The sequence below is a fragment of the Zea mays genome, chromosome 10, assembly GCF_902167145.1.
Source record: "Zea mays cultivar B73 chromosome 10, Zm-B73-REFERENCE-NAM-5.0, whole genome shotgun sequence".
In the NCBI taxonomy this organism is placed as follows: Eukaryota; Viridiplantae; Streptophyta; class Magnoliopsida; order Poales; family Poaceae; genus Zea; species Zea mays.
The window spans coordinates 127,903,720-127,975,808 of NC_050105.1; the positions used below are offsets into that span (position 1 = coordinate 127,903,720).

Below are 72,089 nucleotides of genomic sequence, written 5' to 3' on the forward strand. Positions count from 1 at the left end.
GCTCGAGTAGCCAAGAATCTGCTCAGTCTGGGAGCACCGGACTGTCCGGTGGTGCACCGGACAGTGTCCGGTGCGCCAGGCTGGTCCGAGCGAACTGGCTGCTCTCGGGAATTTCACCGGCGACGTACGGCTATAATTCACCGGACTGTCCGGTGAGCCAACGGTCGGCCGCGCGATCTGCGCGGGACACGTGGCCGCGCCAACGGCTAGAAGGGGCACCGGACTGTCCGGTGTGCACCGGACATGTCCGGTGCGCCAACGGCTCTCTGGCGGCCAACGGTCGGCTGCGCCGTTTAAGGAAAGAAATCGGGCACCGGACAGTGTCCGGTGTGCACCGGACTGTCCGGTGCGCCAGACGGCAGAAGGCAAGAATTGCCTTCTCAGATTGCTCTCAACGGCTCCTAGCTGCCTTGGGGCTATAAAAGGGACCTCTAGGCGCATGGAGGAGAATACCAAGCATCCTTTGAGCATTCTTGATCACTCACACTCCACTCTTGCGCACTTGTTCGACATTCTAGTGATTTGAGCCCCGTTCTAGTGTGCTAGTCTTTTTGAGCTCAAGTCTGGGTCTTGTGTGTGCGTATTTGCTGTGATCTTTGTGTCTTGTGTGAGTTGCTCATCCCTCCCTTACTCCGTGATTCTTTGTGAACATCAAAAGTGTAAGGGCGAGAGGCTCCAAGTTGTGGAGATTCCTCGCGAATGGGATAAGAAAAGAGAAGCAAAACACCGTGGTATTCAAGTTGATCATTGGATCACTTGAGAGGAGTTGAGTGCAACTCTCGTCCGTTGGGACGCCACAATGTGGAGTAGGCAAGCGTTGGTCTTGGCCGAACCACGGGATAACCACTGTGTCATCTCTGTGATTGTTCTCTTGTGGTTATTGTGTTTTGCTTAGACTTCTCTCTAGCCACTTGGCAATCACTGTGCTAACGTCTAACCAAGTCTTGTGGCTTAAGTTTAAAGTTTTATAGGATCACCTATTCACCCCCCCTCTAGGTGCTCTTGACATCCTTAATTGAGGGGTGTCTACCAATCGTGTAGGCATCCCTTGCAAATTTAAGTTTGTCAAATTCACTTTTGCTAGTCTTAAGTTGGGCATTAAGACTAGCCACTTCATCATTTAATTTAGAAATGCAAACTAGGTGTTCACCACAAGCATCAATATCAAAATCTTTACACCTATTGCAAATCCTAACATGTTCTACACAAGAGTTAGATTTACTTGCTACTTCTAGTTTAGCAATTAAATCATCATTTGCACCTTTTAAAGTAGAGATGGTTTCATGACAGGTAGATAGTTCACAAGAAAGCATTTCATTCCTTTTAATTTCTAGGGCAAGTGAATTTTGTGCACTAACAAATTTATCATGCTCTTCATATAAAAGGTCCTCTTGTTTCTCTAAAAGTCTATCCTTTTCATTCAAGGCATCAATCAATTCATTAATCTTATCTATTTTAGTTCTATCCAATCCCTTGAACAAACTAGAGTAATCTATTTCTTCATCACTAGACTCGTCATCACTAGAAGAATCATAAGTAGTACTGTCTCGAGTACATACCTTCTTCTCCTTTGCCATGAGGCATGTGTGACGCTCGTTGGGGAAGAGGGATGACTTGTTGAAGGCGGTGGCGGCGAGTCCTTCATTTTCGGAGTCAGATGACGAACAATCCGAATCCCACTCCTTGCCAAGGTGTGCCTCGCCCTTAGCCTTCTTGTATGCCTTCTTCTTCTCCCTCTTGCTCCCTTGTTCCTGGTCACTTTCATTATCGGGATAGTTAGCAATAAAATGACCAATCTTACCACATTTGAAGCATGAGCGCTTCCCCTTTGTTTTTGTCTTGCTTGGTTGTCCCTTGTGACCCTTTAGCGTCGTCTTGAAGCGCTTGATGATGAGGGCCATCTCTTCATCATTGAGCCCGGCCGCCTCAACTTGCGCCACTTTGCTAGGTAGCGCCTCCTTGCTCCTTGTTGCCTTGACAGCAATGGGTTGAGGCTCATGGATTGGACCGTTCAACGTGTCGTCCACGTACCTCGCCTCCTTGATCATCATTCGCCCGCTTACGAATTTTCCAAGGACTTCTTCGGGCGACATCTTGGTGTACCTGAGATTTTCACGAATATTGTTCACCAAATGTGGATCAAGTACAGTAAAGGACCTTAGCATTAGGTGGACGACGTCGTGGTCCGTCCATCGCGTGCTTTCGTAGCTCCTTATTTTGTTGATGAGGGTCTTGAGCCGGTTGTATGTTTGGGTTGGCTCCTCGCCCCTTATCATCGCGAATCTTCCAAGCTCGCCCTCCACCAACTCTATCTTGGTGAGCAAGGTGACGTCATTCCCCTCATGAGAGATCTTGAGGGTGTCCCAGATCTGCTTGGCATTGTCCAAGCCGCTCACCTTATGGTACTCATCCCTGCACAAAGAGGCTAACAACACAGTAGTAGCTTGTGCATTTTTATGAATCTGTTCATTAATAAATATAGGACTATTCGAGCTATCAAATTTCATTCCATTCTCAACAATCTCCCAAATGCTTGGATGGAGAGAGAACAAGTGACTACGCATTTTGTGACTCCAAAATCCGTAGTCCTCCCCATCAAAGTGTGGAGGTTTGCCAAGAGGAATGGAAAGCAAATGTGCATTTGAGCTATGCGGGATACGCGAATAATCGAAAGAAAAGTTTGAGTTAACCGTCTTTCGTTTGTCATAGTCGTTGTCGTTGTTGTCCTTTTGGGAAGAAGTGGACTCATCGCTGTCGTCGTAGTAGACGATCTCCTTGATGCGTCTCGTCTTCTTTTTCTTCCCATCTTTGCATCTGTGGCCCGAGCCCGAGTCGGTAGGCTTGTCATCCTTCGGCTCGTTGACGAACGACTCCTTCTCCTTATCGTTGATCACGATTCCCTTCCCTTTAGGATCCATCTATTCGGGCGATTAGTCCCTTCGTGAAGAGAACGGCTCTGATACCAATTGAGAGCACCTAGAGGGGGGGTGAATAGGTGATCACAAGACACAAAGATCACAGCAAATACGCACACACAAGAAATCCAGACTTGAGCTCAAGAGACTATCACGAGTTTCACACTAGAACGGAGCTCAAATCACTAGGAATGTCGAACAAGTGTGCAAGAACGAAGTGTGAGTGATCAACAATGCTCAAGGGATGCTTGGTGTTCTCCTCCATACGCCTAGGGGTCCCTTTTATAGCCCCAAGGCAGCTAGGAGTCGTTGAGAGCAACCCGGGAAGGCAATTCTTGCCTTCTGTCGCTTGGCGCACCGGACAGTCTGGTGCACCATCGGACACTGTCCGGTGCAGATTTCCTTCCTTATTTGGCGAAGCCGACCGTTGGCAGCCTTGGAGCCATTGGCGCACCGGACACTGTCCGGTGCACACCGGACAGTCCGGTGCCCCCTCCCGACCGTTGGCTCGGCCACGTGTCCCACGCGGATCGCGCAACCGACCGTTGGCCCGGCTGACAGTTGGCTAACCGGACAGTCCGGTGCACACCGGACAGTCCGGTGAATTATAGCCGTACGCCGTTAATTCCTTCCCGAGAGCAGCAAGTTCGCCTGAGCCAGCCTGGCACACCGGACACTGTCCGGTGCACCACCGGACAGTCCGGTGCACCTAGACCGAGCTGACTTTGGCTGAACAGAGTCATCTCATTTCCAATTCAATCTTTCCTGTTTCCAGCACTTAGACACAATATATTAGTCCACAAAACAATGTACTAAGTCTAGAAACATACCTTTTGACATGATTTGCACTTTGTCCACCACATTGCATAGATCAACACAAAAGCACTTGCGTTGGCACTCAATCACCAAAATACTTAGAAATGGCCCAAGGGCACATTTCCCTTTCAAGCACCAAATGGGATGACCATGAAATGGTCAAGGTTATTCTAAGATCACTCGTTTTTCGTAATCCTACACAAGTTCAATTAATTCATGGTGATCCTAGATATAAGCTAATGTCTCCCGAGGAGGTTATAGGAAAGTTTGTGAGCTTTGAGTTGATGATCAAAGGCTCCAAACAAATAATCAACTTGGAGCAAGGCTGCACCTCCACACCCGAGGTGCAACCCGTCGCATTCAAAGCAACGGAGGAGAAGAAAGAAGAGTCTACATCAAGTAGGCTCCCCATCGACGCCTCCAAGCTCGACAACGAGGAGATGGCGCTCATCATCAAGAGCTTCCGCCAAACCCTAAAGCAAAGGAGGGGAAGGACTACAAACCCCGCTCCAAGAGGGTGTGCTACAAATGTGGTAAGCCCGGTCATTTCATTGCTAAATGTCCTATGTCTAGTGATAGTGACAGGGGCGACGACAAGAGGGGAAAGATGAAGGAAAAGAAGAGATATTACAAGAAGAAGGGCGGAGATGCCCACGTGTGTCGGGAATGGGACTCCGACATGAGCTCCACCAACTCCTCCTCCGACGAGGACGCCGCCAACATCACCGTCAACAAAGGTCTTCTCTTCCCCAATGTTGGCCACAAGTGCCTCATGGCAAAGGACGACAAAATGAAGAAGGTAAAAATCTAGAGCCTCCACTAAATATACAACATCTAGTGATGAAGGTAGCTCTAGTGATGATGAAGATAATTTGCTTACCCTTTTTGCCAACCTTAACATGCAATAAAAAGAAAAAACTAAATGAATTGATAGGTGCTATTCATGAGAAGGATGAACTCTTGGATAGTCAAGAGGAATTCCTTATTAAGGAAAATAAAAAGCATGTTAAAGTAAAGAATGCTCATGCTCAGGAAGTAGAGAAGAATGAAAATTTGACTAAGGAACTTAGCATTTGCCATGACACTATTTCCAACCTTAGAACTGAGAACGGTAATTTATTTGCTAAGGTTGAGAAGTTAAATGCTTATGATGATTCAATTACCAATATTAAAAATGATAATGCTAGTTTAATTGCTAAGATTGATAAATTGAATGAATCAATTGTGAGCCTTAAAACTGAGAATGATAAGTTAATTTCTAAGGCTAAAGATTTAAATGTTTGCAATGAATCTATTTCCTATCTTAGAGATGAAAATGCTATGCTAAAATCTAAGATAGATGATTTAAATGTTTGCAAACCTTCTACATGTAGTGTTGATCATGTCACTATTTGTACTAGATGTAGAGATATTAATGTTGATGCTATTCATGATCACCTTGCTTTAATTAAACAACAAAATGATCACATAGCTCAACTAACTGCTAAAATTAATGAGCATGAGATAGAGAATGAAAATTTTAAATTTGCTAGAAGCATGCTCTATAATGGGAGACGCCCTGACATTTAGGATGGCATTAGCTTCCAACAGGGAGACAATGTCAAGCTTAATGCCCCTAAGAGATTGTCTAATTTTGTTAAGGGCAAGGCTCCCATGGCTCAGGATAACGAGGGTTACATTTTATATCCTGCTGGTTATCCTGAGCACAAGATTAGGAGGATTCATGCTAGGAAGTCTCATTCAGTTTCCCATCATGCTTTTATGTACAAGAATGAGGCATCTAGCTCTATGCATTATACTCATGCTAAAATGCCTAAAAAGAAAACTCATATTGCATCAAATGAACCTCATGTTTCATTTAAAACTTTTGATGCATCTTATGTGTTTACTAACAAATCAGGCAAAGTAGTTGCCAAATATGTTGGGGGCAAACACAAGGGCTCCAGGACTTGTGTATGGGTACCCAAGGTGCTTGTTTCTAATGTGAAAGGACCCAAGACCGTTTGGGTACCTAAGAACAAGGCCTAAAACTGTTTTGCAGGTTTATGCATCCGGGGGCTCAAGTTGGATCATTGATAGCGGATGCACAAACCACATGACAGGGGAGAAAAGGATGTTCTCCTCCTACGAGAAAAATGAAGATCCCCAAAGAGCTATTACTTTCGGGGATGGAAATCAAGGTTTGGTCAAAGGACTTGTAAAATTGCTATATCACCTGACCATTCCATTTCCAATGTTTTTCTTGTAGATTCTTTAGATTATAACTTGCTTTTAGTTTCTCAATTATGCAAAATGGGTTACAAGTGTCTTTTTACGGATATAGGTGTTTCTGTCTTTAGAAGAAGTGATGATTTAGTAGCATTTAAGGGAGTATTAGAGGGTCAGCTATACTTAGTTGATTTTAATAGAGCTGAACTCGATACTTGCTTAATTGCTAAGACTAATATGGGTTGGCTCTGGCATCGCTGACTAGCCCATGTTGGGATGAAGAATCTTCACAAGCTTTTAAAGGGAGAACACATTTTGGGTCTAACAAATGTTCATTTTGAGAAAGACAGGGTGTGTAGCGCATGTCAAGCAGGGAAGCAAGTTGGTTCTCACCATCCACGCAAAAACATCATGACAACGGACATGCCACTGGAGTTACTCCACATGGATCTATTCGGCCTGATAGCTTACATAAGCATCGGCGGGAGTAAGTACTGTCTAGTAATTGTGGATGATTATTCTCACTTCACTTGGGTATTCTTTTTGTAGAAAAAATGTCAAACCCAAGAGACTTTAAAGGGATTCTTGAGACGGGATCAAAATGAGTTCGGATTGAGAATCAAGAAGATAAGAAGCAATAACGGGACGGAGTTCAAGAACTCACAAATAGAAGGCTTTCTTGAGGATGAGGGCATCAAGCATGAATTCTCTTCTCCCTACACACCTCAACAAAATGGTGTAGTGGAGAGGAAGAATAGAACTCTACTGGACATGGCAAGGACCATGCTTGATGAGTACAAGACTCCGGACCGGTTTTGGGCTGAGGCGATTAACACCGCCTGCTACTCCATCAACCGGCTCTATCTTCACCAAATCCTCAAGAAGACATCATATGAACTCCTCATCGGTAAAAGCCCAATGTTTCATATTTTAGAGTCTTTGGTAGCAAATGTTTTATTCTTGTTAAAATAGGAAGAAAATCCAAATTTGCTCCTAAGGCTGTAAAAGGTTTTTTACTTGGTTATGACTCAAACACAAGGGCATATAGAGTCTTCAACAAATCCACTGGATTAGTTGAGGTTTCTTGTGACATTGTGTTTGATGAGACTAATGGCTCTCAAGTAGAGCAAGTTGATCTTGATGAACTAGATGATGAAGAGTCTCCATGTGTCGCACTAAGGAACATGTCCATTGGGGATGTGTGTCCTAAGGAATCCGAAGAGCCTCCACAAGCACAAGATCAGCCATCATCTTCAAATCAAGCATCTACACCAACTTAAGATGAGGATCAGGCTCAAGACAATGAAGAAGAAGATCAAGAAGATGAGCCACCTCAAGAGGAGGACAATGATCAAGGGGGAGATGACAATGATCAAGAAAAGGAAGATGATCAAGAAGTACAGGGTCAAAGACCGCCACACCCAAGAGTCCACCAAGCGGTTCAAAGAGATCACCCCGTGAACTCAATTCTCGGTGACATTTATAAGGGAGTAACAACTCGATCTCAAGTCACTCATTTTTGTGAACATTACTCTTTTGTCTCCTCTATTGAGCCATACAGGGTAGAGGATGCATTAAGAGATTCGGATGGGTGTTGGCAATACAAGAGGAGCTCAACAACTTCATGAGGAATGAGGTATGGCATTTAGTTCCACGTCCTAACCAAAATGTTGTAGGAACCAAGTGGGTATTCCGCAACAAGCAAGATAAGCATGGTGTGGTGACAAGGAACAAAGCCCGACTTGTGGCCAAGGGATATTCACAAGTCAAAGGTTTGGATTTCGGTGAAACCTATGCACCCGTAGCTTGGCTTGAGTCAATTCGTATATTACTTGCCTATGCTACTTACCATGGCTTTAAGCTTTACCAAATGGACGTGAAAAGTGACTTCCTCAATGGACCAATCAAGGAAGAAGTCTATGTTGAGCAACCTCCTGGCTTTGAAGATAGTGAGTATCCTAACCATGTTTACAAACTCTCAAAGGCGCTTTATGGGCTCAAGCAAGCCCCAAGAGCATGGTATGAATGCCTAAGAGATTTTCTTATCCCTAATGGCTTCAAAGTCGGCAAAGCCGATCCTACACTCTTTACTAAAACTATTGCAAAGGATTTGTTTGTATGCCAAATTTATGTTGATGATATCATATTTGGGTCTACTAACAAATCTACTTGTGAAGAGTTTAGTAGGATCATGATCCAAAAATTCGAGATGTCTATGATGGGGGAGTTGAAGTATTTCCTAGGATTTCAAGTCAAGCAACTCCAAGAAGGCACCTTCATCAGCCAAACAAAATACATTCAAGATATTCTTACCAAGTTTGGAATGAAGGATGCCAAGCCCATCAAGACACCCATGGGAACTAATGGGCATCTCGACCTCGACACGAGAGGTAAATCCGTAGATCAAAAGGTATACCGGTTGATGATAGGATCTTTACTCTATTTATGTGCATCTCGACCGGATATTATGCTTTCCGTATGCATGTGTGCAAGGTTCCAAGCTGATCCTAAGGAAGTTCACCTTAGGGCCGTAAAAAGAATCATGATATATTTAGTTTACACACCTAAGTTTGGTCTTTGGTACCACAAGGGATCCACTTTTGACTTAATAGGATATTCAGATGCTGATTGGGCAGGGTGTAAAATTGATAGGAAGAGCACATCAGAGACTTGTCAATTTCTGGGGAGATCCATGGTGTATTGGGCTTCAAAGAAACAAAACTCAGTAGCTCTTTCTACCGCCGAAGCCGAGTACATTGCCGCAGGCTATTGTTGTGCCCAATTACTTTGGATGAGGCAAACCCTCAGGGACTATGGCTACAAATTGAGCAAAGTCCCTCTCCTATGTGATAATAAGAGTGCAATTTGCATGGCGGATAATCCCGTTGAACACAGCCGCGCTAAGCACATAGCCATTCAATATCACTTTTTGAGGGATCACCAACAAAGGGGGGATATCGAGATTGCTTATGTTAGCACAAAAGAATAATTAGCCGATATCTTTACCAAACCATTAGATGAGAAAACCTTTACCAAACCTAGGAATGAACTAAACATTCTTGATTCTCGGAACTTCGAATGACACTTTGCACACATACCTCATGCATATACATTTGATCATATTTCTTTTATGTCTACGACTAATGTGTTTTCAAGTATATTTCTATGCTAAGTCGTAGATTGAAAGGGAAATGGAGTCTTCGGCGAAGACAAGGCTTCCACTCCACTCTATCGGTATCATTTACCCTTCGCCATCACTCCACACCACTCTTCAGTTGGTATAATCTTCACTCATATTTACTTATACCAATGGGAGAGAAGGAAAAAGGGCCCTCAAAAGACTTCGTTTTTGGCGATTAATGCCAAAGGGGGAGAAATATTAAGCCCAAAGCAAAAGGACCGCACCACCATCCTTCAATTTTTTTTGAAATAATGATTTATGTTTGTCTTTATCTCATGATAAAATTTTTTAATAGACGCATTTCAAAATTGGTATGTTTTTCAATTGGTTAGGATTTTTCCAATTGGTATCTAAAAATATTTGATCTTCTTTCAATTGGTATTTACAAAAATTGGTAAAACCCTCTTGAACTCTAAGAGGAGAATTTCATCCAGGGGGAGTTTTGTTTAAGTCAAAGGAAAAGCATTTGAAACAGGGGGAGGAAATTTTAAATTTTGAAAATGCTTCTCAAAATCTTATTCATATACCTTTGACTATTTGCAAAAAGACTTTGAAAAGATTTTCTAAAAGAATTTGCAAAAACAAAATAAGTGGTGCAAGTGTGGTCCTAAATGTTAAATAAAAGAAAGCAACCATGCATATCCTATGAAACTATAAAATTGGTTTAATTCCAAGCAACCTTTGCACTTACCTTATGCAAACTAGTTCAATTCTGCACTTATACATTTGCTTTGATTTGTGTTGGCATCAATCACCAAAAAGGGGGAGATTGAAAAGGAAATAGGGCTTAAACCTTTTCATAAATGATTTTGGTGGTTGAATGCCCAACACAAGTTATTGGACTAACTAGTTTGCTCTAGATTATATGTTCTACAGGTGCCAAAGGTTCAACACAAACCAATAAAAAGATCAAAGTTAGGTTTAAAAGAAAGGAGTAAAAGAAACCGAAGAGAACCCTGGTCTGGCGCACCAGACTGTCCGGTGCCCCACCAGACAGTGTCCGGTGCCTAGGACTGTACGACTTCAAACTTGCCACCTTCGGGTTTCTGGAGAGCCGCTTCGCTATAATTCACCGGACTGTCCGGTGTGCCAGCGGAGCAACGGCTAGCCAGCGCAACGGTCGGCTGCAACGGTCGCCTACAACGTGAACAGTGCGCGGACAGTTCGCGCAGAGTCAGAGCAGCCGCCAGAAGGCACACCAGACAGTGAATAGTGCTGTCCGGTGCGGCACCGGACTTCCTGGTGCCCCAAGAAGTCAAAGCTCCAACGGTCGAAACCGTCAGAATCCTAACGGTTGGGTGACGTGGCTGGCGCACCGGACTGTCTGGTGCGCCCATCGACAGACAGCCTCCCCAATGGCTATGTGGTGGTTGAGGGCTATAAATACCCCCCAACCACCACCACTATAGCCATCCAAGTTTTCCAGACATCTCATTCAATACAAGAGCTAGTGCAATCAATACAAGACACAATTCAAAAGAATCAAAGCCTCTCCAAGTCCCAAATACACTCCAAACACTTAGTGACTAGAGAGAGTTTTGTTCGTGTTCTTTGAGCTCTTGTTCTTGGATTGCTTTCTTCCTTCCGCATTCTTGTTCCCAAGTGTTTTGTAAGCAAGGCAAGAGACACCAATTGTGTGGTGGTCCTTGCGGGGTCTAAGTGACCCGTGAGAATTAAGGAGAAAGCTCACTCGGTCTAATTGACCGTTTGAGAGAGGGAAAGGGTTGAAAGAGACCCGGTCTTTGTGACCACCTCAATGGGGACTAGGTTCTTTGGAACCGAACCTCGGTAAACAAATTATCGTGTCATCCGCTTTATTTCTTGGTTGATTTGTTTTCACCCTCTTTCCTGGAGTTAGATTTTATTCTAACGCTAACCCCGGCTTAAAGTGTGCTTAAAGTTTGTAAATTTCAGTTTCCGCCTATCCACCCCCCTCTAGGCGACTTTCAGAATATTAATTGGGTCAAGCCCACATTTATCCAACAATCCCCACTAAAAGCATCTAGGCCCCTTGTTGGTTTTAGTGATTAATGACAACGTAATGTTATATATGACTAACGCGTGTTTTGCAGAGACAAATGGTAAGTTAGGTCGCATTATAGGTAGATATACTACACAGGTGAAAACAATCCCGAAGATAAGAACTTGAAGCAACGACTAAAGCGACGAAACACAAAGTGAAGGTCTACGTAGTCCGAGTGTCAAGGAGTTGCGGACACTCGTGATTTAGTTAGGTCTTTTATTTTGTTTTAGCCGTACTATAAAGAGGGGTTGTCAATGAGTAGTTTGACCAAGAGAGTTCTAGTGTAGTGTTGGTGCATATTCACACTCACATATAGTGCTAGGTGACACTCTAGAACATACTCACAAGTTAGAACGAAAACCGATTTGAAAAATAGCGAAAAATAGAAAATAGGGTTTCTGGCCTTGGGGCACCGGACTGTCCGGTGTGCCCTCTGCCAGGTGGGGCCAGATGGCCCGAGGAAGGGTTTCCTCGTGCACAGAAACCCGAGAGCGCAAGGTTCACGAGATGAATTTTAGTGGCGCACCGGACATCGCACCGGACTGTCCGGTGTGCACCGGACAGTGACTGTTCACTGTCCGGTGTGCCATCAGCGCAATGGCTAGCTGTCAGAACTAGCGGTTGGAGTCGACCGTTGGCGCACCGGTGGCGCACCGGACTGTCCGGTGCGCCCATGCACAGAATAGTGCTGGTAACAGCTAGTTGGTGGGTGAGGGCTATTTATACCCCCTACACCCACCATATTCAATGTCTTGCTGCCCACATTAATTCCTGCACATTGATAAAGCATTGCAAGCACCAAAATCCTAGTGAGATGATTAGAGAATCTTAATCCCGCATTTGAACCTCACTAGCGCTAGCGAGAGCCACCTAGAGCACACACCACTTGCATTAGGCTTCTCTTGGTCAAGTGAAAGTCTACGGCTTGTTACTCTTGGTGATCGGCATCACCTAGATGACTTGGTGGCGTTGGGAGCTCGGTGATCACCGTGGAGATCTTGTTGGTGACCCGACTCGAGTTTGTAAGCGGTCGTGAGGGATCCACCACGCCGGAGTGGCAAAGGATCATCTTGTAGTGAGCACTTGGTTCTTGCGAGGACCAAGGGGGAGCGATACCCTTGCGCGGGTGCTCCAACGAGGACTAGTGGAGAGTACCGACTCTTCGATACCTCGGGAAAAATTGGAGGAGTCTTCTAAACCTTGCTTTACATTCCACACTTAATTTAAGCATTTTACATTGTGTATTTGTTTAGCAAGTATTTGAAGTATTGTCTTAGCATTGTTGTATTTCTAGTATTATTCTCTTAGTGCTAGTTGTTGGGGTGAAGTTGGGCTCTTGCTTAGGTTTTAATTAGTGTTGATTTTTAGAGAAGCCCAATTCACCCCCCCTCTTGGGCATCGTGATCCTTTCGCCCACCAAATGCTAAGTCACACGAAAATGCTCTCATCATCTGAAACGTTTGATGTACTAGTGTTTCAATGGAGATTGTTAAGTTGAACATCCACTTAGAGCCTAGACTACATTTAACCACAACTGCACAATGGACTGGGCCTTGAATTGTCAGTTTTACGTGGAATGAGTTTCATCTTAACTATTTACCAGTACTAGATTGCTGAACACATCCTCTCTAGTTGGAGCATATAAGTCAAACTCCATAGCCTTTCATGGGTATTTGAGACCACCTAGATCTCATAAATTGTGACTAGCAGTTAACCAATATAGGTATGTTTATCTAAAGATGCTCTGCAGGACATCTTTGCTTCACAGAGCCACTTGAAACATATTAAGGTATAAATACCAACCTACCATACAGTAAGGAAAGATATGCATATGAAATGAGCCTTATTAAGGGTATTTCCTCTCAGTCTATCACTAACTTGTTTCACCATTCTAATTCACGAGATTTTCTATCACATAGAACATGTTACCACTATGATAAACTTTAGGTGGGTCTCAGGGCATTTCACTTGATATACTATCTATCACACTACGTGATAGCCCCTTAGTAAATTGATCTGCCAGATTTTTAGACGTATGGATATAATCCAACGCTATTACTTCAGAGTTTCTCAATTTCCTGACAGATTTGAAACACCTCTTTATATGCCTTGTCGACTTCATATTATCCTTAGAATTGTTAATTTTAATTATCCCTGTCTAATTATAACAATTCAAAGAAATAGTCGGTATAGTTTTTCAACCACCGCTAAATCCATAAGGAGTTCACGGAGCCACTCAGCCTCAACTGAAGCAGTATTTAATGTTGTGAGTTCTGCTTCCATAGTCGACCTCGTTAAGATGGTCTGCTTGCAAGACTTCCATGAAACAGTGTCACCGTCAAGTGAAAACACATATTCACTTGTGGCATATATCTCATCAGCATCAGATATCCAGTTTGCATCACAATAACCCTCTAGTATTGTTGGGTATCTGGTATAATGGATGCCTAAACTCATAGTACCTTTTAGATAACGCAAAACTCTCTCGATAGAACGCAGTGATCATCTCCCGGATTTGGAACAAATCGGCTAAGTTTGCTCACAACAAACGAGATGTCAGGCCTCATAGCGCTAGCTAAATACATGAGTAAACCAATTATTTGGGAATATCTCAATTGATCCCTTACTATTATTTGATTTTCCTTCAATGGCTTACTAGGATCATAAAGCATTGGAGCAGGTTCACATTCATTAAAACCAAAGCGACTCAAAACCTTTTCCACACAATGGAATTGCACAAGTGTGATCCCACCATTGCCTTCTCTCAGTGGCTTAATGTTAAAAATAACATCAGCTTCTCCCAAATCTTTCATTTTAAAATTATTAGACAGAAAGCCTTTTGTCTCTTTAATCACATCAAGACTTGTCCCCAAGATTAGAATGTCATCAACATATAGGCATAAAATTACTCCCTCGTCCCCACCATACCGATAGTATACACATTTGTCTGCTTCATTCACAACAAAGCCGATAGATGTCAAAGTTCTATCGAACTTTTCATGCCATTTCTTAGGTGCTTGTTTTAGGCCATATAAAGATTTCAATAATTTACACACCATGCCTTCTTGACCATTTGCTACAAACCCGGGTTTAGGCCGCTTCATGTAAATTTCCTCATCTAGTTCTCCATTAGGAATGTTGTCTTAACATCCATTTGATGGGCGAGAAGACCATGAGAGGCAACCAAAGAAAGTAGCACACGAATTATGGTCAATCGAGCCACAGGTGAGTAAGTATCAAAGAAATCCTCACCTTCCTTCTGTGAATAGCATTTAATTATAAGCCTCGCCTTGTACCTTTCAATAGTCATTTGAAAGATCGTTTCCAATTCTGGAGCAGCCACATGACATTTGTTTGCACAGAAAGTAACATACAACAATGAATGCCTAAACAAGGGCAAAAATGCCAAAACATTGTACCACATTCACAATGCACAGATCAGTCCTCTCCTCATTCTGATCAAACTTCAAGTCCACATAAATATTCTCTCCTAGACACCTCCACCCATGGTCAAGCATCATGGAGTGCAACTCACATCAAACTACTTCCGCAACCAGTGAACCTGAGCATATCGAAGCCTCCTCTTCACCCACCACCACCACGCCCGCACAAACACCATACACATTGACCAGTAAATAGTCATAGACAGAGCACAAAAGAATGCCCATTGTATTGCAGAAAAACCAAGAACTGATGTGGGGCACGAGGACTCACCGAGGCGCCAGGGAACGCGGCCGTGGTCTCCGAGACTGCATCGGCCGCCTCGATGGGCTGGCATCTCTGCAACGATCGGGAGGACGAAGGGTTGAAAACCATCACCAAAAACGAAAGTGTCGTGCCTAGGATGCAGAGCAGAGCGGTAGGGTAAGAGTGATACTTGGAAGACGAGGAGGGCGTCGACGGGGGGGGGAGGGGGGCTAGGTGAGGCAAGCGAGGCGGCGGCGGTGAGAGAGCCTGCATCAAAGGATTTTGAGGTCGACTGCGGGTACGGGGGCTGCGGCTGAGACTCGCGGTGGGGGTGGGGGAGGGTGCGACGAGGAGGGGAGGGATGCGAACCTCCGGTGTCGGCTATCTCGGGGCTCAGGCACCGCATGGGCGGGGGTTTGGGCTGGGTCGCGGGGACCGCGCGAGGCGACCAGGACTGGCCGTGCATAGAACCAGGCACAACAATGGCTAGGTGCCTGCACAGTCGTGGGTGGGGGGGGAGATCCGTAGGCGGGGGCAGGGGCACGACGGTGGCTGGGCGAGATCCGCTGTTGGGTGCCTACGCGGTTGTGAAAGGGAAATGTGCCTTTGGGCCATTTCTAAGTATTTTGGTGATTGAGTGTCAACACAAGTGCTTAAATGTGAATCTATGCCCATGGATGAACAAAGTGCAAATCACAAGTAAAGGTATGTTTCTAAGCCTTAGTACATTGGTTTTGTGTACTAACATATTTGTCTAAGTGTTAGAAACAGAGAGAAGAAGAAAAGGAGAATGTTGGCTGTGTACAGTCAACAGGCTGTTTCGGTCTGGGGCACCGGACTGTCCGGTGGTGCACCGGACAGTGTCCGGTGCGCCAGGCTGCCTTGACCTGAAGACGCCGCTCTCGGGAATTTGCCGACGGCGTACGGCTAAAATTCACCGGACTGTCCGGTGTGCACCGGACTGTCCGGTGAGCCAACGGTCGGCCCGAGCCAACGGTCGGCCGCGGAATCTGCGCGCGACACGTGGTCTGGCCAACGGTCGGAAGGAGGCACCGGACTGTCCGGTGTGCACCGGACTGTCCGGTGCGCCAGATCTGCAACGGTCGGCTGCGCCTGTTTAGGAAAGAAATCGGGCACCGGACAGTGTCCGGTGTGCACTGGACTGTCCGGTGCACCCGACGACAGAAGGCAAGGATGGCCTTCCAGATTTGTTCTCAACGGCTCCTAGCTGCCTTGGGGCTATAAAAGGGACCCCTAGGCGCCTGGAGGAAAAAACCAAGAATTCCTACAACATTCTTAAGCACCAAGTCATCAATCTCACGCATTCGTTTCATTGTGATAGCATATAGAGCTCTTGTGGAGTTGTGAACTCTTTGAGTTGTGTTGCGAGCTCTTGTTGCTGCTTGTGTGTGTGTTGCTCTGATCTTTTGAAGTCTTGTGTGCGTTGCTCATTCCCTCCCTTACTCCGTATTTCTTTGTGAATCTCAAGTGTAAGGGCGAGAGACTCCAAGTTGTGGAGATTCCTCGCAAACGGGATATCGAAAGGCAAAGCAAAACACCGTGGTATTCAAGTTGGTCTTTGGACCGCTTGAGAGGGGTTGATTGCAACCCTCGTCCGTTGGGACGCCACAACGTGGAGTAGGCAAGCGTTGGTCTTGGCCGAACCACGGGATAAACCACTGTGTCCTCTCTGAGTTTGATCTCTTGTGGTATCGTGTTTTGTTGAGACTCCTCTCTAGCCACTTGGCAATAATTGTGCTAACACTTAACAAGTTTTTGTGGCTATAAGTTTAAGTTTTACAGGATCACCTATTCACCCCCCCCTCTAGGTGCTCTCAATTGGTATCAGAGCCGTTCTCTTCAAGAAAGGGACTAACCGCCCGAAGAGATGGATCCTAAGGGGAAGGGAATCGTGATCAACGATAAGGAGAAGGAGTCCTTCGTCAACGAGCCCAAAGAAGACAAGCCTACCGACTCCGGCTCGGGCCATAGACGGAAGGAAGGGAAGAAGAAGAAGACAAGGCGCATCAAGGAGATCGTCTACTACGACGACAGCGACGAATCTTCCTCTTCCCAAAAGGACGACGACCACAACGACTACGAGCAAAGGAAACCGGTTAATTCTAACTTTTCCTTTGACTACTCTCGTATTCCGCAAAGTTCAAATTCACATTTGCTTTCCATTCCACTCGGCAAGCCCCCACACTTTGATGGGGAGGACTACGGATTTTGGAGCCACAAAATGCGTAGTCACCTATTCTCTCTCCATCCTAGTATATGGGAGATTGTAGATAGTGGAATGCACTTTAATAGTTCGGATAGTCCTATATTCATTAATGAGCAAATCCATAAGAATGCACAAGCTACTACTGTTCTTCTAGCTTCATTGTGCAGGGATGAATATAACAAAGTGAGTGGCTTGGATAACGCCAAGCAAATCTGGGATACCCTCAAGATCTCTCATGAGGGAAATGACGCTACCTTGCTCACCAAAATGGAGCTGGTGGAGGGCGAGCTTGGACGGTTCGCGATGATAAGGGGCGAGGAGCCAACTCAAACATACAACCGGCTCAAGACCCTTATCAACAAAATAAGGAGTTACGGAAGCACGCGATGGACGGACCACGACGTCGTCCGACTAATGCTAAGGTCCTTTACAGTTCTTGATCCTCATTTGGTGAATAATATTCGTGAGAATCCCAGGTACACCAAAATGTCGCCCGAAGAAGTCTTAGGAAAATTCGTCAGCGGGCGAATGATGATCAAGGAGGCAAGGTACGTGGACGATGCCTTGAATGGACCGATCAACGAACCACAACCTTTTGCTCTCAAAGCAACAAGAAGTAAGGAGGCGCTACCTAGCAAGGTGGCACAAATTGAGGCGGTCGGACTTAATGATGAAGAGATGGCTCTCATCATCAAACGCTTCAAGACGGTGCTAAAGGGTCACAAGGGGCAGCCAAGCAAGACCAAGACGAAGGGGAAGCGCTCATGCTTCAAGTGCGGTAAGATTGGTCATTTTATCGCTAACTGCCCCGATAATGATAGTGACCAGGAAAAGGGAAACAAGAGGGAAAAGAAGAAGCATTACAAGAAGGCAAAGGGCGAGGCGCATCTAGGCAAGGAGTGGGACTCGGATTGCTCCTCTTCCGACTCCGACAATGAAGGACTCGCCGCCACCGCCTTCAACAAATCAACCCTCTTCCCCAACGAGCGTCACACATGCCTTATGGCAAGGGAGAAGAAGGTACGTACTCGCAACTCTACCTATGCTTCTTCAAGTGAGGACGAATCTAGTGATGAGGATGAAGTAGATTATTCATGTTTGTTCAAGGGCTTAGATAGATCTAAGATAGACAAAATTAATGAATTAATTGATGCCTTGAATGAAAAGAATATACTTTTAGAAAAGCAAGAGGATTTGTTGTATGAAGAGCATGACAAATTTGTAGAGGCACAAAAATCTTATGCGTTAGAAGTTAAAAGAAATGAAGTGCTTTCTAGTGAACTATCTTCTTGTCATGAAACCATTGCTACTTTAAAGAGTGTTAATGATGACTTAAATGCTAAACTAGAAGTAGCTAGTAAATCTAACTCTTGTGTAGAACATGTTGAGATTTGCACTAGGTGTAAAAATTTCGATGTTGATGCTTGTAGTAAACACCTAGTTTGCATTTCTAAATTAAATGAAGAGGTAGCTAGTCTTAATGCCCAACTTAATACTAGCAAAAGTGACTTTGAGAAACTAAAATTTGCTAGGGATGCCTACACGGTTGGTAGACACCCCTCAATTAAGGATGGGCTTGGCTTCAAGAGGGAAGCCAAGAACTTAACAAGCCATAAGGCTCCCATCTCCGCCAAGGAGAAAGGGAAGGTCCCTACGACAAGTAGCACTAAAAGGAATCATGCTTTTATATATCATGATAGGAGACGAACTAGAAATGCTTATAGGAGTTATAATGCGTACGATGATTTTTCTCATGCTATGTTTGCTTCTAGTTCTTCATATGTGCATGATAGAAATGTTGGTAGAAGGGATGTTGTTCATAATATGCCTAGGAGAATTGTTGTTAATATTCCTAGGAAAGTTAATGAGCCTTCTACAATATATCATGCTTTGAATGCTTCCTTTGCAATTTGTAGAAAGGATAGAAAGGTAATTGCTAGGAAGTTAGGGGCAAGATGCAAGGGAGACAAAACTTGCATTTGGGTCCCTAAGAATATTTGTGCTAACCTTGTAGGACCCAACATGAGTTGGGTACCTAAAACCCAAGCCTAAATTTGCCTTGCAGGTTTATGCATCCGGGGGTTCAAGCTGGATTATTGACAGCGGATGCACAAACCATATGACGGGGGAGAAGAAGATGTTCACCTCCTACGTCAAGAATAAGGATTCCCAAGATTCAATCATATTCGGTGATGGGAATCAAGGCAAGGTAAAAGGGTTAGGTAAAATTGCAATTTCTAATGAGCATTCTATCTCTAATGTGTTTTTAGTAGAGTCTCTAGGATATAATTTGCTATCGGTTAGTCAATTATGCAATATGGGGTATAACTGCCTATTTACAAATGTAGATGTGTCTGTCTTTAGAAGAAGTGATGGTTCACTAGCTTTTAAGGGTGTATTAGACGGCAAACTTTATTTAGTTGATTTTGCAAAAGAAGAAGCCGGTCTAGATGCATGCTTAATAGCTAAGACTAGCATGGGCTGGCTGTGGCATCGCCGCTTAGCACATGTGGGGATGAAGAACCTTCACAAGCTTCTAAAGGGAGAACATGTGATAGGTTTGACTAACGTGCAATTCGAAAAGGATAGACCTTGTGCAGCTTGTCAAGCAGGTAAACAAGTGGGAGGAGCACATCACAGCAAGAATGTGATGACCACTTCAAGACCCCTGGAGCTGCTGTATATGGACCTCTTCGGACCCGTCGCCTATCTGAGCATAGGAGGGAGTAAGTATGGTCTAGTTATTGTTGATGACTTTTCCCGCTTCACTTGGGTGCTCTTTTTGCAGGATAAGTCTGAAACCCAAGGGACCCTCAAGCGTTTCCTCAGGAGAGCTCAAAATGAGTTTGAGCTCAAGGTGAAGAAGATAAGGAGCGACAACGGGTCCGAGTTCAAGAACCTTCAAGTGGAGGAGTTCCTTGAGGAGGAAGGGATCAAGCACGAGTTCTCCGCTCCCTACACACCACAACAAAATGGTGTGGTAGAGAGGAAGAACAGGACGCTCATCGATATGGCGAGAACGATGCTAGGAGAGTTCAAGACCTCCGAGTGCTTTTGGACGGAAGCCGTGAACACGGCTTGCCACACCATCAACAGGGTCTACCTTCATCGCCTCCTCAAGAAGACTTCGTATGAGCTGCTAACCGGTAACAAACCCAATGTATCTTACTTTCGTGTATTTGGGAGCAAGTGCTACATTCTGGTGAAGAAAGGTAGAAATTCTAAGTTTGCTCCCAAAGCAGTAGAAGGGTTTTTATTAGGTTATGACTCAAATACAAAGGCGTATAGAGTCTTCAACAAATCATCGGGTTTGGTTGAAGTCTCTAGCGACGTTGTATTTGATGAGTCTAATGGCTCTCCAAGAGAGCAAGTTGTTGATCTTGATGATGTAGATGAAGAAGATGTTCCAACGGCCGCTATGCGCACCATGGCGATTGGTGATGTGCGACCACAGGAACACTTGGAGCAAGATCAACCTTCTTCCTCGACTATGGTGCATCCCCCAACTCAAGACGATGAACAGGTTCATCAACAGGAGGCGTGTGATCAAGGGGGAGCACAAGTTGATCATGTGATGGAGGAAGAAGCGCAACCGGCACCTCCAACCCAAGTTCGAGCAATGATTCAAAGGGATCATCCCGTCGACCAAATTCTGGGTGACATTAGCAAGGGAGTAACTACTCGATCTCGATTAGTTAATTTTTGTGAGCATTACTCCTTTGTCTCTTCTATTGAGCCTTTCAGGGTAGAGGAGGCCTTGCTAGATCCGGACTGGGTGTTGGCCATGCAAGAGGAGCTCAATAACTTCAAGAGGAATGAAGTTTGGACACTGGTGCCTCGTCCGAAGCAAAATGTTGTGGGAACCAAGTGGGTGTTCCGCAACAAACAAGACGAGCACGGAGTGGTGACAAGGAACAAGGCTCGACTTGTGGCAAAAGGTTATGCCCAAGTCGCAGGTTTGGACTTTGAGGAGACTTTTGCTCCTGTGGCTAGGCTAGAATCAATTCGTATCTTGCTAGCATATGCCGCTCATCATTCTTTCAGGTTGTACCAAATGGATGTGAAGAGCGCTTTCCTCAACGGGCCAATAAAGGAGGAGGTGTACGTGGAGCAACCCCCTGGCTTCGAGGATGAACGGTACCCCGACCATGTGTGTAAGCTCTCTAAGGCGCTCTATGGACTTAAGCAAGCCCCAAGAGCGTGGTATGAATGCCTTAGAGACTTTCTAATTGTTAATGCTTTCAAGGTTGGGAAAGCCGATCCAACTCTTTTTACAAAGACATGTGATGGTGATTTGTTTGTGTGCCAAATTTATGTCGATGACATAATATTTGGTTCTACTAACCAAAAGTCTTGTGAAGAGTTTAGCAGGGTGATGACGCAGAAATTCGAGATGTCAATGATGGGCGAGTTGAACTACTTCCTTGGGTTCCAAGTGAAGCAACTCAAGGACGGCACCTTCATCTCTCAAACGAAGTACACGCAAGACCTGCTGAAGCGGTTTGGGATGAAGGACGCCAAGCCCGCAAAGACTCCGATGGGAACCGACGGACACACCGACCTCAACAAAGGAGGTAAGTCCGTTGATCAAAAAGCATACCGGTCAATGATAGGATCTTTGCTTTATTTATGTGCTAGTAGACCGGATATTATGCTTAGCGTATGCATGTGTGCTAGATTTCAATCCGATCCTAAGGAATGTCACTTAGTGGCGGTGAAGCGAATCCTTAGATATTTAGTTGCTACGCCTTGCTTCGGGCTCTGGTATCCAAAGGGGTCTAACTTTGACTTGGTTGGATACTCATATTCTGACTATGCTGGATGTAAGGTCGATAGGAAGAGTACATCGGGGACGTGCCAATTCTTAGGAAGGTCCCTGGTGTCGTGGAACTCTAAGAAACAAACCTCCGTTGCCCTATCCACCGCTGAGGCCGAGTATGTTGCCGCAGGACAGTGTTGCGCGCAACTACTTTGGATGAGGCAAACCCTCAGGGACTTTGGCTACAATCTGAGCAAAGTCCCACTCCTATGTGATAATGAGAGTGCTATCCGCATGGCGGAAAATCCTGTTGAGCACAGCCGCACAAAGCACATAGACATCCGGCATCACTTTTTGAGAGATCACCAGCAAAAGGGGGATATCGAAGTGTTTCATGTTAGCACCGAGAACCAGCTAGCCGATATCTTTACCAAGCCTCTAGATGAGAAGACCTTTTGCAGGCTGCGTAGTGAGCTAAATGTCTTAGATTCGCGGAACTTGGATTGAATTGTAACATACATGTGTTTATGCCTTTGATCATGTTCCTTCTGCATTTTGTTGCTTATTGTGGTGCTCAAGTTGTACAAACACTCCCGGGACCTCACAAGTCCGTTGCAAAGTGATGCACATGTTTAGGGGGAGTTGTGTTACAACTTGACCCTTTGAGACTAACCATATGCTTGAGTTTGCATGATTTAGTCTCGAAGGAGAATTGAAAGGGAAAAGGTGGACTTGGACCATGAAAGACTTCCACTGCACTCCGATGAGAGGGTAACTTATTCCAAGTCCATCTCATGAACTCTTATTGCCATTTGCTCTTAATTGAAGATTTTGGTGAGGCAATGGGGTTATAGGGCCAAGATTGATCCCGTTTTGGTGCTTGATGCCAAAGGGGGAGAAAATAAAGGCCAAAGCAATAAATGGATCAGCTACCACTTGAGAGATTTGAAAATAGTAGAGCTTATTGTCTCTTTTGTCAAAAGTTGGTTTCTTGTGGGGAGAAGTAGTGATTATGGGAAAAAGGGGGAGTTTTTGAAATCTTTGATCAATCTCTTTTGGAATGACTCTCTTTATGCTTCAACATGTGTGTTTGACTTAGAGATAGAAATTTGAGTTCGATTTGCAAAAACAAACCAAGTGGTGGCAAAGGATGATCCATATATGCCAAAAATGAATAAAACTCAAATTTATTTTATTTGAAGTGTTTTTGCACTTGTTCTAGTTGCTTTATGTTGTGTTGGCATAAATCACCAAAAAGGGGGAGATTGAAAGGGAAATGTGCCTTTGGGCCATTTCTAAGTATTTTGGTGATTGAGTGTCAACACAAGTGCTTAAATGTGAATCTATGCCCATGGATGAACAAAGTGCAAATCACAAGTAAAGGTATGTTTCTAAGCCTTAGTACATTGGTTTTGTGTACTAACATATTTGTCTAAGTGTTAGAAACAGAGAGAAGAAGAAAAGGAGAATGTTGGCTGTGTACAGTCAACAGGCTGTTTCGGTCTGGGGCACCGGACTGTCCGGTGGTGCACCGGACAGTGTCCGGTGCGCCAGGCTGCCTTGACCTGAAGACGCCGCTCTCGGGAATTTGCCGACGGCGTACGGCTAAAATTCACCGGACTGTCCGGTGTGCACCGGACTGTCCGGTGAGCCAACGGTCGGCCCGAGCCAACGGTCGGCCGCGGAATCTGCGCGCGACACGTGGTCTGGCCAACGGTCGGAAGGAGGCACCGGACTGTCCGGTGTGCACCGGACTGTCCGGTGTGCCAGATCTGCAACGGTCGGCAACGGTCGGCTGCGCCTGTTTAGGAAAGAAATCGGGCACCGGACTGTCCGGTGCACCCGACGACAGAAGGCAAGGATGGCCTTCCAGATTTGTTCTCAACGGCTCCTAGCTGCCTTGGGGCTATAAAAGGGACCCCTAGGCGCCTGGAGGAAAAAACCAAGCATTCCTACAACATTCTTAAGCACCAAGTCATCAATCTCACGCATTCGTTTCATTGTGATAGCATATAGAGCTCTTGTGGAGTTGTGAACTCTTTGAGTTGTGTTGCGAGCTCTTGTTGCTGCTTGTGTGTGTGTTGCTCTGATCTTTTGAAGTCTTGTGTGCGTTGCTCATTCCCTCCCTTACTCCGTATTTCTTTGTGAATCTCAAGTGTAAGGGCGAGAGACTCCAAGTTGTGGAGATTCCTCGCAAACGGGATATCGAAAGGCAAAGCAAAACACCGTGGTATTCAAGTTGGTCTTTGGACCGCTTGAGAGGGGTTGATTGCAACCCTCGTCCGTTGGGACGCCACAACGTGGAGTAGGCAAGCGTTGGTCTTGGCCGAACCACGGGATAAACCACTGTGTCCTCTCTGAGTTTGATCTCTTGTGGTATCGTGTTTTGTTGAGACTCCTCTCTAGCCACTTGGCAATAATTGTGCTAACACTTAACAAGTTTTTGTGGCTATAAGTTTAAGTTTTACAGGATCACCTATTCACCCCCCTCTAGGTGCTCTCAGGTTGTGGGGGCGACATACATGGGTGGGGGGCTGGGAGCCTGGTGCCTGTGCAGGCGTGGAAGGGGAAAGAGGCGCGTGCAGGAGGCTGCAGATCTCGCCTTGGTGGCTCGGGGTGCGCGGGGCGGCTCGGGTGACGCGTGCAGAAGGCCGCGGATCTTGCCTCGACGGCGTGGGGCTGGCAGATGGAGGGTGCGCAGAGCTGGCTGGGGCGCGTAGCGCGGGGGGCTGGCTGGGGCGGGGGCATGCTTCACCACGAGGAATGTGGATGCCCATGTTAGAGGCATATAAAATAGTAGAGATAATGATGGATATAGGAAAAATTTTATACTTACGATGAGTATGAGATAATTATGATGAGTATGATATAAGAATTTATCTATATCTATACTATATTTGAAGCACCAGTTTCAACAGTTATCCCACGTCATTTTTTACAAATAACCCCCACAGCTATTTCAAATTAATCCGCTGCACGTCTATAGATGGCCAAACGGCGGTCCGGCACGGGCCAGACGCCCGCGGGCCACAACTCTGGCCCAAGCACGTCATGCGGCCTGCTGACTATGTCGGGCCAGCCCGTTAGCCTGTCGGGCCATTTGATTAATTCAACGTAAAATGTTGAAAAATGGTACATGAGATGAGGTTCGAACCCATGCCCCTGATGGAAGAAGGACAAGAGACACTAGATGAAGGTGTCTAACCAGTAGAACATCATACTCAGATGTTTTTAATATTGAATATAAATTGTATATACATATATACATTTTTTGTAAAATAAAAAATATAATCGTGTCAGGTCGGGCCAGCACTACGAGCGAGGCTACAGCCCAAGCACGGCACGACGTTCTTGGCTTTTGCAAGCATTAGGTCGTTTCTGAGACCACATTGGCGCAATGGACTCCATGGTGTTTGAGGTTGCTGAATTGGATGAGCAACAATGATTTGTCACACTATCAGTAAAATGAAAGATTATTTATTGGTTTTAAACGTTAGTAATTGCTATGAAGTAGCATAATTTATATGAAGCGCATCCAGTTTTATTGGTGCATGACTTTAACAGTCACTCCATATTTTGATCTACCTTTTTTATAAGTTTGAGCTCATGTGACTTATTTTAGAAACTTGAACTCACAATCTTTTTCTTATTTGGTCTATGTATGGTGGAATTATATTATTTTATAATTTCTGTTCGTTCAGTTAGTCGTCGTTGTGAACTCTCTTCTAATCGCTCACTTCATTGGCCGTGTTGTACCAAGACATATTGCATGGAGTAAACAATAACATCAGTTAGCCAAATCAAAAAAATATTATACAGAGAGCGGGGACAATCAATAAAAAATCTTGAGATCTTTTTGGTTGACAGTTTACGTGGGTATTGTTGTAAGCCGTCGCAACGCACGGGCAACCGACTAGTATAGTTTTATAGGGACGGTCATGAAGTGTAGGGGTGAAAACGGGTCGGGTATACCCGTCGGGTACCGGATACAGATAGTGCAAATACCCGTTTTTTTGGATACGAATTCGAGTATTTTTATATTCGGGATGAATACAGATAATACCCGGATACTAAAGCTTCGGATTCGGGTCGTATACAGAGCGATGACTACCCGGTAAATAACCAGATAGTCGGGTCGGATACGGGTACCCGGAATTCGTGTACCTGTTTTTTCATTTCCTACATAATAATATAGTTATAAAATCATAACTTTTACATATGAAATCGGATGAAGATAAAGTTTGTATGAAAATTGTAGGGCTCGATGAGATCTATAACTTTGTAGTACATCAATTTTTTGTTTAAACATATATTTAGGCCAAAATCATTGAAATAATGTCCAAATTTATATCAAATTAATATACTTTATCATTTTTATGTGGGGGGCTTAATGTTATCTCCACGTGGGAACTTAAGGTTATATTTTTAGAGACTATTTATTAGTATTGGTAACTTATTTGCAATTTTTGATCGACGTTACATTATTTTATGGATTTAATTGTATTTTGATAATTTTCTATGAAAAAATTTTAATAAATGTATAAATAGCCTAAAAAATCATTTAATTTTACGGAGGCACAACATATGTTCATATATAACCATAAAAAATGTTTGGATTATAAGATCTATATTTCACTTTCACTTATTTGTATGAGTTACATATGAAATCACTATAAGTATCAAGTTTCAACATAATTAATACTTTACTTTATCATTTTCATATGAGGACTTGAGTTATCTTCGTATAAAATGTTTATTAGTTTTTGTAACTTATTTGTAGTTTTTGAGTGAAACTAGAATATTTTATGAATTTTTAATATTGTGGTGTTGGTTCTATAATGTCATCGTGATTAGTAACTTTGAACTGCATGATGTCAATTTTATTGGTTTCCTTTCCTACATTTGATCTATCATATAGATGATTATGTTTTGCTTAATTTATGTATTTGTTGTATGGTTGGACAATTAATATCATCGTGACGAACTACCTGACAATTATTCGGTATCTACCCGAGTAGTATCTGTTTCTTACCCGCTCGGATTATTACCTGGTTCCGTAATATATCCGTCATGAATCTTAACTACCCGTATCCAATCCCGTATATGAGAGAAATACGTTATGTTAGAATACAGGATGATCTTGTATCCAACTATATCCGTCCCGTTTCCATCTATAACGAAGTGTCTAAAATCGATGGGAAATTTACTCTACCACCACCACGATCATACGAAACGCGGTGCGGCGGGCACGCCGTTTTTCGGTTCCGCCCCTGGGTACAGCGCGATTTAGCGTGCACCACCCGATCCCAGCCAACAAGATCCCCTGGCTCGTCTCTTACTCTCTTCCTCGCATTCGCATCGCCTCGATTCCACCCACCCACCTCCGTCCGCCTCCGAGCACCACCAAACCCTAGATCTCGCACCGGCGGCAGCCATGTCCAAGCCATGGGGCAGCGTCGGCGCCGGCGCGTGGGCGCTGGACGCCGAGCGCGCCGAGGAGGAAGAGCGCGAGCAGGCCCTGACCTTTCCGGCGCCCGAGCCGCCCTTGCCCGCGGGCGGCGCCGCCAGCTTCCCGAGCCTCCGGGAGGCCGCCGCCGCGGGCGGCGGGGGCAAGTCGAAGAAGAAGAACAAGGGTACCACGCTGTCGCTGTCCGAGTTCACCACCTACGGCGCGGCCGCGGCCCAGCGGCGCGCGGCGCCCGTCGAGCCCAAGGGCCTGACCCACGATGAGATGCTGCTGTTGCCCACGGGGCCCCGGGAGCGCTCGGCCGAGGAGCTGGACCGCTCCCGCGGGTTCCGCTCCTACGGCGGCGGCAGCGGCTTCGGCGGCCCCGGGGGAGAGCGCCGCGGCGGCTTCGACGACGAGGACCGCCGCGGGCCGGGAAGAAGCTCGGATCTTGATATGCCCTCCCGCGCTGACGAGGCTGACGACTGGGGCGCCACCAAGAAGTTTACCCCGGCTCCCACGGACTCTGGCCGCCGCGATAGGTTCGGCGGCCCTTCCCCTCTCGGCCGTGCTGATGATATTGACGACTGGTCGCGCGGCAAGAAGCCGCTCCCGGCGCGCTACCCCAGCCTCGGGTCTGGAGGTGGCTTCCGCGACTCTCCAGCCTTCCGCGACTCACCAGCTGCTTCTGATTCTGACCGTTGGGTCCGTGGCGCCACCCCTTTGCCACACAACGGCGAGGGGGCGGGGGAGAGGCCGCGCATCGTCCTGAATCCTCCTAAACGTGATCCGTTAGTTGCCTCTACCCCACCTGCTGAGGTGGCCCGCAACCGACCAAGCCCGTTCGGGGCTGCAAGGCCCCGGGAGGATGTGCTGGCGGAGAAGGGGGTGGACTGGAGGAAGTTTGAGAATGAGATTGAGCACAAGACCAGCCGTCCTACCAGTTCGCACTCCAGCAGGCCGAATAGCGCTCATTCCTCCCGCCCTGGGAGCCCTGGGTCGCAGGTTTCGGCAGTTGGGAGTGAAGGAGCACCGAGGGCACGGCCAAAGGTTAACCCATTTGGTGAGGCCAAGCCAAGAGAAGTGGTGCTGCAGGAGAAAGGGAAGGATTGGAGGAAGATTGATATTGAGCTTGAGCATCGTGCTATAAATAGGTATGATGTCCGTGGAATTACCATAGAATTTCTGTTACTTGTGGTTGAAAGCTACAAGCTCATACAAAACCTCGATTTTGTAATGGAAGCACTTGCTAATGGCACACCTTTTATCTGTTGTGTCATACAAGTTCTCTTTGCTAAAACTGACCTTTACCCCTGGTACGTACCGATCACGAGTGAGTCATGTTTTGTGATAGCACCCTGGTGCTTAGTACATCCAAGCACAATCTTGACATGACTACACATTGGTAGCACATGCATTTGTCATCACTCCATGTAATTAGGTCAACACTAAGGTTTTCTGTTTGCACCGAGACATTATGTGGCATGCTACCGCCATTATAGCTCAAGCTCACCATATGGACACCAGCAATACACTGTGTTGATCATGCTCATGCCTGAGCCATTGGATATTGATGTGTGACCCTTAATCTTACAATGCCATCCTTACTCATAATGATTTGAACGTTGTGCAGTTAATCAATGCTTATTTTAGTGAATTTTATTCTTGATATGCTCGTCATAATGTAGCATCCTTGTTAGTAAATCATTAATCACGTGTGTTGTTAAGGTCATGGACTCATGGCCATGGATCTGCGGCAATATGAAATGAAGCAAATGTTTGAAATGATATCTGGTGTGACATTTTTAGTGGGGTTGTAGTGGTATCTTGGTAAAGTTGTATTTCTATCACTTGGAGTTTTTGTTCACATCATTCACTGCCCTATATTTTCCTTGTCCTGAATAAGCATTAGAACAGAACAACTCTAAGAAGCTTTCTAGATGATTGAACAAACCCAAGCACCCCATTTTCTACATCAACAGCTCTGCCTCGCTAATCTGCTAGTACTTCAATATTTATGTTATTTATTTGCCTCATTGGTTAAATCTGATGTGTGAAGCGCATTAACTATAGTTAAAAAAGTAAATGTTGTGATCTTTGTTGATGGCTTAGTTACCATTTGTGGGGTTTATTTTAATTTATCTGACTATAAATAAAAAACTGTACTTTTTTGTTTTAATGTGCTGACACTCTCTGATTGGGTTTGTGTGCACATAATATCCATCAAAAGGAGATGTTTGTATAATTTTACATTTGACACTGCTGTCACGAGTACATCCTTTTTTAGTTGTTTGTTGGAGTTTTTCTTTCTACAAACACTTGGGACGTGTTTAGATTGCCTGGATCCTAGCGCATTTCATGTGAATTGGTGCAGGTTTGAGGCATCTAAACAAGCATTAAAAGCGTGTGTATCTGATTTTTTTATTAGTTTCTACTAGCAGACATTCAGGCTGCTGAAATTTCTACAATTTAAGGGTTCTGTTTTCTACTCCTGTTCCACATTGATGAGGCATTTTCTCCTGTGATTTTGTATAATTGGGATTTTGTATAACTTACTGATGAACGTGGGATCCCCTCTGGTTTTATCTTCTATTATAGTATTATGCGAAGGCTTGATGTCTGAAACTGCTGATTATTAAACTACTTTCAACACACCTAAACCTGGGATACAATAGCATTTTTTGTTCAACTAATTCAGCTTCAGTGCTTTTTAGGGCAATCCAGTCTCAGTATCATTTTCAATCCTCCCTGGTCTGTTAAAAATTTGAAGTAATTTATCTAGTTTGGTACTTTATCCTTTTCTTTGAAAGTCTTTTCATGTTAGTTTTTGGGGGCATGTTCTCATGTGAATTGAATATTCATGCACCAAACCTTTCAGGCCAGAGTCTGATGAAGAAAGAAATTTGAAAGAAGAAATCAACCTTCTGAAGGTGGATCTTAAGGAAATCGAGAGAAACATGAGTAATGGTTCTGACCAGACATCGGTAGATGCAAAAGGTTTGTCTGAGAAGATATCTCAGTTGGAAAGCCAGCTTGAGCAGCTTTCAAGGGAGTTGGATGACAAGATTCGATTTGGGCAAAGACCACGTTCGGGTGCGGGCAGGGTTACAGCACTTGCACCAACTAGTTTAGGGGAGGAACCACATGCTACAGTGGTGGACAGACCGCGCTCTCGTGGTGGTATGGAGCCACCACCAAGGCAGGAAGAAAGATGGGGATTTCAAGGAAGCAGAGAAAGGGGCTCTTTTGGTGCAAGCAGAAATTCGGACAGGTTTGTGCATTTTACTTGCTAACTTGATCATGTGTTCTCTCAAGAATCAAGATGCTTTGCTCAGGAACTTTTTTTAGAAAGAGCATGGGTGAAGTTTGAAAACCTGTGTTTTGTCTAGGAACCTTTTTTTAGAAAGAAGCACGGGTGAAGTTTGAAACCTGTGTTTTGTTTAGGAACTATTTTTTAGAAAGAAGCATGGGTGAAGTTTGAAAACCTGTGCTTTGATGGTTGGTCGAGTTTTAGGTTAAATGCCTGCCCTCTTATGTTACTTCTGATCATGTTTAGCTCATGGCAAGGATTGATGCACATTGGTAGACTGAAATTGTAGATCAGTCAATTAACCATGTGCATGATTCTGGCATAATCATCCTTCAGATATTATGGCCTCAGTTCAGTGTGTCTGTGCTTTGTGTGACTACCGCTCTTTAATGTGTAGGTTTCAAAGATTTTAGAATGCAAATCTGTCTTCTTTCTTTTGTTGTGCAATTAAACGGCACGCTGTTGGGATTTCTAATCATTTTACTCTTCACCATTTTTTTACAGGCCAATGGCAAGGCAGAGATGGTGAAACTGGGACAACAAGCATCTCTTAGGGATATTTCCGGTTCCCAGTCCCTTTTTTTGTTCTGAAAAGATGGGCAAAATAAGTCGTTACTTATTTGTTTGTCGTGTTTGCTTGGTCTAGAAGATTGTTGAGGATGGAGATAACTCCACATGAAGTTATTGGTTTGTCAACTCTATGCCGTAGGATGTTTTGCATTTCCCTTTTTGCCATCTACCATGTCAAAACGATATCTTAGCAACCTCCGATACTAACTGTTATGCTTACTGGATTCCAGTTCAGCATATGTCACTAGTTGATTATTTGTGCACTGCTTAGTGGAAACCTTGGATTTGCACTTTTACTGATGCTATGTCACCTTTCTGTTAGTGTTTTTTTTAACTCTGAATCCCGGTCGTGTTTGCCTTGTAAACATATCTGTGTTGCGAAGTCATGCCGTGTTTGCCTTGTAAACATATCTGTAGAAAAAAATTTAGAAAAAGTTTAACTTGTTTGGAATTTAAACCCATACAGTTTCACTTAATCCAAATAGATTGAGAGTTAACCGAACAAGTCTTTAAAGCGAAAGTTAGTTTTGCGGTGCGTTGTCCTCTTTCCCACGTGTACAACGAGCGTTGTCCACGTGCTCGCGAGTTATTTACAATTTTATCATTATCATATGTGAAATTCACTAATTTACTATCGGACTCATAAACTATAAACACAAATGATTCTACGAATCATAGACATATGGCATAATAAGAAGATGGCATAATAGGAAGGATGCAAAACTGTGAGCGGCAAGATAACAATTTTTTACGCGCTCGTTGGGGGTTCAAACTATGATCGTAAGGAACGAGCGCTCGCCTCCTAACAACCGCAACTCATACTGGTTTATGATATATAGAAAACTATAATAATGTATGGCCACTAACTAGCCTCTTGTTATGTTCTCCTAATATGATTAGTGGATTAGAGGCACTGCCAGTATCTTCCCATCTGTATCATCTTTCAAATCTAACGGCCTTATATATCTAGTCATATGTCCTTCGTGTATAGCAATTGGTAAAAAGTAAAGTAGTAGCGGAAAATGTTTTTTAAATATATAGAATAAAAAAGAGATATTAGATCCAGATGATTGTGATTTAGGTTTGAAACCTGTAGACTATCTCTAACCATTTATCCATCTCATCCTCATATCTAAACTTTATTCTGCGAACAATACAGTCTACAGTACAAATCAATATTTTACAGTCATATGAGCAAGCTGTTGGAGGCGGTCTTAGAGCCAATAGTTAGTCGTGGTATGGTTCTAAACACCTCTACTTAATACTCTAGCTAATTGTTAGAACAACTAGTTTATTAGCTAGCCTAACCTAGCTAAAACTTCACAGAAGACCTTTCTACCCCTTCAACACACTCACTCATCCACTCTTCCGTATGCATACACATTTTGTGGGCGGCGTTGGATTGTGTGGCCATTCTATTGGACCGCGTCGCATCATGTGATCGCCCTCCCGTCATCGCCCGCTACACCGGTGGCCGTGCCACATTGCTTGCCTTACATCACGTCTTGCCCTGTCTCGCCGTCATGTGTCGTCGACTTCTCGTGGCTGTCTTCTCGCCTCACTAGCCTCCTGGATCGCCACCCTGCATCGTTGTCGTCCTGTCCCGTGCGTTGTATGGATTTTTTTATAAATTTATGCCTCTTGTATCACATTTAGCGTGTGAAATCCATTTTCTTTTAAAAGATGATAGAAAAATTAGGGCACTACAAAAAAAATTAGCAGGTGCGATTAATCTCTTAGCTACGGTTTCCAAATAGTCCCTAGCTAATAGTTACTAATAGTTAGCTGGTTCATTTCTAGCTAACAATTTGTTAGCTATCTAATTATTAGCCTCATATGTTCTAACCAGGTCTTAATATACTCACTATATTATCACTAAAGGGCTATATCCAACCGTTTACAAATACTCATTTCTTATTTCAAACTTTAACCTATAAACAGAGTCTACATAATATTTTGCATTGCCATATGCAGATGAGCTTGTTACAAAATGAGACCGCCAACATCACTTTTTTCACATTTGTTCATCATCGTTGGATTCTTTCAAATATAGAACCGAGATACACTTATGATGTTCTCGGCAATCTAATGGAACCAGGCTTACTTCCTCATTTGCCCTCGCCTTCCTCTCCACTATAGATGTCCAAATAGGCGGACCGTGCCGGCCCGGCTAGGCCTGACACGGATTAGGACCGTGTCGGCCCGGCCCAGATTAGCTAGCGGGCCGTGCTGTGCCGGCCCACGGGCTTCAAGCGAGGCCGAAGCACGACCCACTAGGTTAATAATCGTGCCGGACCGGTCTACGGCCCGACGGGCCTAACATGCCTATATGACGTTTAAATGATAAAAATATCCTAAAATATGCATTTTTATGGTTTAAACCATATTTAGTAGCTCTATACATTTATTTACACCCGCATAACCAACAAAAACACATGTTTCATGTGTTTTATACTCTATATTCAAGTATAATATATGTATTTATATGAAAAAATAGAAAAAAATAAAATCGGGACGGCCGGACCTAGCCCGTCATGCCACGCCTTCGGCCCAGGCACGGCCCGGTGACCGGACCTGGCCGATACGGGCCCAGTTCCCTACGTGCCGTACCGGGTTCGTGCCGGGCCAAAACCGTGCTGGATTTCGGGCCGCTCGGTAAGCCCGGTCCGTTTGGACATCTATACTCTCCACTCGAGCTCACGGAGACTTCACTAGCCAGCCATGGAGACCCTGAGCAGGTTGCTCATCAACATGTGTGTTGTGTTGCTGCTGCTCCTCGCTCTCTAGGCCGCGCCGCGGCCTTCAACTACGCTGACGCGGTCGCCAAGTCCATCATCTACTTCGAGGACCCACGCTCCGGCAAGCTGCCGCCGGGCAACCGTATGGCCGGGCTCCCTAGCTCGGCGAGTCCAGCCTCAGCGACGGCAGCACTACGATGACCACCCGACCTCGATGTATAGTATATCTATATCCGGAGTGCAGGTAGATTTGGTGGGCGGGTACTACAACGCCGGTGACATCAACAACTTCAATCTTTGGAGACCCAAGCACCTTGATGTCCACCTCTGCTCGCCCACCATCTAGGTGAAGGAAGGGACTACTTGCCTTGCTGAGATGACCGATTTGCACCGGGTTCGCAGCGTTCAGTAGATTCATACCTGGAGATGAGTTCAGACTTCAGAGGGATATGATTTGGCAGGGTGTGGTTCATGTATGATAATCTTGGCATCTGACTTAGGCCCTGTGTTGCAGGGATGCAACTTGAATTCATTCCTGGAGCCATCTGTGGAATGAGTTAACGGTGAGCACCAGGAAACCTCATCGGCGCCATCCCAGAAGTCATCCACATGACCTAAACTTGCATTTGGAGGGACTTCAAATACTGTACATGGACGCTGTCACTAGGCAGCCCGGATCCCCCATAGGTGCTCCCAGACCCGCCGGACGATGATGTGTCGTGGTGCGCACCAGCACGACTCGACACTCTTCCCTACTACTCTATAAGCACGGTGTGTAGGCGTCTACACCGTACACCATGTTCTGCCTCTCCCTCGACCACTTCCGTAAGCACCCAGACAATCCCGCCCGAGATCGCCGTCCAGGATTTCGTATGGCCGCCGCATGGTCGTATCGCCCTACGATGCCCCCACCCACCCAGCCCCCACCCCAGTTCCCCCGTCTCGCGACCAGCGGCCCCTGCCCTCGGTGAGACACCAACACGAGTTGGCCTTCTTCTCCGGCTCCAGCGACGCCGCCGGCCCCCGCCACCCCATCCCCAAGCTATTGCATGCACCACCGTGATCTCCTCCCCCATTCCTGATCTGAAATCTCCTCGCCCTGGCTCCACTCGTGCATGCACCATCGTGATCTCCTCCCCCATTTCCGATCCGAAATCTCCTCGCCCTGGCTCCCCTCGTGCATGCGTCCAGGCTGTGCTGCGAGCCGGGGGAGCCGGTCACGGTCAACCTCGCCTTCGCACTCTCCCATGTGCCCGACGAGAGCGTCTCTCCGGCCAACCCCTGCGACAGCACGGGCGCGACCGCCCGCGGCTGGCGCAGCGTCCTCGGCCCCGGCCACGGCGCGGGTGTGGGAGACCCGGCCATGGCGGCACCGGCCCCGAGCCCTAGCCCTGGCGACGGCGCGGCATCAAGCCCAGGCCCCACCGGCGGCGGGCGCGATCCCTGCGCAGGCGCACCGGCCTTGCATGGCCCCGGCGAGGGCGGCCCCTGCGCGGACGCGGCCCCGGCCTCAGCCCCGGTGGCGGCGCGCTGCCCCACCGGCCCCGGCGCGAGTGGGCGCGACACGACCCCCACCCGATGGCGCGGGCGAGGCACGCGGCCCTCCCGGCGGGGCAGACGCGGCCCCTGGCCACAGCGGCGACGGGCACGACCCTTGGCCCCGGCGTCGGCGGGCGCGACCCCTAGGCCACAGCGGCGGGCGCGACCGTCCCGACCCCTGCGTGGGTGCCACGGCCCCGTTCGCATGCGTCGTACGACGGCGCGCGGGCACAGGCACGGCGGCCGACCCCCGGTCTGCGCTACGGCCGCGGCCTCAGCATGCGACGACGAAGCCCCATTCGCACTTGGGCAACATCGATCTTTAGAAATTATAAAGGAAATGTGTCTATCGTACGTAGGATTTTTTTGGTGATCGAAGCCCCTCTTTTCCTTCTTGCCAGCGACATATTCTTCTTCTTTCTACAACAGCAACTTCTCTCTGTTCTCGCGAGTACTGCTGATAACAAGCTCATCGATTTTCAATTGTTGCTTGGTTTTAGGAATACTGCTAAGTGATACTGGACTTCCTTGGTGGTTTGCGTTCATCCATTCAAGATGGAGGCTCCAACACATCTCTTCATTATCTGTGTCTGTATTTATCTGTGTAATGGCAGTATGGTGCTCCTAACTTCCAAGCTTCATTAAACAAGGAAACTGAAAGTGTCAGAACTGCAATTCATATAGACTGGATTTTTATGAGACATTGTAACTAATGCATTGGTAAGCATTACTTTGAATGTCTGTGTTTTTTCCAAGGGTTGAGTGGTAGTGGTCAGATTTGGCAACCAATGTATCTACCATCGTGTGCTATATCGATAAATTATGATAATTCGTTCAATTTTTTTGCATCAAACTACTATTATGCCTTTTTAAAAAAGTGTACAATATCAAACTACTATGCATTTGCTGGTACATAGGCAAAAAGTCAGGAGATGTTTGAGCATTTTCTTTTGTCATCTTCTTAGAGGTTGGATCAATCCAAGTTGAGATAAACATCGGCATTTAGGGCCAAAAGTGTAGGCAACCTTGATGCACCAAATGGACTTTCATTTATTCATGGAGAAATAAATAACTGCTATCATTCTCCCTTGATATGCATAAGTTATGACTTGCATCCATGGCATCCCTATCTTTTTGCTTGATTTTGACCTATTGTAATCTTAAATAAATAACTCCTAGGGAGTCTGGTTACAGTTGTACAACTAATTAGGTTTAGTTACTATTTTTGTGCAACATGTGTGACATCTGTTTACCGACAATTGGACAAAAAGGACATATCACAATCGAATAAATAACTTGGCACTCTTGGTCTAAAACTTGATTTTACAATATTTAGAATAATGTATTTTTCATTGAGCTAAAATAGGCCCCTCTTTGTATTATGTTTGAAAATCTGAAATGGTTATCTACGTTGTCCTAAAAACATGGTTCTGCAATCTCTCCTAGGATTGTATTGGATGGTTGCCAACATGCTTTGTCGCTGCGCTTTTGGATGTGCTACTATACCTTCAAATGATCAATATGTATTCATGTCAAATTTTAATGTATTCTGTTATAACATGTTGTCGCCGTAACAAAGTACGGGCACTCACCTAGTGTTACAGAAAAGGCATGAAAAACAAAGTAGATCAACCAACAAATTATAGAGCACGACACACCAAAAAACCCTTCCATGTAAAGGAAAAAACCACGGGTACCAGTCAGACGAAACATTCACTATATGTGGAATGTTCACAGAACGTTGTCCGTAGACCGTGGCTTACAAGAGGAGTAAAAAAGACGACGCGCTACAAACCCTAATTAGGGTCACTAATATATACGCTCCAGCCCAAGCCTCCCGGTAACGGGCCTCCGCTCCGCTCGCCAACATGGTCCCCATTTGCAGAATTTGGATCACAAACTCAACAATCTCCACCTTGAGACAAATTCCATCTTGTAGCCATAACTTGTAACCAACTTTCTCAATAATAGAAGGAACAAACTGCTAGTGCCAACAAAGCCACCAGGGCTAAGCAATTATATGAACCAAGTTCGAGCAAAGCTCAAACATGGCTCCAGGAACAGGTTTAGTCATCATGTCAGCTGGATTGAAGTGTGTAATGATCTTGCATACCCTCAATTTATCTTCTGCAACTATTTTTCGGATATAATGTTACTTAATATCAATGTGCTTTGTCCTCTCATGAAACATCTAATCCTTTGTAAGGCAAATAGAACTTTGACTGTCACAGAATAATGTAATACAAGATGTATCTCCACAAAACTCGGCATATAGACCTTTCAACCAAACAGCCTCTTTGCTAGCATCACAAGCTGCAACATACTTTGCCACTGTAGTAGACAAAGCAACTGTGGGCTGTAGACATGCCCTCCAACTGACAACACATCCACCAACTGTGAATACATAACCTGTCAATGATCTTCTCTTGTCTAGATCTGCTCCATAATCTAAATCAGCATATCCAACAAGTCCCTCTTTGACCTTGCCAAACTGTAAACAAGTATTAGATGTACCACGCAGGTACTTGAAAATCCACTTCACAGCTTCCAAATGTGTCCTGCCAGGATTCACCATGTATCTGCTAACCAAAATCATAGCATATGACAAATCTGGACGCTAGCAAACCATAGCATACATCAAAGAACCAACAACACTAGAATAAGACTCCTTTGACATATACTTTAAATCTTCATCTTTGGTTGGACATTGAGCAGATGACAAATTTAAGTGAGGAGCAATGGGAGTACTTACTGGATTAAAATCATGCATACTAAAACAACGCATAACCTTCTAAATATAACTGTGCTGACTGAGGAACAACAAACCAGATTTCCTGTCTCTCCTAATCTCCATACCAAGAATCTTTCTAGCGGCTCCCAGGTCCTTCATGTCAAACTCACTACTTAATTGTGTCTTTAAGGTAGTGATCTCCATCTTGCTCTTGGCGACAATCAAGATATCATCAATATATAATAGCAAATAGATAGGTGAACCATTAACAAATTTAATATAGACATAGATATTATACTAGGACCTTTAAAAGACATTAGAAATCATAAATGAATCAAACATCTTGTACCACTGCCTCAGAGTCTGCTTCAAACCATGAATCCAACCTCTTGTACCACTGCCTTGGAGACGCTCCGGCCCAAGTCTCTCGGCGATGGGTCTCTGCTTTGCTTACCAACACGACCTCTATATGCAGAATTTGGATCACAAACGCAACAACCTTCGACTACAATGTCATGTCCTTCCACTTGACCCTTGTTGGCGCCCTGGTCACCATGTTGCTTCCGCAGAAGGTCGAGCAGATGTCGACGACCCAACTCGACTCAACACAGATGCTCCCAACCGACGGCGGCGACGAAGGCTTCGAGGTCGGTCCTGAGAATGTTCCCTCGTGGTGAGGGGCAGTGTCTGTGATGGTGTTGTACTAGAGCTGCGTGTATAGGTCCTTCTCCAGCGCGTCATTGAGGATGTCTGGGAACAACACAACGATCTGCTCGTCGGTGAGGCCGCTGGTGCCCATGCGGTCGGGGTCGAAGGTCGGTGCCGATCTCTAGTGCGCCTGGGACTGCGCGACAACGCTCTCGTTGTGCCCAAGCAGCTCCACGAAGTCGTCATTCACTAACACTTGGATAGGGCTACAGTGGCATTGCCACCGTGATCCCCATCGCCATACTGGTCGAAGATGGGGTCGCCCTAGATGACAGGCTCGATACTGGTCAACTTGTCAATGTCGTTCCCTGTAGTAGTTGTCGTGAAAGCCGCCTAAGACATTCGGACATTTCACCGAACACTTGGTAGGTACACCTTCGATCCAAGCAGTGAGACGCTTCTCGCACGCTGCAAGCTCTGCTAGGACCGAGATGAAATCATCCTCCACGAGGACTGGTGCCTCTAATACCATATTGTTAGCACCCCACTCCATGGAAAACCGTTAGAGCACAGATGACAATTGGATCATTGGTAACAGGGGATCCAAGCAGGGACACGATCTTGAGATGGGAGATTATGAGCAAGCTAGCAGGAAGAGGTGGAGGACTAAGGAAGAGAAACTCTAACCCTAGAAGCAGCCAAAGATGAGGAACCAAGGAAGAGGAAGGTGATGCCGTAGGGAGGAGGAAGATGATGCATTCGTTGTTCTTTTCTATTTGATCCCTTCCTCGTGTGCAGTATTCCTTCTCTTGTAGTATCGGCCAGCTAAGCATATCAGGCCCAACATGTCCCACAATCTAGCTAGTGTATCTGACATCGACCGCCACGACCTTCATGGCGTAAGTGAAAGGGAAATGTGCCCTTGGGCAATTTATATAAGTATTTTGGTGATTAGATGCCCAACACATTATTTGAGTACTAATGTGCTAAATGTGTGAAAGATGCAAATCAAAGTAAAAGGTACGTTTCTAGACTTAGTACATTGTTTTTGTGAACTAACATTGTTTGTCTAAGTGCTAGAAACAGTGCCGAAAAGAGAGGAATCAGATTGCAAAAGACTTGGTTGTGAGCAGCCAAACTCCAGTTCGGCCTGGCACACCGGACTGTCCGGTGCGCCAGGCTGGTCCTCGGTGAACTCGCCGCTCTCGGGATTCGACGGCGACGTACGACTAAAAATCACCGGATTGTCTGGTGGTGCACCGGACTGTCCGGTGAGTCAACGGTCGCCAGCGCCAATGGTCGGTCGCGCAATCTGCGGGCGACGCGTGGCTGCTCCAACGGTCAGTTGGGTGCACTGGACTGTCCGGTGTGCACCGGACAGTGTCCGGTGTGCCATCTGGCCCGAAGGAACAACGGTCGGCTCTGCCCGATTTGGAAGGAAATCATGCACCGGACAAGCTACAGTGGTTGTCCGGTGGCGCACCGGACTGTCCGGTGCGCCACTCGACAGACGGCAAGGATAACCTTCCTTGTTGGCCTCCAACGGCTCCTAGCTGCCTTGGGACTATAAAAGGGACCCCTAGGCGTATGGAGGAAGCAACTAAGTATTCACTAAGCACTCTAAGACTCCCACACTCTGCCACCGCGCATTTGATCGATTGTGTTACTGATTTGAGCTCCATTCGAGTTGTGAACTCTCTGTGCTACGTTTTGAGCTCAAGTCTTGGCTTGTGTGCGTGTGTGTGCTATGAATTTGTGTCTTGTGTGTGTTGCTCTCCCAACCTTACTCTGTGCTTTCTTTGTGATCTCTATTGTAAGGGCGAGAGACTCTAAGTTGTGGAGATTCCTCGCAAACGGGAAAATACACTAAAGGAAAAGACCGTGGTATTCAAGTTGATCATCGGATCACTTGAAAGGGGTTGAGTGCAACCCTCGTCCATTGGGACACCACAACGTGGAAGTAGGCAAGTGTTACTTAGCTGAACCACGGGATAAAATCGCGTGTCTCTTGTGATTGTTTTCTCTGTGATTATTTTGTCCACAAGAACTCGCCTCAAAACTACTTAGTCGCACTAACATCTCTATAACTAAGTTTTGTGGCTATTTAGTGTTTAATTTTACAGGATCACCTATTCACCCCCTCTAGGTGCTCTCAATTGGTATTAGAGTCGTACTCTTTATCTAAGGGACTAACCGCCCGAAGAGATGGATCCTAAGGGAAAGGGGATGGTGGTCAACGATAAGGAAAAGGAGTCCGTCTTCAACGAGCCAAGAGACGACAAGCCTACTGACTCAGGCTCGAGTCAAAAGAAGAGAGACGGGAAGAAGAAGAGGCGCATCAAGAAGATCATCTACTACGACAGCGATGCCTCGTCTTCTTCACCACACGACGACGATGACTCTTCAAAGAAGAAAACAGTTAATCAAAACTATTCGTTTGATTATTCCCGTATTCCATTTAATTCAAATGCTCATTTGCTATCAATTCCACTTGGGAAACCTCCACACTTTGATGGAGAAGACTACTCTTTCTGGAGTCATAAAATGCGTAGTCATTTATTTTCTCTTCATCCTAGTATCTGAGAGATTGTTGAAAACGGAATGCATTTTGATAGTACTGACAATCTCGTTTTCATAAATGAGCAAATTCATAAAAAATGCACAAGCTACTACTGTCTTGCTAGCTTCACTTTGTAGGGATGAATATAATAAGGTGAGTGGCTTGGACAACGCCAAGCAAATCTGGAACACCCTCAAGATATCTCATGAGGGAAACGATGCCACTATGATCACAAAGATGGAACTAGTGGAAGGCGAGCTGGGGAGGTTCGCGATGATCAGAGGAGAGGAACCAACTCAGACCTACAACAGGCTCAAGACCCTGGTCAACAAGATCCGAAGCTATGGAAGCACAAGATGGACGGATCATGATGTCGTCCGACTCATGCTAAGGTCATTTACTGTAATTGACCCCCATCTTGTCAATCTTATTCGTGAAAACCCCAGGTACATCAAAATGACGCCCGAAGAGATACTCGGAAAATTTGTGAGCGGGCGCATGATGGTAAAAGAAGCACGATACGTGGATGACGCCTTGAATGGTCCACTACCCATCTACGAGCCGCAACCCGTTGCTCTCAAAGCAACAAGCAGCAAGGAGGCGCTACCAAGCAAGGTAGCTCAAGTGGAGGCTGCCAGACTCAATGAAGATGAGATGGCGCTTATCATCAAGCGCTTCAAGACCGCACTCAAAGGACGCAAGGAGTACCCCAACAGAAATAAAACAAAGGGAAAATGCTCCTACTTCAAATGCGGTAAGACTAGTCACTTTATTGCAAATTGTCTCGATAATGATAGTGACCAGGGACAAGAAAAGAGCGGGAAGAAGGAGAAAAAGAAGAACTACAGGAAGGCAAAGGGCGAGGCACACCTTGGAAAGGAATGGGACTCAGACTGCTCCTCTTCCGACTCCAACGACGAAGGACTTGCTGCTTCGGCCTTCAACAAATCCTCACTCTTCCCCAACGAACGCCATACATGTCTTATGGCCAAGGGGAAAAAGGTACGTGTTCGGGACACACCCAAGTACACTTCATCTAGTGATGAAGAATCCTCCGATGATGAAGTAGATTACTCTAGTTTATTTAAAGGTTTAGATAGAGCCAAAGTAGAGAAAATTAATGAATTGATTGATGCTCTAAATGAAAAGGATAGATTGCTAGAGAAGCAATAAGATATTTTGTATGAAGAGCATGACAAATTTATTAGTGTTCAAAAATCTCTTGCTCTAGAAATTAAAAGAAATGAAATGCTATCCTCTGAGTTGTCTGCTTGCCATGAATCTGTCTCTAGTTTAAGAAGTTTAAATGATGAATTAAATACTAAGATAGAGGAAGTTAATAAATCTAGTTCATATGTAGAGCATGTTGTTATTTGTAATAGATGTAAGGATTTTGATGTCGATGCTTGTGATGAACATCGTGTTTCTATTACTAAATTAAATAATGAGGTGGCAAGTCTTAATGCTCAACTTAAGACTTGTAAGGATGATTTTAATAAATTAAAATTTGCTAGGGATGCCTAGACTGTTGGTAGACATCCTTCAATTAAGGATGGACTTGGTTTTCAAAGAGAAACCAAGAACTTAACAAGCCAAAGGACTTCTGTTCTCAACAAGGAGAAAGGGAAGGCCCCTATGGCAAGTAGTCCTCAAAGGAACCATGCTTTTATTTATGATAAGAAAATTGCTAAATGTTCTAATCATCATAAGAGTTATGTTCGTGCTGCTTGTAATAATTCACATGCTATGTTTGCCTCTAGCTCTACTTTTGCTCATGGTAGAAGTAGGCCTAGTAGAAATAATGTTGTGTCTCATGTGCCTAGGAAAATATGCAATGAATCTACTACTGTTTTCATGCTTGCAACACTTCTTTTGTTCTTTCATGTAAGAATGCAAAAGTAGTTGCTAGGAAGTTGGGATCCAAATGCAAGGGAGACAAAACTTGCATATGGGTTCCAAAAACTATTTTGACTAATCTTGTAGGACCCAACAAGAGTTGGGTACCTAAAACCCAAGATTAAATTGCCTTACAGGTTTATGCATCCGGGGGCTCAAGCTGGATTATCGACAGCGGATGCACAAACCACATGACGGGGGAGAAGAAAATGTTCACCTCCTACGTCAAGAACAAGGATTCCCAGGATGCGATTATCTTTGGAGATGGGAACCAAGGCAAAGTTAAAGGATTAGGAAAGATAGCCATTACATCCGAGCATTCTATCTCCAATGTGTTTTTAGTTGAATCGCTCGGGTACAACTTATTGTCTGTGAGTCAATTATGTAACATGAGTTATAATTGTTTATTCACAAATGTAGATGTATCTGTTTTTATAAGAAGTGATGGTTCACTAGCTTTTAAGGGTGTACTAGATGACAAGCTCTACTTAGTTGATTTTTCGAAAGACAATGCCGATCTAGATGCATGCTTAATAGCTAAGACTAACATGGGCTGGCTGTGGCATCACCGTCTAGCACATGTTGGGATGAAGAACCATCATAAACTTCTAAAAGGAGATCATGTGTTAGGACTAACTGATGTCTGCTTTGAGAAAGACAGACCTTGTGCAGCATGTCAGACATGGAACAAGTGGGAAGCACTCATCACAACAAGAATGTGATGACAACATCAAGACCACTCGAGCTCCTCCACATGGACCTCTTTGGACCCGTTGCCTACCTTAGCATCGGGGGAAGTAAGTATGGTCTTGTAATTGTTGATGATTTTTCCCGCTACACTTGGGTATTCTTTTTGCAGGACAAATCAAAAACCCAAGGGACCCTAAAACGCTTTCTAAGGAGGGCTCAAAATGAGTTTGAGCTTAAGGTGAAAACGATAAGGAGCGACAATGGGTCCGAGTTCAAGAATCTACAAGTTGAAGAATTTCTTGAAGAGGAAGGCATTAAGCACGAGTTCTCCGCTCCCTACACACCACAGCAAAACGGTGCGGTAGAGAGGAAGAACAGGACGCTTATCGACATGGCGAGAACGATGCTTGGAGAGTTCAAGACGCCCGAGCGGTTTTGGTCAGAAGATGTGAACACAGCTTGCCACGCCATATACCGGCTCTATCTACATCGCCTTCTCAAGAAGACCTCCTATGAACTCCTCATCGGTAACAAACCCAACGTTTCTTACTTTCGTGTATTTGGGAGCAAATGCTACATTTTGGTGAAGAAAGGTAGACATTCTAAATTTGCTCCCAAGGCAGTAGAAGGGTTTTTACTAGGGTATGAATCAAATACAAAGGCGTATAGGATTGAAAGTCGCCTAGAGGGGGGGTGAATAGGCAAATCTGAAATTTATAAACTTTAAGCACAATCTACAAGCCGGGTTAGCGTTAGAAATAAAAGCGAGTCCGAAAGAGAGGGCGAAAACAAATCACAAGCAAATGAAGAGTGTGACACTGTGATTTGTTTTACCGAGGTTCGGTTCTTGCAAACCTACTCCTCGTTGAGGTGGTCACTAAGATCGGGTCTCTTTCAACCCTTTCCCTCTCTCAAACGGTCACCTAGACCGAGTGAGCTTTTCTCCTTAATCAACAGGTCACTTAGACCCCTTACAAGGACCACCACAACTTGGTGTCTCTTGCTTGATTACAAGTTGCTTGAGAACAAGAATGGAGGAAGAAGAAAAGCGATCCAAGCGACAAGAACTCAAATGAACACAAATATTTCTCTCTCACTAGTCACTAATTGTTTGGAGTGCTCTTGGACTTGGGAGAGGATTTGATCTTTTGTTTGTGTCTTGGAATGAAGTCTAGAGCTCTTGTATTGAATACAATGGCTGAAAACTTGGATGTCTTGAAGTGTGGTGGTTGGGGGTATTTATAGCCCCACCCACCAAAATGGCTGTTGGGGAGGCTGTCTGTCGATGGGCGCACCGGACAGTCCGGTGCGCCACCGGACACTATCCGGTGCGCCAGCCATGTTACCCAACCGTTAGGGTTCGACCGTTGGAGCTCTGACAGCTGGGACCACCGGACAGTCCGGTGGTGCACCGGACAGTTGAAAGGGAAATGTGCCCTTGGGCCATTTCTAAGTATTTTGGTGATTGGGTGCCAACACAAGTGCTTAAGTGTGAATTTATGATCATGGATGGACAAAGTGCAAATCAAGAGTAAAGGTATGTTTCTAAGCCTTAGTACATTGTTTTGAAGACTAATGTATTGTGTCTAAGTGCTTGAAACAGGAGAAATCGAGTTTGAGATAAGTTGGCTGTGTACAGCCAAAAGGCTGTTCGGTCTAGAGCACCGGACTGTCCGGTGGTGCACCGGACAGTGTCCGGTGCGCCAGGCTGACTCGGCGTGAAGTGACCACTCTCGGGAATTCGCCGACGGCGTACAGCTAAAATTCACCGGACTGTCCGGTGTGCACCGGACTGTCCGGTGAGCCAACGGTCGGCCGAGCCAACGGTCGGCCGCGGAATCTGCGCGCGACACGTGGCCGGGCCAACGGTCGGAAGGGGGCACCGGACTGTCCGGTGTGCACCGGACATGTCCGGTGCGCCAACGGCTCCCAGATCCACAACGGTCGGCTGCGCCGTTTAAGGAAAGAAATCGGGCACCGGACAGTGTCCGGTGTGCACCGGACTGTCCGGTGCACCCGATGACTGAAGGCAAGATTGGCCTTCCAGATTTGCTCTCAACGGCTCCTAGCTGCCTTGGGGCTATAAAAGGGACCCCTAGGCGCATGGAGGAAAACACCAAGCAACCCTAGAGCATTCTTGATCATCCACACTCAGTCTTTGCGCATTCGTTTGTCATTCTCAGTGATTCGAGCTCCGTTCTAGTGAGAACTTTGAGATAGTCTTTTGAGCTCGATTCTTGACCGTGTGTGTGCGCATTTTGCTGTGGATTTGTGTGTGTTGCTTCCCTCCCTTACTCCGTATTTCTTTGTGAATCGAAAGTGTAAGGGCGAGAGACTCCAAGTTGTGGAGATTCCTCGCAAACGGGATATTGAAAGGCAAAGCAAAACACCATGGTATTCAAGTTGGTCTTTGGACCGCTTGAGAGGGGTTGATTGCAACCCTCGTCCGTTGGGACGCCACAACATGGAGTAGGCAAGCGTTGGTCTTGGCCGAACCACGGGATAAACCACTGTGTCATCTCTGTGTTTGATCTCTTGTGGTATTGTGTTTTGTTGAGACTCCTCTCTAAGCCACTTGGCAATTATTGTGCTAACACTTAACAAGTTTTTGTGGCTATAAGTTTAAGTTTTACAGGATCACCTATTCACCCCCCCTCTAGGTGCTCTCAATTGGTATCAGAGCCGTTCTCTTCAAGAAGAGACTAATCGCCCGAAGAGATGGATCCTAAGGGGAAGGGAATCGTGATCAACGACAAGGAGAAGGAGTCCTTCGTCAACGAGCCGAAGGATGACAAGCTCACTGACTCGGGCTCGAGCCACAAGCGCAAAGATGGGAAGAAGAAGAAGACAAGACGCATCAAAGAGATCGTCTACTACGACGATAGCGATGAGTCTACTTCTTCCCAAAAGGACAACGACCACAACGAATACGAGAAAAAGAAACCGGTCAATTCGAACTTTTCTTTTGATTACTCTCGTATTCGTCAAAGTACTAATGCTCATTTATTATCTATTCCACTTGGTAAACCTCCTCATTTTGATGGAGAGGACTACGGATTTTGGAGTCACAAAATGCATAGTCACTTGTTCTCTCTCCATCCTAGCATATGGGAGATTGTAGAAAGTGGAATGCACTTTGATAGTACGGATAGTCCCATGTTTATTAATGAACAGATTCATAAAAATGCACAAGCTACTACTGTGTTGCTAGTCTCTTTGTGCAGGGACGAGTACCATAAGGTGAGCGGCTTGGACAATGCCAAGCAGATCTGGGACACCCTCAAGATCTCTCATGAGAGGAATGATGTAACCTTGCTCACCAAGATGGAGTTGGTGGAGGGCGAGCTTGGACGGTTCGCAATGATAAGGGGCGAGGAGCCAACTCAAACATACAACCGGCTCAAGACCCTTATCAACAAAATAAGGAGCTACGGAAGCACGCGATGGACGGATCACGACGTCGTCCGCCTAATGCTAAGGTCCTTTACCGTTCTTGATCCTCATTTGGTGAACAATATTCGTGAAAATCCTAGGTACACCAAGATGTCGCCCGAAGAAGTTCTAGGGAAGTTCGTAAGCGGGCGAATGATGATCAAGGAGGCAAGATATGTGGACGACGCGTTGAACGGTCCTATTCATGAGCCTCAACCCATTGCTCTCAAGGCAACGAGAAGCAAGGAGGCGCTACCGAGCAAGGTGGCGCAAGTTGAGGCGGCCGGGCTAAATAATGAGGAGATGGCCCTCATCATTAAGCGCTTCAAGACGGCGCTTAAAGGTCGCAAGGGACAGCCAAGCAAGACCAAGACAAAGGAAAAGCGCTCGTGCTTCAAATGTGGTAAGATTGGTCATTTCATTGCTAACTGTCCCGATAATGAAAGTGACCAGGAAAAGGGGAACAAAAGGGAGAAGAAGAAGCATTACAGGAAGGCCAAGGGCGAGGCACATATCGGAAAGGAGTGGGATTCGGATTGCTCCTCCTCCGACTCCGACAATGAAGGACTCGCCGCCACCGCCTTCAACAAGTCATCTCTCTTCCCCAACAAGAGTCACACTTGCCTCATGGCAAGGGAGAAGAAAGTAAGCACTCATGATACTAGTACTTATGCTTCTTCTAGTGATGATGAGTCTAGTGATGATGATGACATAGACTATTCATGCTTATTCAAGGGCTTAGATAGATCTAAGATAGATAAGATAAATGAACTCATTGATGCCTTAAATGACAAGAATAGATTACTAGAAAAACAAGAAGATCTTTTATATGAGGAGCATGATAAATTTGTTAGTGCACAAAATTCTCTTGATCTAGAAATTAAAAGGAATGAAATGCTCTCTGATGAATTATCTACTTGTCATGAAACCATTTCTACTTTACAAGGTGCTAACAATGATTTAAATGCTAAATTAGAAGTAGCAAATAAATCTAATTCTTGTGTAGAACATGTTAAAATTTGTACTAGGTGTAAAGAGTTTGACATTGATGCCTGTAGTGAACACCTAGTTTTAATTTCCAAACTTAATGGTGAATTGGCTAGTCTTAATGATCAACTTAAGACTAGCAAGAATGATTTCGATAAGCTAAAATTTGCAAGGGATGCCTACACGATTGGTAGACACCCCTCAATTAAGGATGGACTTGGCTTCAAGAGGGAAGCCAAGAACTTAACAAGCCATAAGGCTCCCATCTCCGCCAAGGAGAAAGGGAAGGCCCCCATGGCAAGTAGTGCTAAAAAGAACCATGCTTTTATGTACCATGATAAGAGACAAACTAGAAATGCTTATAGGAGTTACAATGCTTATGATGATTTTGATTCTCATGACATGGTTGCTTTTAGTTCTTCTTATATGCATGATAGAAATGTTGGTAGGAGAAATGTTGTTCATAATATGCCTAGGAGAAATGTTGTTAATGTTCCTAGGAAAGTAATGAATGAACCTTCTACAATATATCATGCTTTGAGTGCTTCCTTTGCAATTTGTAGAAAGGATAGAAAGGTGATTGCTAGGAAATTAGGGGCAAAATGCAAGGGAGATAAAACTTGCATTTGGGTCCCTAAGACAATTGTGACTAACCTTGTAGGACCCAACAAGAGTTGGGTACCTAAGTCCCAAGCCTAAATTTGCCTTGCAGGTTTATGCATCCGGGGGTTCAAGCTGGATTATCGACAGCGGATGCACAAACCATATGACGGGGGAGAAGAAGATGTTCACCTCCTACGTCAAGAATAAGGATTCCCAAGATTCAATTATATTCGGTGATGGGAATCAAGGCAAGGTAAAAGGGTTAGGTAAAATTGCAATTTCTAATGAGCACTCTATCTCTAATGTGTTTTTAGTAGAGTCTCTTGGTTATAATTTGCTATCGGTTAGTCAATTATGCAATATGGGATATAACTGTCTATTTACAAATGTAGATGTGTCTGTCTTTAGAAGAAGTGATGGTTCACTAGCTTTTAAGGGTGTATTAGACGGCAAACTTTATTTAGTTGATTTTGCAAAAGAAGAGGCCGGTCTAGATGCATGCTTAATAGCTAAGACTAGCATGGGCTGGCTGTGGCATCGCCGCTTAGCACATGTGGGGATGAAGAACCTTCACAAGCTTCTAAAGGGAGAACACGTGATATGTTTGACTAACGTGCAATTCGAAAAAGATAGACCTTGTGCAGCTTGTCAAGCAGGTAAACAAGTGGGAGGAGCACATCACAGCAAGAATGTGATGACCACCTCAAGACCTCTGGAGCTGCTGCATATGGACCTCTTCGGACTCGTCGCCTATCTGAGCATAGGAGGAAGTAAGTATGGTTTAGTTATTGTTGATGACTTTTCCCGCTTCACTTGGGTGTTCTTTTTGCAGGATAAGTCTGAAACCCAAGGGACCCTGAAGCGCTTCCTCAGGAGAGCTCAAAATGAGTTTGAGCTCAAGGTGAAGAAGATAAGGAGCGACAACGGGTCCGAGTTCAAGAACCTTCAAGTGGAGGAGTTCCTTGAGGAGGAAGGGATCAAGCACGAGTTCTCCGCTCCCTACACACCACAGCAAAATGGTGTGGTAGAGAGGAAGAACAGGACGCTAATCGATATGGCGAGGACGATGCTAGGAGAATTCAAGACCCCCGAGTGCTTTTGGTCGGAAGCCGTGAACACGGCTTGCCACGCCATCAACAGGGTCTACCTTCATCGCCTCCTCAAGAAGACCTCATATGAGCTACTAACCGGTAACAAACCCAATGTATCGTACTTTCGTGTATTTGGGAGTAAATGCTACATTCTAGTGAAGAAGGGTAGAAATTCTAAGTTTGCTCCCAAAGCTGTAGAAGGGTTTTTGTTAGGATATGACTCAAATACAAAGGCGTATAGAGTCTTCAACAAGTCATCGGGTTTGGTTGAAGTCTCTAGCGACGTTGTATTTGATGAGACTAATGGCTCTCCAAGAGAGCAAGTTGTTGATTGTGATGATGTAGATGAAGAAGATGTTCCGACGGCCGCTATACGAACCATGGCGATTGGAGAAGTTCGGCCACAGGAACAAGATGAACGAGATCAACCTTCTTCCTCAACTATGGTGCATCCCCCAACTCAAGACGATGAACAGGTTCATCAACAGGAGGCATGTGATCAAGGGGGAGCACAAGATGATCATGTGATGGAGGAAGAAGCGCAACCGGCACCTCCAACCCAAGTTCGAGCAGTGATTCAAAGGGATCATCCCGTCGACCAAATTCTGGGTGACATTAGCAAGGGAGTAACTACTCGATCTCGATTAGTTAATTTTTGTGAGCATTACTCCTTTGTCTCTTCTATTGAGCCTTTCAGGGTAGAGGAAGCCTTGCTAGATCCGGACTGGGTGTTGGCCATGCAAGAGGAACTCAACAATTTCAAGCGCAATGAAGTTTGGACACTGGTGCCTCGCCCCAAGCAAAATGTTGTGGGAACCAAGTGGGTGTTCCGCAACAAACAGGACGAGCACGGGGTGGTGACAAGGAACAAGGCTCGGCTTGTGGCAAAAGGTTATGCCCAAGTCGCAGGTTTGGACTTTGAGGAAACTTTTGCTCCTGTGGCTAGGCTAGAATCAATTCGTATCTTGCTAGCATATGCCGCTCACCATTCTTTCAGGTTGTACCAAATGGATGTGAAGAGCGCTTTCCTCAATGGGCCGATCAAGGAGGAGGTGTACGTGGAGCAACCCCCTGGTTTCGAGGATGAACGATACCCCGACCACGTGTGTAAGCTCTCTAAGGCGCTCTATGGACTTAAGCAAGCCCCAAGAGCATGGTATGAATGCCTTAGAGACTTTCTAATTGTTAATGCTTTCAAGGTTGGGAAAGCCGATCCAACTCTTTTTACAAAGACATGTGATGGTGATTTGTTTGTGTGCCAAATTTATGTCGATGACATAATATTTGGTTCTACCACTACAGGAAAACAGTTAATTCCCGTCGGCCAGGAACTGACGGGAATAAGCACTAAACCGACGGGAATAAGTAATTCCCGTCGGTTTAGCCCTTATTCCCGTCGGTTGTCAGCCGCCAGGCGTTCCATGTCGGGGATACGGTTATTCCCGTCGGCCGCCGACGGGAATACGTAATCCCCGTCGGCCAATATCGAGCCGACGGGAATAAGGGCTAATTCACGTCGGCCAGGTCAACCGACGGGAATTACTAATTAATTCCCGTCGGCCAGGTCAGCCGACGGGAATTATCTGGGCCGACGGGAGTTAAGAGTCAATTCCCGTCGGCTATGGTCAAACCGACGGGAATTAACTGGGCCGACGGGAGTTAACCTATATTTCTGCAACAGCAACACCAAATTAGATATTTCTCACACATAACATACACAAAACATATATATCACAAACATATGACAAAACGTATCACATAAACATATAAATCACAAATGCATTGACATCACACATCACAAACACATCATTGACATCACACATCACAAACACATTGATATAATTCACACATCACAAACATTTCAGATACGAGAGTGTTTACACAAACATAACGTCCAGGAGTTAAAAACATAACGAGCACGAGTTTAAGTGTTTAGAGATAACCACCACTTGGGTGGTTAGAGCTTTGACCGCTGCCGCCTTCACCACCAGGAGGAGGGAACGCGAAGAGCGAGTCAACAAATCCAGTCCCTGCTGCTGGATCAGACCCACTGCCACCCGCTTCAGGCGTAACCTATGCAAGTTAGCAAATATCAACACGTTAAATGCAAATATCAAAAAGTATACAAGTGTATAAATTAATGGAGAGTTATCAAACGTACCCTATCTCCAGGTGCAGGTATATGTGTCGGAGGGGTGGTGAACTGTGGTGGTGGAACTGGTGTGTTTGCAAATTGGCTCCATTGTGGTGGCGGTGGAAAATTTGATGTGATGCCCTGTTGCTGCATTAACTGTTAAACACATATGTGTTACTACTGAAGATGTTGTATTGAAATATAATAATTTAGAGTTCGGATTATGTGTACTCACTTGATACATCGCTTGATTATGAGCATTGCAAGCCTCCATAAATTTACGTTGTTGTCTCATCTCTTCACGCATCCTCATAATCTCCAACTCCTGCTCGTTCGGTCGACGAGAGCATGAGCTACGGGAAGATGAACCCGTCCTCTGAGATCTCACCGACGACGAGTCAATGAATCCGTCGAAGAGTGCATATCTATAAGTGATTCAAAAAATGTTATTACTGCATAATCCATTTAGTGTCAACCATATAATTTCATAAGTTAGAGCTTACCGTCCATGTGCTTTGCCACCACCACTTGCGTACACCACCGAGGGATCCACCGGTTCATGGCGCCAGTCGTAGTCAGGGCCATGGCGACGAACCATCTCCTCCCCATATGCCGCCTATACATCATTCACAACCTTACAAATGCAGGAATTTATATACTTTGAACGTTTGAACTTTTTAGCCAAAACTCACCAAGCGATCCGTGGCTGTCTGGCTGCAGAGCTGGTCAGGGTTGTTCGGGTCTGGTCCTTTGTGGCCCTCCTGGTACACCTCAATGTCACTAGGCTTTTGGCCACTCGTAGCTTCCTGTATAAACAAAAAACATTCATAAGCAATCGTATTATTTGTTGATCGACATAGAAAGATCAAACTTACCATTCTTTTAGCTTTTCGTATCATGTCGTCACCGCCAAACTTGTGGTTAGGATTGGTTCCTCGACATTGTCTGTGATGCGCTGACGCTTTCTGGAAGCCTTCGGAAGCCCAATATCGACACCAAGCATAGTACGCATCAGGCACGGGCGCCATCCATGGAACCATCACCTGCACACACACAATGTTACATATTATATCAATCACAACAATAAATATAAAGGGTAAAACAAATTGAATACTAACCTCACGATATTGATCCTCAGTCAAATATATCTTTGAGGACCCTTCCTTTTTATTCAAGGGGCCCGCTTCTTCCGGATGCTTTTGAAAATACAGGTTTGTAGCCTGAATTCTCGCATAGTATATGGCATCCTTCACCAGCTTCTTTGCATTGTTTTGCAAGACACGTTCAGCATGCCCCATGTAATCCTCTCCGTCAGGCAACCGATATCGAAGCTACAACATAAAGAATACAAATACAATGGTATAAGTCATAGATTTACAATATTAAGAAACATAACAAAAATAATAAAGAATTCATACCCAAAAGTCATTACGCACAAGTCCCTGTCTGTCGGTGTGGTTTCGTTCCTTTTTAAACTTGTACTCATCCCTGGTACTGACGAGCACCTCATCCTCGGTATCACCGTTTGACACCTTCACTATACCAGGGTAGTGAAGGCGGCAAAGAGAACCCAACGTAAGGTTAACCTGAGTGTGGTGTCCCTTGCCGTCAAAGGACAGGTCCTCCCAATTCCTGCAGTACACAAAAACATTAACAATACACATAATAGTTATATTAGATAAGTTAATATATTACACTCACCGATCTCCATGTGGCATGATTAAAATCCTATCAGCCTCTCGCTCTATCGCGTGACGAGGCTTTACTGAGTGGCTTTTTCTTGAGCGACGTGTGCGTGTCGCTGAAGAGCCTCCCGAGCCATCATCCATCGGGTTGTCAGCCGGTTCGCCCTGTTGGCCCCACTGGTCCCACGCTTGTTGCTGCTCTCTCTGGTGGTCCCACTGGTCCCATGGCTGGTGATGCTGTGCGGCCTGGTCCCATGTCACGTGGTCCACCTCCTCATTGTGCTCCACCTCCTCATTGTGCTGCTCAGCCTCATTGTGCTCCTCCTCCTCAATGTGCTGCTCCTCAGTGTGCTGCTCATCCTGGTACATACAACTCAAGATTTATTTGTAAATATGTAAACAACTTTATTTGTACAAGATATGTTACCTCATCTCCATGTACCGCGCTCAACAGCTCTCGACGTCTGCTGCTGCTCGAAGAACTGCCCTGAAAAAGGCCCAGGCCCTTGAACAACCCCTTCACTGACTTCTTTGATTTTGGCGGCATCCTGCATAAAAAATAAGAAATTATTCATTAGTGCATCAAAAATGACATAATACTTAAAATATAAACAAATGAAATAACAAAACAACTTTACTTGTTAAATATCATCAAAATCAGGATCTATTTGTTCTCTTCTATGCAGAGGTCGCCATGTAACTTTTCTCCTAACAGGATGTCTTCTCCGTCTCTCAGGAAAAGTTAAGTCGTTAACGTCTGCAACTAGTGAATCTAATGCCGGTGCAGGATCAATATGAAAACTAGTTGGCAAATCTTCTTCTTGAAACACCTCATCAACCTGCTCAAGGTGACCAATTTGATATTCGTCCTCACCAGGAGTGTATAGGCGTTCGCGGGGATTTACATTGTACACAACCCTCCATTTAGACAACTTTTTGCATGGATATGTCGAGAAATAAACTTGGTCTGCTTGATGGGCAAGGATATACGTGTCGTGTCCTTGAAGCAATTTCTCAGGTTGGATCTGTGTCATCCCAAATTCGGTCCTATAATACTTCGGGTCATACCATTTACACTCAAAGAAAACTAGCGCTAAAGGCTTATTTCCAGCAAATGTAATCTCGATTATATTTTTGATTTTCCCGTAATAGCAGGCTTCGTGTCCTTCCATGTCGGTTGCCCTAGTAACGACTCCACTATTTTGAGTGGCGACCATAGGATGACTTGATTCGAAAATGCTTGAACGAAAGCGATATCCATTGACGTCGTAACGTCCATAGCTTTTGGCAGTTACACTTCCAATAGATAACTGACGTAAGTCATCATTCAAATTCATTTCCTCCCCAAACTGTCAATCATGCCACAAAGCATTATCAAATTCTGTAATATTAGTTAAATTAAATTAGCTCTCGGAGCCACATAATTAAGACTTACACGGTCCCGAAGCCACATAATGAAATTAGGTCGCCCATGCATACCATCGCGTCGCAATTTGTCTATGTCTCTCGCTGTTGGCCTACCGAGACACCTCATGTTTTGTTCATCAAACTCGCTGTCAAATATTATTGTATGACATGAGATATTTGATAACATAAACTAATTCACATATGAACAGTTTAAGAAAACAAGTCTTACACAAAGTATTTCTCCACCTCAGGCATATTCGTGAACATGTACAGTAAAGCAGACTTCCGTTCTTCCATACTTAGGTGATATGCCTTGGGTGGACCAACGACTTTGCCGTTTGTCTGAAAAATCGAAAGATCACTACACGGAGGCATCTCTCGTTCATCATCATGGTACCTTTTCTTTCGAGCAAATACATTATGTTCTTCTGCAAAGTAACAACTTGTGAAGTGTGCTACCTCCTTTAGTTTAAATTGTTCCGCAATACATCCTTCAACTCTTGCCTTATTGCCCACCATTGCTCTAAGCTTCTTTAATGCTCTTTCTATATGAAACATCCACCTATACTGAACAGGACCACCGACCTTAGCCTCATATGGAAGATGTATAAAGAGATGCTGCATAGGATTGAAGAAACCCGGTGGAAATATTTTTTCCAATTTGCACAAAAGCACCGGTGCCTCTTTCTCCAGCTGTTCCATCACATCTCTTCTGATTTCTTTAGCACACAACTGTCTGTAGAAATAGCTAACTTCAGCTAACGTTTTCCACACAGCTTCGGAAATGTACCCACGAAACATTACAGGCATGAGCCTCTCCATAATTATGTGGAAGTCATGGCTCTTCAGTCCATTCATCTTCATTGTCTTCAAGTTCACAGATCTTCTAAAACCAGCGGCATAACCATCGGGAAATTTAATATCCTTCATCCACTTCATCACTTCTTTCCGTTGCTTAGATTTCAGACAATAGTCAGCTTTTGGTTTGCCTCCGTTTTCTCTAAGCACTTGGGTTGGACGATCACATATCACTGCTAAGTCCATGCGTGCCTTGTCATTGTCTTTCGTTTTATCAGGGAAATCCATGCATGTATTTATGAGGGCTTGGCAAAAGTTACTCTCTTGATGCATGACGTCGATGTTGTGCATCAAAATCAATGACTTAGCATAAGGAAGCTCCCACAAGCCACATATGTGAGTCCAGTTATGCTCCTCACCAAAACCTTGATACCTTTTCCCACTCTCGTCTAGGACAAGTTTCATATGCTCTTCTGTAATTTCTATCCCACTACGTCGCTTGGGCGGTCCCTTCGTGACAATGGTGCCCTTCCTAAATTCCTTTCTCTGCCTTCTGAAGGGGTGATTGAAGGGTAGAAAACATCTATGGCAATCAAAGTAACATATCTTGCCACCAGCACTAAGACGAAAACAATCTGTATCTTTAGCACAATAAGGACACGTCAATCTACCATGCACGCTCCATCCAGAGAAAATACCATACGCCATAAAATCATGAACCGAGAACAGATATGCAACACGAAGATTGAATTTCTGCTTCTTGAAGCAGTCATAGGCTTCCACACCTTGCCATAGCTTCTTTAACTCTTCAATCAGTGGTTGAAGCATCACATTGAGGCGTACGCCAGGATGCTCAGGCCCAGGTATAACAAGACATAGGAACATAAACTCATATTTCATGCATAGAGCAGGTGGAAGGTTGTATGGTATGGCAATGACAGGCCAACATGAATACGACGCAGCGGTCATATTGAACGGCGTGAAACCATCAGTTGCCAAGCCGATACGAACGTTTCTTGCATCGCTGGCAAAATCTGGATCAAATTTGTCAAGAGCCTTCCATGCATCACCATCTGACGGGTGCACCATTAACCCATCTTGTCTGTCCGTACAATCTTTATGCCACCTCATGTGCATAGCGGTCTTTCTCGAGAGAAACAAACGTTTCACTCTAGGAGTGAGAGGCATGTACCGAAGCTGTTTATGTGCAACCTTTGTCACCACCTTCTCCCCATCTTCATTTACAAGCTCCACGTACCTCGACTTCCCACATTTTAAGCATTTCTGTTCTCTGCCATGTTCCTTCCAAAAAAGCATACAGTTGTCTTGGCAAACATCAATCTTCTCATACTCCATACCAAGACCTTCAAGCAATTTCTTGGACTGGTACATGTCTTTGGGCATCTTGTGACCCGTAGGAAGAACCTCGCTAATCAAATCCACAAGCTCCTTGTAACAATTAATTGAGAATGCAAACTTGGACTTGATTGACATCAGTCGGGTCACGAATTCCAGTACGGTCACGTCAGTGTGCCCGTGAAGAGGCTCTTCTGACGCTTTGAGTAGGTCGAAAAACTTCTGAACCTCCGGTGTAGGTGAATCATGATGATCTGGTGCCAGTTCAGGCTGCAGATCCTCAAGCATCTGGTCCATCCTATCAACATCATCTTCACCATCATCAACTTCTACTTCTGCTGCTCGTTCAACATCTTCACCATGGAGATACCAGACCTTATAGCCTGGCACGAAACCATGCGAACACAGGTGTAGTGTGACCTGCCTCTTTGTGTGGCTCGTCATATTTCTACATTTATTGCATGGACACCTAATATTATCTATTTGTGACAAAGCAGCTGCATGGTCCAGAAACATCTGCGTCTTGACAAACCATTCACTTGTATGACACCCACCCTTCTTGAAACCTTCATACATCCAATCACGTATATCACCCATTATTGCGGCTGTGTGTACGAGTAAAGAGTGCGTGTGAGACATTTATGTTTCTACACGTCACACATATATCTATAGGTAAGTAGTAAAACTATATATATATATATACACATAACATCACCTTCATCACATTAACATGATAATAATTAATTAACAATATTGCAACATCCAATTTTAAGTCAAATAATACTAATAAATAACATGTGATATTAAAACCGACGAAAATTAACATGTGATATTAAACTAACAAATTGTAATCGTATTACAGTTAACTCCCGTCGGCCATAAAAACCGACGAAAATAAACAATAATCACACTCTAATCAAGCCACATAAACTAACTCTAATCACACTCTAATCACATTAAAGCTAACTCCCGTCGGCCATAAAAAACCGACGAAAATAATCACATTTATTTACATATAGGTAGGATTATACCTCGACGAGGGCTAGAAGCGGCGTTCGGGCGGACGGCGGCGCTTCGGGACGAACTGAGGGCGTTGGCGGCCTCGGGGGCGGCGTTCCGGCCTCGGGTGGCGGGCCTTGGATGACGGCGGCGCGGTGGCGTGGCGGCTCGGCGGCCCGGCGGCGCAGGAGCTCGGCCACGCGGGTGCTCGGGCGGGCGGCGGCTCGGGCGGGCGTCTGCTCGCTGCGGGCGGCGGCGGCTCGGGGGCACGGGCGGGCGGCGGCTGGGGCGAGGGCGGGCGCCGGCGTTGGGGCGCGGGCGGGCGCCGGCGTTGGGGCCCGGGCGGGCGGCGGCTCGGACGGGCGGCGGGGGCACGGGCGGGCGGCGGCGTAGGTGGCGCGGGCGGGCGCCGGCGTTGGAGCTCGGGCGGGCGGCGGCTCGAACGGGCGACGGCGGCTCGTCAATTTCAGCGAGAGAGAGGAGGAAGAATGAGTCCGCGCGGGCTCGGCCGTTGCTCTAAAACCATTAATCCCCGTCGGCCTATGACGTGGCCGACGGGAATTAAATAACCCCCGTCGGCTTAGGGACAAAGCCGACGGGAATTACTAAACCCCGTCGGCCAGGGACGTGGCCGACGGGAATTAAAATAATTCCCGTCAGCTAGTTGACGACCGACGGGAGTTACTTAATTCCCGTCGACTTTTACACTGGCCGACGGGAATTAAGCTGGCCGACGAGAGTCAACGGAATTCCTGTTGTGTACTAACCAAAAGTCTTGTGAAGAGTTTAGCAGGGTGATGACACAGAAATTCGAGATGTCGATGATGGGCGAGTTGAACTACTTCCTAGGGTTCCAAGTGAAGCAACTCAAGGACGGCACCTTCATCTCCCAAACAAAGTACACGCAAGATCTGCTAAAGCGGTTTGGGATGAAGGACGCCAAGCCCGCAAAGACTCCGATAGGGACCGACGGACACACCGACCTCAACAAAGGAGGTAAGTCCGTGGATCAAAAAGCATACCGGTCAATGATAGGGTCTTTACTTTATTTATGTGCTAGTAGACCGGATATTATGCTTAGCGTATGCATGTGTGCTAGATTTCAATCCGATCCTAAGGAGTGTCACTTAGTGGCGGTAAAGCGAATTCTTAGATATTTGATTGCTACGCCTTGCTTCGGGCTCTGGTATCCAAAGGGGTCTACCTTTGACTTGGTTGGATACTCAGATTCCGACTATGCTGGATGTAAGGTCGATAGGAAGAGTACATCGGGGACGTGCCAATTCTTAGGAAGGTCCCTGGTGTCGTGGAACTCCAAGAAACAAACTTCTGTTGCCCTATCCACCGCTGAGGCCAAGTATGTTGCCGCAGGACAGTGTTGCGCGCAACTACTTTGGATGAGGCAAACCCTCCGGGACTTTGGCTACAATCTGAGCAAAGTCCCACTCCTATGTGATAATGAGAGTGCTATCCGCATGGCGGAAAATCCTGTTGAACACAGCCGCACAAAGCACATTGACATCCGGCATCACTTTTTGAGAGACCACCAGCAAAAGGGAGATATCGAAGTGTTTCATGTGAGCACCGAGAACCAGCTAGCCGATATCTTTACCAAGCCTCTAGATGAGAAGACCTTTTGCAGGTTGCGAAGTGAGCTAAATGTTTTAGATTCGCGGAACTTGGATTGAATTGTAGCATACATGTGTATATGCCTTTGATCATGTTCATTCTGCATAAGTTTTGTTTATTGTGGTGCTCAAGTTGTACAAACATTCCCTGGACCTCACAAGTCCTTGTGTAAGTGATGCACATATTTAGGGGGAGTTGTGTTACAACTTGACCCTTTGAGACTAACCATGTGCTTGAGTTGATGCTTTAGTCTCAAAGAAGGATTGAAAGGGAAAAGGTGGACTTGGACCATGAAAGACTTCCACTGCACTCCGATGAGAGAGTAACTTATTCCAAGTTCATCTCATATACTCTTATTGCCTTTGTATTCTTATTGATGATTTTGGTGAGGCAATGGGGTTAAAGGGCCAAGATTGATCCCGGTTTGGTGCTTGATGCCAAAGGGGGAGAAAATAAAGGCCAAAGCAATAAATGGATCAGCTACCACTTGAGAAATTTTGAAAATAGTAGAATAGAGCTTTTGGTTTGTCAAAACTCTTTTATTGTCTCTTTTGTCAAAAGTTGGCTTCTTGTGGGGAGAAGTGTTGATTATGGGAAATAGGGGGAGTTTTTGAAATCCTTGATCAAATCTCTTTTGGAATGACTCTTTATGCTTCAACATGTGTGTTTGACTTAGAGATAGAGATTTGAGTTTGATTTGCAAAAACAAACCAAGTGGTAGCAAAGGATGATCCATATATGCCAAAAATTGAATCAAAATAAATTTGAGTTTTATTTGAAGTGATATTGCACTTGTTCTAGTTGCTTTATGTTGTGTTGGCATAAATCACCAAAAAGGGGGAGATTGAAAGGGAAATGTGCCCTTGGGCCATTTCTAAGTATTTTGGTGATTGGGTGCCAACACAAGTGCTTAAGTGTGAATTTATGATCATGGATGGACAAAGTGCAAATCAAGAGTAAAGGTATGTTTCTAAGCCTTAGTACATTGTTTTGAAGACTAATGTATTGTGTCTAAGTGCTTGAAACAGGAGAAATCGAGTTTGAGATAAGTTGGCTGTGTACAGCCAAAAGGCTGTTCGGTCTGGAGCACCGGACTGTCCGGTGGTGCACCGGACAGTGTCCGGTGCGCCAGGCTGACTCGGCGTGAAGTGACCACTCTCGGGAATTCGCCGACGGCGTACGGCTAAAATTCACCGGACTGTCCGGTGTGCACCGGACTGTCCGGTGAGCCAACGGTCGGCCGAGCCAACGGTCGGCCGAGCCAACGGTCGGCCACGGAATCTGCGCGCGACACGTGGCCGGGCCAACGGTCGGAAGGGGGCACCGGACTGTCCGGTGTGCACCGGACATGTCCGGTGTGCCAACGGCTCCCAGATCCACAACGGTCGGCTGCGCCGTTTAAGGAAAGAAATCGGGCACCGGACAGTGTCCGGTGTGCACCGGACTGTCCGGTGCACCCGACGACTGAAGGCAAGATTGGCCTTCCAGATTTGCTCTCAACGGCTCCTAGCTGCCTTGGGGCTATAAAAGGGACCCCTAGGCGCATGGAGGAAAACACCAAGCAACCCTAGAGCATTCTTGATCATCCACACTCAGTCTTTGCGCATTCGTTTGTCATTCTCAGTGATTCGAGCTCCGTTCTAGTGAGAACTTTGAGATAGTCTTTTGAGCTCGATTCTTGGCCGTGTGTGTGCGCATTTTGCTGTGGATTTGTGTGTGTTGCTTCCCTCCCTTACTCCGTATTTCTTTGTGAATCGAAAGTGTAAGGGCGAGAGACTCCAAGTTGTGGAGATTCCTCGCAAACGGGATATTGAAAGGCAAAGCAAAACACCGTGGTATTCAAGTTGGTCTTTGGACCGCTTGAGAGGGGTTGATTGCAACCCTCGTCCGTTGGGACGCCACAACGTGGAGTAGGCAAGCGTTGGTCTTGGCCGAACCACGGGATAAACCACTGTGTCATCTCTGTGTTTGATCTCTTGTGGTATTGTGTTTTGTTGAGACTCCTCTCTAAGCCACTTGGCAATTATTATGCTAACACTTAACAAGTTTTTGTGGCTATAAGTTTAAGTTTTACAGGATCACCTATTCACCCCCCTCTAGGTGCTCTGAACAGTCACTGTTCACTGTCCGGTGCGCCTTCTGGCGCTGCTCTGACTCTGCGCGCGCTGTACGCGCACTGTTCATGTTCACTGTTCACTTTTGCAGATGACCGTTGGCGCAGTAGCCGTTGCTCTGCATGGCACACCGGACAGTCCGGTGCTACACCGGACAGTCCGGTGAATTATAGCGGAGTGACTCTCCAAAAACCCAAAGTTGAGCAGTTCAGAGTTGATCTCCCTGGTGCACCGGACACTGTCCGGTGGGCCAGACCACGGCAGCCTTCAGTTGGTTTTGCTCCTTTCTTTTTGAACCCTATCTTGGACTTTTAATTGGTTTGTGTTGAACCTTTGGCATCTGTATAACTTATAATCTAGAGCAAACTAGTTAGTCCAATTATTTGTGTTGGTCAATTCAACCACCAAAATCATTTAGGAAAAGGTTTGACTCTATTTCCCTTTCAATCTCCCCCTTTTTGGTGATTGATGCCAACACAAACCAAAGCAGATATATAAGTGCAGAATTGAACTAGTTTGCATAAGGTAAGTGCAAAGGTTGCTTGGAATTGAACCAATTTAAACTTTCATAAGATATGCATGGATTGCTTTCTTTCTTTTAATATTTTGGACCACACTTGCACCACTTGTTTTGTTTTTGCAAATCTTTTTGGAAATTCTTTTTCAAAGTCTTTTGCAAATAGTCAAAGGTATATGAATAAGATTTCAAGAAGCATTTTTAAGATTTGAAATTTTCTCCCCCTGTTTCAAATGCTTTTCCTTTGACTAAACAAAACTCCCCCTTAATGAAATTCTCCTCTTAGTGTTCAAAAGGGTTTTACAAACTGAAAGAAGATCAAGTATTTTAGATACCAATTTTTGAAAAACTCCTCCTTAAGATATAGATACCAAATGAGATAGAATTTCTTAGAGGAGTACTAATTTCAAAGATAGCATTTGAAAACAACTTTGTTTCGAAGAATTTTGAAATTGGCATGGTGGTGCGGTCCTTTTGCTTTGGGCTAATACTCTCTCCCACTTTGGCATTAATCGCCAAAAACGGAGTCTTTAGAGTCCTTTTTAAATTCTCTCCCCCTTTGGCAATCAATATATGAGTGAAGGATTATACCAAAGTGGAGAGCGATGCAGAGTGACGGCGAAGGGTAAATAATACCGGTAGAGTGGAGTGGAAGCCTTGTCTTCACCGAAGACTCCATTTCCCTTTCAATCTATGACTTAGCATGAGATACACTTGAAAAACACATTAGTCGTAGACATAAAAGAGATATGATCAAAGGTACATAAATGAGCTATGTGTGCAAAGTATCAATCAAAATTTCGAGAATCAAGAATGTTTAGCTCATTCCTAAGTTTGGTAAAGGTTTTCTCATCTAGTGGTTTGGTAAAGATATCGGCTAATTGTTCTTTGGTGCTAACATAAGCAATCTCGATATCCCCCCGTTGTTGGTGATCCCTCAAAAAGTGATACCGAATGGCTATGTGCTTAGTGCGGCTGTGCTCAACGGGATTATCCGCCATACGAATTGCACTCTCATTATCACATAGGAGAGGGACTTTGGTTAATTTGTAGCCATAGTCCCTAAGGGTTTGCCTCATCCAAAGCAATTGCGCGCAACAATGGCCTGCAGCAATGTACTCGGCTTCGGCCGTAGAAAGAGCTACTGAATTTTGTTTCTTTAAAGCCCAAGACACCAGCGATCTTCCCAAGAACTAACAAGTCCCTGATGTGCTCTTTCTATCAATTTTACACCCTGCCCAATTAGCATCTGAGTAACCTATTAAATCAAAGGTGGATCCCTTAGGGTACCAAAGGCCAAACTTAGGTGTATTAACTAAATATCTCAAGATTCGTTTCACGGCCTGTCGGTGTTTTGGGTCCGACCGCACACCCGGGGTTGCCCCTCAAGGTGTTTTTAGGAGTAGGACGGTGTCAACGACTGTAGCAAAATGGTTCGTGCCGGTCGCACGAGGGACAATGGACAAGATTTGCAGGTTCGGGCCGCTTAGAAGTGCGTAACACCCTACGTCCTGGTGAGTATATGAGCGTGGTTACAAGAGGGTTCTCTGGATAGAGGGCGCAGAGAGCTTATGTGGGTGGCTAAGTAGAACAGGGTCGATCGTTCTGAAGGGATGCCCCCTAGGCCTTATATACTCGACCGTGGGACAGTACATGTGATATGATAACAACAAGTAGCTAAAAGATAGTGAACCTCTTGAGTTTATCCCTACACAATCCTCGCCGACTTATCCTCGCATAGCTCCGTTGCATGGGGGCTTCAGCGCGGGAAAGTCAGGTTTCTGTTGCGATTCATTCATTCGACGTTGTGGGCCGTCTGAGTTTGCACTAATCAGTCTCACGTCTTCTTTTCTTTGTTGGTTGCCTTTCCCTAGGCCCACGAAAGAATGACCTTACGAATTATTGGGCCCTTGGGCCTTTCGTGAGGCCTTTTACTTCTTTAGTGGACCCAGGGGATATCTATCCCCCACAAGCCCCCGATCTTTGGGTTGATTTAGAGGTAATCAACTCAAAGATCCAAGGTCCAAAAAATGACTTCCTGCTGTCTTCTCTGGCTCTGATCACTCGTTCGACCAAAGTTTTGTTTTGTGCTTGTGCCTTAGAGGTCGGCATTTTGGATTGTAAGGCTCTGGACTTCATTGGGTGCACCGGAGGTGCACCCAATGGGTGTAGCCCCCGACCTTTGAGTAGATTTTAGAAGATAATCTACTCGAAGGTCTTCTTCCAAAGGTTATCTCCATTCGCGCTCCTGCATCTCGGTTGGGGATTGGTCTTTTCAATCTTGCTCTACGCGTTAGAAGTCGGCGCTATATTGGTTTAGAATAATACTCCATGGGGTGCTCCGAAGGTGCACCCAATGGGTGTAGCCCCCGACCTTCAAATGGATTTTTAAGGATAATCCATTCGAAGGTCTTCCTTTCGCTTGTGGAAACTGGCATGAAGCTATTTTGCATTATGCTTTGGAGGTCAGCATTATGTCATCAATATTTTGCTGCAAAGGTCAGCGTATATTTTGTCTTTAGCAGCCGAGTTTGCAATCCATCCATATCTTGCTAGGTAGTGCAATTTATTTGCTTCTGCGATTGATTGGACGTTTGACGGACGTTCTCTGTCTAGTCTTTACGTCGCTTCTGTCGGCCATATCTTGTACTTTGCTAGCTATATTTGGCTTTCCTCTGATCCTTACTGATATCTCATTTTTGTCTTGAGGTATTCACTGCATGCCCTGCACGGATGTGACCGTTTTGAAAAATATACTGATAATTCCTGGGCGTCCCCCCCCAATGGGTGTGGGCTAGGGACGGCTTGGTACGCTGAGTATTTTAGCCGGTTGCCTCTGAGTAGTAATGCGACGGGACGGCTAGTGTAATCATATCCTTTGCGCTGTTGACTGGAGTCCCAATGGGTGTAGTGTTGCATGAAACGGCGTCCGCCGTCTGACGTGTCTTCAGATGGGTGGAAGTGCTTATTGAATGCCTTGCGACTGTTCAGTGACCGCGGTGAGCGGTTGCCTTTCCCTTCTATAAATAACCCCTTTGCTTCTCTGGTTTCTTCACATCTCTTCGCTGCTCCTTACTGCCTTCTTTTCCTCCCTTCTGTCTGCTTCCGCCATGGGCAAGAACAACAAGCGCAAGCGCGAGCCGACTCCTCCATCGGAGGATTTCGGTGACTCGGAATACTCGGAGGAGGAGTTCTCCTCCGAGTCCGAGGGGTCTCCGGCTCCCGTCTCTCCCCCGGCGTCGTCCGATGACTCGGACGACTCCCAGGGGATAGCCGCGGAGGTCTGGACGTACATCCGGGCCGTCGAGCGCTCCGGGCTCGAGGGCTCGGATGAGTCGGAGTACTCCTCGGATGAGGAGGACTCGGACGGCGGCGAAGAGGATGAGGACGACGACGACGACGACGACGGCGACGGTGACGGCAGCGGCAGTGGCAGGGGCGGCGGCGACGGCAGCAGGGGCAGCACCAAGGGCGACAGCAGCAAGGGCAGCACCAAGGGCGGCAGCAGCAGGGGCAGCACCAAGGGCGGCGGTGGCGGCAGGGGCAGAGCCAGTGGCTAGACGCCACTGGTCTTCTTAGATGTTAGTATAGTTTAGTATAGTTAGAATAATGTAGTAGTAATTAGTGTAGTTTAGTAGTAGTAATAATGTAGAGTAGTATAGTGTAGTTTAGTAGTAGTAGTAATGTAGAGTAGAAGTAGGGAAGTACCAACTCGTGAAGAGTTGGTTTGTAATCTCGTTAACTTCCCTTTAATGAAGAACTGTCGTTGATCCCCCCTTTTCGATGACTTGTCGTTGCTTTTCCTGAATGTTGAACTGATTCTTTTGATATAGTGGAAACAACGCCGAGCGATGTGAAGGCTGACATCAGTGTTTTAGAAGTAACACCAAGCAATCGAACGCAAGACCGGCGTTTTTTAGAGGCAATGCCGAATGATAGAAGGTCGGCATCGGCATTTTAGAAGTAATGCCGAGCGACAGAATACGGGGTCGGCGTTTTAGAAACAACGCCGAGTGATTGAAGGTCAGCGTCGGCATTTTTAGAAGTAATGCCGAGCGTTTGAACACGTGGTCAGCGTGTTAGAGGACACGCCGAGTGATTGAAGGTCGGCGTCGGCATTTTAGAAGTAATGCCGAGCGATTGAACATGTGGCCGGCGTGTTAGAGGCAACGCCGAGTGATAGCCAGCTTCACAAGTTACTTTGAGGAAAATAACCGAGTGATGAGGTGGCACGTCGGCTTTCTTGGGAATAACTGTCGGATTTCCACGTGGCATGCTGGGATTTCGGAAATGATCGCCGGGTGATGACTGGGCACTCTTTGAAAGGGTATCTGGCTCAGGAATATCCCTTAAGAGTCGCGCTTTTAGCCGCCTTTGCTTTCCGTGCCCTAGTTCTTGCATTTCCGCATCTGAATCTTCTCTGCCACTCGCCTCCTACTCTGTTTCGCCAGTGAGAAGCGAGATGGCGCCCAAGAGAAAAACTGCGAACTCGTCTGCTGCAGTGATCCCCGCAATCGACCCCAACAGCCAGTTACCCTTCGCAGGTAACCACATGTCTGTAATTTCTGAAGCTGAGCTTCTCCGCCTTGTCTCCATCGGGGTTCTTCCTCCGCGGGAACTCTGTTCTTGGCGGGCTTGCCACGGGACTACTGTCCCAACCAAAGATACCCACGAGTCAGTAGTTTACACTCCTTTCCTTCTTCGCGGCCTCGGCCTTCCCATATCTCCTTTTTTCCGTGGCCTCCTTGATTTTTATCACATCAACCTGACTCATTTGAACCCTAATTCCATTCTCCAAATCTCTATTTTCGTTCACCTTTGTGAAGCTTATCTCGGCGTGCTGCCTCATTTTGGTTTATGGAAGTATCTGTATCACTGCCGTCCTGGGATGGCCGGGGGGCAACATCAGTTGGTCGGAGGTGCCAGTTTGGAGATGCGCGGTGGGCGGAAGACCGAGTATCTCGAGATACCCCTCAAAGACAGCATTAAAGGTTGGCGTCTGGAGTGGTTTATAATTGATAATTATGGAAATTCTCTCCCTTCCCGCTCAGGAAGACAGCCAGACGTTCGTACTCCGAGTTGGACTGAGTTTCCCACGGATCAAGAAGTGGCCGAGGCAGGCGTGTTGCTTACTGAAGTCGGATTACTGAAAGAGAGAGGTCTGACTGCCGAAGCTGTGGTCACAGATTTTGTTTTCAAAAACATTCAGCCGCTGAAAGACAGGGCCTATCCGGCATATCTTTACCGAGGGCTGGCCGACTCAACCCGAGTTACCAATAGGAGAATTCCTTCTGTTGATTTGGTAAGCCGACTCGAAATGATCCTCAGGGGTAAAGTTTCAAACGTTGGTGCTCCAGTGGCATACTCGGCTTGGAACCTACCTTCTCCCAAAGCTTTCACCCTTTTTGTGTCCAATCCGCCCGTGACAGATAGCAATTTGGGTCTTAGAGTGCGACCCTCTGCTGAAGAGGTCCGTTCCTTAGTTGCTTCGCTCGGGGAGATACCTGATGATGAACGGCAGATTTATTTTGAAGTGCCCCTGAACCCTAGTGATGCAGACATAAATGACATGCTCGATCTACTAGCTGAGGATTCATCTGATGCTGCTCCTGATGGTACATTGGCAGTGGTGCCCCTTCCAGGGGTTGATGCGACCTTGGATGTCCCGAAACCTGTCAGTACTCGCCCGAGGCGCCCTAGCCGAACCAGTCAGCCCGAGCCTTCTGCTGATGAGCAGAAGAAGAAGAGAAGACGCCTCCGGCGAGTATCCAGCTTTGACGAGGATGCCAGTACCTTAGCTCCTGCTGCCGAAGAAATGACTGCAACTGGCCTTGCTGACATTGATCCCAATGGGTGCGCTCCGCCTGCTGCTGACCCCAATGAGGATGCTTAGGGATGGCAATGGGTACCCGAAACCCGAAACCCGATGGGTAAAAACCCTATTAGGGCACGGGTATGGCGGATTTTGATACCCATGGGTATTTTATTGGGTCATTTGTTATGCCCATCGGGTATGGTGGGCGTGGGTATGTTCTCTGTTGTCCCATACCCGCTACCCGATGGGGAACCCGCTAATATATGACACGTGGGTCCGGATTTATATGTCTCATATAAAATGACTGTTTTGTCCACAATTTTATAGAATCAATGCTATGTTTTGTGTGATTTGGAGGCATGATATTGCCATTTAATGTTGAATATTGTTGAACATGTGATAAAATTATGTTGAGTTCGATATATTTGTTATGCCGGTACTTATTTTTGCGATTCAAATGATCATGTCTATCGTAATGTTAATGGGTATGGGTACCCGATGGGTACCCGCTACCCATGGTGGGTATGGGTATGGCGTAATTTTGTACCCATGATGGGTAGTGGGTATGGGTATGGGTCAATTTTTTCCTAGTGGGTATGGGTATGGCTTTGTGTACCCACTGGGTACCTTACCCACTGCCATCCCTAAGGATGCTGTTTGTGCTGTTACTGTGGAGGATGAGGAGGAAGAAAATGAAACTCCATTAACTCAGAAAAACAGTCGGCAGTTCGTCGCTAGCGGTGGAAGTAGTGGGGTTCCTTCTCCTGCCTTGTCTGCCCTTATTGGTCTGCAAGAACTGTTCATGGCCAATTTTGATCAAGCTCTAGAGGATATGGTCCCTGAGAACTTGTTGTTGGAACCTGCAGATGTTGATGCAACAGAAACTTGTGCAGCCGTGCCAGATGCTGGGTTGAGGTCATCCCGTGCCTCGTCGACCTTAGAGCATGATCTCGAGGGTCGGGATGCTGACTTGGATCGTCCTGATCCCATGGAAGTAGCTGAAGGCCCGTCAACCTTAGAGGTGGTTACGGCAGAGAGCTTGGATCCCTTGAATAGTGCTGACACGTGCCCAGCCCCCGAGGATGTCGCCGGGGAGGACTCAGCTCGGGTGAGGAGTGTAGGCCACTACCCAGCCCCCGAGGGTGTTGCCGGGGATGACCCGGCTCGAGTGGGCAGTGCCAACCTTGACCCAGCCCCCGAGGGTGTCCGAGCGAGGTCTCCTTCCTGCACTTCCATGGATGTTCATGTGGGTTCACCTCCACACTCTGGCGGCATGGTGGTGGCTCAAACTCCGGATCAGGGGGTCGCTTTAGAGGGTAGCATCCCCACTGGTCTGGCGTTAGGCTCTGCTGAATGTACTGAGCTCGTTCCTGCTGGTCTGCTGCAAGCTGCTTCGGGTGGTGGTCTGGCACCTGGTCATCAGCTGATTTCTCCTGACTTGGGGATCCCTTCGCTTTTTTCCAACCTCCAGGTGCTGTGCTATGCTTTAGTTTGACCTTTATGTTGCATGAATTGTTGCCATTATGTTCATCCGCTCTTCTTATCAGGTTTTGGTGGATGGAATGGTCGGCCAGCTGAAGTCGCAGGGTGCTTCCATCCCGGAGGTGGCTTCATCTCTTGAGCGTTGGAATCCGGTGTTGCTTCGGGGTCGTGTATCCGAGTTGGAGGCAACTAATGCTGGTTAGTGTCTTTTCTTCTTTTTTCTTTGTTCTTGCTCGTGGATTGTTTTGCCTTCTGACCTCATTTCGTTTGAATACCTCTTGATAGGGATGACTCGGCGGATTACAGTTCTTGAAGAAAAACATTCCCAAGATCAAGCTGAGATGGCTCGACGGTGCGCTGACTTTGAGGAGAAGTATTCTCAGAGCCAGATTGAATTGAGTCAGGTCTCCGCGGCTTTGGATGATGCTAACGCTCTGAGTTCTTCTCTTCATGCTCAGCTTGACTCTGAGAAGGTAGCTTACGAACCCGTGCTTCGCCTTATCATGCTCTTGGATTTTGAATGAGTTGATTTTTGCTTGTAGGAAGAAAAACGCATCCTTGCTGCTTCTCGCGACAACCTGGACAGATTGTACCGAGATTCCAGCAACTCGCTGACCATCTTGGAGAGGAGCCACCGTTTTACGATGGAGGAGCTGGACAATCAGCGCCGTCAGCTGCAAGAATCCTCGGACGAAGTGACCCGCCTTACACAGTTGCTATCAGCAAAGGATGCCACCATCAAGGGACTCCGAGCTTCTAAGAAATCCATTGCTCAGGAGTTAGAATCTGCTCAGCAGGCTGTTAAGGTTGCCGAAGAAGCTGCTGTCACTTTCAAAGCTCAGCGTGATAAAGCCCTGGACAAAGCTATTCGGGCGGGACGAATCTTGATGAGAAGACCCGGCGTGGTTGTCCCTGAAGATATAAGAGCCGATGTGAATGCTGCCCCTGATTCCTCGAATCGCCCTTCTTCATCGGTCGTTCCTGAGAAAGACATTGGAAAATAAAGAAACAGTTCGCGTGCTTTGAGCGCGCGGTTAGCATGATCAAGTACTTGTTAGAGGTTATCGGCTTGTCATTCGAATGACATCATCACTTTCTTATTGTATCGGAGTTGCGAATTTGTGGTAACGCTGTACGATGATTATGGAGTTTGTTTGTGGGATATGGAAATCATCCCTTGAATTGCATAAGCGCGAGTATGCCATACTGGCTTAAGCTGTCAATGACTTTTAGCCGATAACTCCGCTAGTAGGGTATAGTGGTCACCCTAGGTAAAGTAAGCGTGAGCATGTTGCACCGCCTTAAGTCGTTGCCGACTTAAGTCGATTGCTCCGTTTGTAGGGCATAGTGGTCACCCCGAGTTAAGTAAGCGTGAGCATGTTGCACCGCCTTAAGTCGTTGCCGACTTAAGTCGATTGCTCCGTTTGTAGGGTATAGTGGTCACCCCGAGTTAAGTAAGCGTGAGCATGTTGCACCGCCTTAAGTCGTTGCCGACTTAAGTCGATTGCTCCGTTTGTAGGGCATAGTGGTCACCCCGAGTTAAGTAAGCGTGAGCATGTTGCACCGCCTTAAGTCGTTGCCGACTTAAGTCGATTGCTCCGTTTGTAGGGCATAGTGGTCACCCCGAGTTAAGTAAACGTGAGCATGTTGCACCGCCTTAAGTCGTTGCCGACTTAAGTCGATTGCTCCGTTTGTAGGGCATAGTGGTCACCCCGAGTTAAGTAAGCGTGAGCATGTTGCACCGCCTTAAGTCGTTGCCGACTTAAGTCGATTGCTCCGTTTGTAGGGCATAGTGGTCACCCCGAGTTGAGTAAGCGTGAGCATGTTGCACCGCCTTAAGTCGTTGCCGACTTAAGTCGATTGCTCCGTTTGTAGGGCATAGTGGTCACCCCGAGTTAAGTAAGAATGCAAGTCAATCATAAATGAGCCAAGTATCTTTGAAATCTCTCTTTATTGATGACATATTTCCATTATACAGAATACATGGTCGCCCCGGCTGTTTTGAAATACAGCTAGGGGTAAAACTTTCGGAGGTGCTCTATGTTCCAGGAGTTCCCAACTTCCGTGCCATCCATCTGGGTGAGGCGATATGATCC

At 45.8% G+C, this 72,089-nt stretch overlaps 1 protein-coding gene across 1 annotated transcript; it reads left to right on the forward strand.

The window, feature by feature from the left end:
- Window positions 1-27,495: 27,495 nt before the first annotated feature.
- Window positions 27,496-31,438, forward strand: LOC100284982 (eukaryotic translation initiation factor 4B). The gene is made up of 3 exons (NM_001157877.2): window positions 27,496-28,416; window positions 30,141-30,533; window positions 31,077-31,438. The coding sequence occupies exons 1-3, from the start codon at window positions 27,548-27,550 to the stop codon at window positions 31,099-31,101; spliced, it is 1,287 nt and encodes a 428-aa protein (NP_001151349.2). The 5' UTR covers window positions 27,496-27,547; the 3' UTR covers window positions 31,102-31,438.
- Window positions 31,439-72,089: the final 40,651 nt, after the last annotated feature.

What these genes read in the sequence shown, in the direction of transcription:
- LOC100284982 (NM_001157877.2), top strand. Translation starts at nt 27,548, where the DNA reads ATGCTGCTGTTGCCCACGGGGCCCCGGGAGCGCTCGGCCGAGGAGCTG. An exon ending in GAGCATCGTGCTATAAATAG is followed by an intron (nt 28,417 to 30,140) that starts GTATGATGTCCG and finishes CAAACCTTTCAG; the next exon opens with GCCAGAGTCTGATGAAGAAA. An exon ending in GCAAGCAGAAATTCGGACAG is followed by an intron (nt 30,534 to 31,076) that starts GTTTGTGCATTT and finishes ATTTTTTTACAG; the next exon opens with GCCAATGGCAAGGCAGAGAT.